The sequence below is a fragment of the Panicum virgatum genome, chromosome 6K, assembly GCF_016808335.1.
Source record: "Panicum virgatum strain AP13 chromosome 6K, P.virgatum_v5, whole genome shotgun sequence".
NCBI classification, from domain to species: Eukaryota; Viridiplantae; Streptophyta; class Magnoliopsida; order Poales; family Poaceae; genus Panicum; species Panicum virgatum.
In genome coordinates, this window is record NC_053141.1 from 31,780,805 (window position 1) to 31,850,411 (window position 69,607).

Sequence of the window (69,607 nt, forward strand, 5' to 3'; positions counted from 1 at the left end):
ATTTGAAATTAAACACATGCTGGATAATCGAGACATCAAGCCAAAGTTAACGTGATATAAACGAGAGTGACAAACACTCGCATCATCATTAATAGCACCGCAAATATGGTTCACTAACTTATTACAAAAATCTACAAGGGAAAGGCAGAACAAGCCTCCGCAATCATAGCCTTTACCAATAAATTGTCCATGTTTCGACACGACTAATTTATTGGACTCTAACACTATCTTAAACCCGTCCTTGCATAGAAGGGAGCCGCTCACTAGATTCTTGTTGATAGTTGGGACATGCTGCACGTTCTTCAACTGCACGATCTTCCCCGAAGTAAACTTCAGATCTATCGTACCAACACCACGAACAGAAGCATGTGACCCGTTTTCCATCAGCACGCTTGAACCTTGGACGGCCTAATAAGAAGAAAACAAAGAGATGTCAGCACACACATGAACATTAGCACCTGTATCAAACCACCAACTTATGGATTGAAATACTGAAAGAACAGTAGACAGATTACCGTACCCATCCTCAGTGCTTCCCAGAGTTGTCATGTCGACATCCTTGGATGCTCCTGATCCATGATTAGCCTTTGTCTTGCGGTCAGCTCGGTTTGGACAATCTCTTGCGAAGTGTCCCCCTTCACCGCACGTAAAGCAAGCTCATTTGACATTTGTATTCTTCTTCTTCTTGAAGGTAGTAATCTTGGCAGGCTTGTGGGCTGCCTTCCTGTTCTTGCTGTGTGGGTGGTTCTTCTGCACCATGTTGGCGCTAGAAGTACCCTCGCCTCCTTTCTCAGAAGCATCCTTAGCCAGAGCTTTCTCCTCAACATCAAGAGATGCTATCAGATTTTCAACTGATATCTCCTGTCTCTTGTGTTTCAGAGCAGTGGCGAAGTTCTTCCATGAGGAGGGTAGCTTTGCAATTATGCATCCAGCCACAAACTTATCGGGTATAGGACATTTCAGGAGTTCGAGCTCTTTGATAAGAACTTGTACCTCATGAGCCTGTTCTACAACAGAACGGTTGTTCACCATCTTGTAGTCATGAAAGCTCTACATGATGTACAGTTCACTGCCCGCTTCTCTTGCATCATATTTAGCAACCAATGCATCCCACAGCTCTTTTGCATCTATTGTGTGCATGTACACATCAACCAGACGATCATGCAGAACACTGATCACGCATCCCATAAAGACATGATTGGCATCCGTGAGCTTTCTCCTCTCCTCAGGAGAATGATCACCTGCTGGAATACCAAGTCTTGCTTCCCATACATGCAGTATAGTAAGCCAGAGATGGACCTTGACTTGCCATCTCCTGAAGTGCACACCGGTAAACTTGTCCGGCCTCAGTGCATCAGCAAAACCAGCCATAGTAAAATCAACAGATTGCCTAGTATAATGTTTTTGGATTGTTGAATAATTAGGCAATTGTCCGATTAAATTCTGAAATAAATAGATCATAAACTTGACTAGAACTAGCATGAACAACCCTATCATACTATTTACAAGATGCAGTAAAAATATGATTAAACACTGAACTAAATAACAGCATACATACTGAGCGTTTGCCGTCGGGAAGACGAACGGCACTGACGGGATGACGGCGGTTGTGCAAACGGAGCGCAGTAGACGGCGTTGCAGACGTTGATACGCCGCAGCACCGGACTTGGATGGAGGACGAGCCATGGCGAAGATCGCTGAGCAGTCGCGCCGGGCGCTTCCCAAAAACCTGATTCGCCCTCTCCCAGTGCAGGATCCCAAAGGCGAAAGGTTTTGGAGACCTGCTCTCCCGTTCACCGGCGCACGCCGGCGCTCAGGATGGAGAAGACTGTGGTGGCGGCGCAGCAGCGAGAGGAGGCAAAACCCTAACTCAGATTAGATCTATTTTGGTGGCAGCCGATAGGTTGTATATATAGGAGAGCCCACGACCTCGCATCGTAATCGGATTTGTAATCAGATTAGGAAACCGACTGGACCTTCCATATCTCACAAACCTAACAGCCAAGCAACCAAAAATAAAAACAGCAAAAGGAAGCCGCGCCCCCACAAGGCGAGGAGCCGGATTTCAGCGGACCATTCACGCAGACGTCGCATGCCCGCGTATTTCGCCCCGGGCCCAGGCGAGGCAAGCGCGCGCATGTGGAGTTTCATTTCTCTCCCCACACACATAGTTTGAAGAGACAAGGATGGCCTCACTATTTAAGTTAGCCATCCTCAACTTCCACAAGCAAGGTGGGACAAAAGGTTTGCACCACTCCTTCACTTCTTCATGCTTATATGGGCCTTTGAGATTTATTTAGAATAGCTGAAATAATTAATAGGCCAAGCCGAAAATTCCAACAATATTTGATATTATTGACGATAATGGCCATGGTGATAGTAGTTTTTTATAGTGAAAGAAGAATCTCGAGCCTTTTAATATAGGGATCCATGCCACTACAACTTCTTGAAATTGGATTTCATGTTGAAATCCATGCCATTGAGTGGCATGATTTTCAACGTGAAACCCAATTTCACGGAGTTGTGGTGGCATGAATTGAATTTTCTCTTTAATATAATCTTGTCATATATAACAAAATGTAGCTACAACATTTCGATCAAATCAAAATTTCTAATAGTTTTAGCCACCTTTTGTCATCTAACAGCTTCAATGAAAAGGTGTTTAAATATAAAGGTTTGGAACTATGGGTATAGCATTTTGCCTTATTTGTCCACTGATGTTTCCCTACATTATATTTTAGGGTCTGCTTAGTTATCTGTTGATAGATATTTAACAAAACTCATATAAAAAACCATGTAGCCTTAGGTGTGCTCTCGTGTGATAGGTTTTTAGACTAGAAATTACGTAGTACTTAGTTTGTATACGACATGACTATGCAGCGCTCGCGCTACAAAAGCACAGAGCCATTGCCTGAAGAGAATATGAGCCTCGATTCGGCCCAACACGGCCCAGCAATCTGGCGGTGGGAGCTGCCGGAGAAGGTGGCCGCAATCATCGCATAAGGGCCTGTTTGGGAGAGCTCCACCTCCAAAAAAGCAGCTCTGCTCCACAAACTCCACTCCACCTTTGAGCTCCACTCCAGCAATTTTACTATTTGGGAGAGCTCCACTCCACAAATTCGAGAGGCCCACTTCCTTCCACCCCGCCATCCCAGTGTGTGAGTACCGGCCCAGTCGGCCCATCTAAATGCACCCCCCCCCCCCCACTTCCACGTGGATCCCACCATCAGGTTGTCTTCTTCCTCACCCATCTCTTCCCTGGAGCTCCCGCGAATTGCGCGAGCACCGGAGGCTGTGCCCACGAGCCCCGGCGGTGGAGCCACGCGACCTGACGGCGGGGCCGCAAGACCCACCGGCGGCCACCGTGAGCCCCGGTGGCGGGGGAGGCTGCGAGTCGCGGCGGAACCGCGAGACACCGCGGCAGCAACCGCAGCGAGCCCCGGTGGCGGTGGAGGCCGCGAGCCGCGGCGGGGGCAGCGAGACCCGGCGGCAGCCGCGAGCCCCAGAGGTGGTGGTGGCGGCGGTGGCTGCGTGCGCCGCCGCCGCCATGTGTCCCCGCCCCGCTCCGCATCCGCCGCGGCCGCGTGTGCCGCGTCTGATCTCGAGAAGCTCTGCGGCAGGGAGGGCGGAGCTCGGCGGCGTGGGGGGCCGGAGCTCGGCTACGTTGGAGGACCAGAGCTCGGCGGCATGGGAGGCCAAAGCTGGGCAGCGTGGAGGGCTGGATCTCGGCGGCGTGGGGGGCAGAGTTCGGCGGCGTTGAAGGGTCGGAGCTCGGCCGGCGGCATAGGAGGGTGAGACGCCGGTGATGTGGAGGAACAGGCGGCGGTGGAATGGAAGATGTTGACTTTTTCTATTTTTATGTGAAAGGGTATGCGTAACCAATGGCAGGTGGGCAATAATCTACAACTCCACCTGCTCCAGTTTTGTGTGGAGCGCCTCTTGAGGAGCTCCCAAAAAAAGTGGAGTGGAACTCTCCCAAACACCCCTTAAACTGAAGCATAGCCTCGCCCGTCCAGACATAGCAGGTATGAACAGTGACCACCGAATGTTTTCTGGGATTGACCTAATGCAGTTGCCGAGTCGATGATACGTTGTACTCAAATTGGGCCGTGCCCCTTGAGTGCAAGCAAACACATGGCGGTACACACGGGGGAGACGTGACGGGTCCGTGGCCTCCTGTACCCGGTACATGCTCTCCAATAACAGTAATTATTGTTTATTTATTCCACGTTTTGTGTGCTATTTGAATCAATATGCCCATTCTGAACCACAGATTGCTGCTTCGGTTTACCGAGGATGCATCGGCTAAGGATTCAACTATTCAAGCCGACGCTTCTTCCAGCTGCTCCGTTTTCTGCCATTTCTCCGATGACGAATCGACCTTAGTTGCTACCAGTGTTCATTACCAAAATTATCTGATGGGTTCTTTGATCCAAGTGCCCAGAGGATATCCGGTAGCCCATCAAGCAGTTATAATCTCCTGGCCTTTCTTCCAAGCAATCTCAAAAAAATTTGCTTGCCGTGCTCAGAGTCTTTGCTCCCAAGCGACAAGCCACGCCGTCAGTACCACGACAGCAACTCTAATGCAAAATTTGTAAGCAACCAGGAGCCCATTTCTCAGCACTAGCACGCACAAGAAAAACACATAAAACCGCAAGCCACGACGATCTCACGTCCTCTACAGAACTCCCCATCGAAACAGCGTCAAAATGCGAGAGCGAGACACCTGCAGAAACGAGCAATAAATCCACCAAATCCTAGAACGAAAGAACAGCAGGAGAGGAGAGCAGGAGATGCAGCTGGAGAAGGGCTCCCTGGACCTGGTGCTGGTGCCCTGCGGCCTGGTGGTCATGCTCAGCTACCACCTCCTCCTCCTCTACCGGATCCTCCGGCACCCCAGCACCACCGTCATCGGCTACGAGAACCACAACAAGGCCGCCTGGGTGCGCCGCATGGTCCGGGCAGCCCCCGACGAGACCGGCCTGGCGCTGAGCGTCATCTCCGACAACATCTCCGTCCACCAACCTGGCCTCCCTCTCCATCGCGTTGGGCTCCCTCATCGGGGCCTGGATCAGCAGCACCACCAAGGTGTTCATGACGGAGCTCGTCTACGGCGACCGCAGCCAGGCCACGGCCACCGTCAAGTACATCTCGCTTCTCGTCTGCTTCCTCGCGTCCTTCACCTGCTTCATCCACTCGGCGAGGTACTACGTCCAGGCCAGCTTCCTCATCACCACCCTCGACTCCAACGTGCCGGCGGACTACGTGCAGCGCGCCATCATCAGGGGCGGCAACTTCTGGTCCATGGGGCTCCGAGCGCTCTACTTCGCCACCACGCTGCTCATGTGGATCTTCGGGCCCATCCCGATGTTCGCCTGCTCCTTGCTCATGGTGGTCATCCTGCACATGTTGGACACGAACTCCCTGCCCCTGCACCAGCACCAGTTTACAGTTAGGAAACGGCATGAGCAGCAGAGAGGTTTCACGCCTGCTACAATTGCTGCAAGGCACCCCAGTCCTCAGAGTCCAATTATCAGCAACCCCGTCCTGTCACCTGTGACATTTTTCAGTTGATGGTGACAATGTTTGTTCCAAAACTGAATGCAAGTGTGAATTTACAGTACATGAATATTGAGCTACAAAATTTTCATTACAAATACTGTTCCCCTAGGAAAAACGCTACATAGAGAACTATGAATCAAAGATGGGATCATGACACTGGCATCAAGTATTCTCTGAAAGTTTCATACTAACTTGAGGCAAAGTTCCAGTAGGTTTTGTCATATCCATACCCCTTGTCAGATTGAAAGACTGCTAGGGATTCACACAGGTTCCCATGTATCTTTTGCTAGTCTCTATAGAAGAACAGTGGGGACATTGGGGTCATTCACATTGGACTCAGCAGGTTTCTTTTTCCCTCGCTTCTTGAGCTTCTTTTTGAACCGGAGTTGTCGTTGTTCTTTCATGCTCTTCTCCCATGCTTTCTTGTGCTTGTTGTAAATGAACATCGCAGCTCGGGCATCTTCAATCTGCAGGGTTATCAAAAGGATCATGCAAGCAATCATGATCTAAAATACTTCAAAATGGAATTATTAGATTAATGATAAGTCAATAACCATGAAATATCACACATACCGGGCAGTGTTCATTCTGCTGTATTTTTGCACCAAGTAATTCAGCAGCAAGATCCCTCAATGATCGCCGCTTCCTCTCCCTAGTGAATTGAAATTCACATCTCGACTCAGTTTTGGATGATCATAACAAGAATTATTATGTCAGAATAGATGCTTAGACCATCTAACCTTCGGAAAATCTCATATTCTGATGTATCCCTAACATCCTTCTTAGGGTGGCTTAGTAGCAAAACCTGGAAAATATGAAATAAATTAGACAAGAGCACAGGGTGCATAAAAATTGGAGTTACAGCCACCAACCTTAAGATCATTGTGCAGTGCATGCCCAACAAGAATTCTTCCTTTAATCAGCTCAGCTACTTCCTTCTGCACAACCCAGAATTCTTTGGCTGCAGTGACATAAGCCAGTTGCATAACCCACATAGATCGTCACTCTCCACAGCAACAAAATATCATATAGTGATAGACTGACAATGTAGTGACATGTCTACCTTTATTCATGTGCTTGGGTCTAATCCCACTAATACGGGTACGGTAGTCCACAATTCGCTCCACTGTTCGAACATACTCATCATACACTACATTGCCATAGGAATTAACCTGACAAAAAGCATGTTAAGATTAGAGGATGATATTTCAAAGGCAGGAATGTATTTACGTTGACCAAACGTTTGGACATTTCAAAGGCAGGAATGTATTTACATTGACCAAACATTTGGACATTTCAAACAAACTTCATCGAGTACATTTATTACATTGAAAATACTACAGAAACTTAAATATCAAGTACTACATTAATGTTGAACAAAGCAGTCCAGAACGTTTGGTTCCCCTGTGGTCCAGAAATCCTTCTTATTGGAGGAGCAAGTTGGTTCTTCCTCCCTTGCTATCTCTCAACAGAAAGGAAATCTTTGCCCACTCTTTTCAAAAGGAAGGCTAGGCGAAACATGGCATACACTAATAACTTTCCATCAAACTTTTAGCATGTAATTCACAAACTTCAAGAATAACCTTCACTGCTTGAAGCCTTGAACCATTTACATAACATCAAGTATCTAAGTGTAAATGCATTCAAATTACCAGATGACAACATAAACATCCTACACTATGATTTCTGTGCACTTATCCTATAAGTAAATGCTATTGACTCTACATAGTATTCCCTCTCGCACAGGGAAAGTATTGAGCATTAAGAATTTAACATCAAATCTATCTCATTTTAACTCCAGAATAAGGAATACAGAAATTAAAGTATACACAAATCACTAAAACATTGTATTATTTTCTTTAATGATGTAAACATTCTATTGTATTACATCAAATCTTGAAATTCATGTAAGAACTATAGATCACTTAGTAACTACACTAAAACAGTATCTTATGGCATTGTCACTGAACTAGCAAGTAGCCACACAAAACAATTTGATAGATAAAACCACATTGCAAGGGAAAAGAGCCACATTGCACTAGTCAATTGCTAAACCTTGTATAAATAAAAGCCAATGTATATGCTACTTTATTAGCATAATTCTGGGTTTAACATCAGATAAATAAAATAAGCATTACAAACCCCAAAGGATAGGAAATTGCTTTACTAGTTTACTGTACTGCCAAACACAAATCTAAGCTAAGCACAAATGTTTTTTGAACAATATCTGCATGATACCAGGTCCAAATGCAAGCTACTAACAATCACTATAATGAATCACAAGAAAGTAAATCCATCTGCTTCATGGGGTTATGGAAACCACATAATTCTTAAGCCAGACATCTATGAATAACCATCCTCCAACTGTGGATTGCCCAAATCAACCTCACAACATCTCCACATCGAATTAACTCCAGCAAAAACAATAGTTGCAATTCTTAACAAAGCGGGGCATTACACTCCTGCACCTGCTTCATTATTAAGAGCTTTTGGCAAATCCTGGCCCTTCCAGCTAAATGTTATCAATGACTACAGACCATTTCTTGCCTTCATCCCAACTCCAATGTACTCTCTACTCCATTTAATAAATTTCTGACTAATCATATTATCACCACACAAACTAAACAAACAGGAAAATCGAAGTAAAAGATCATGCTTACCAAGGTGACCCTGCCGAGGGCGCTCTTGCTGCCGTCGGAACCTATACCCACCATCTCGCAGTCAATCGCCACCGCCTTCGTCAAGCTGACCAAACCCCACCACCATTCCCAAATCATGTAGTTAAAAAAAACCAAACATCTGAAACCGGCAATCCGAGCATCTCGCTGCGGGGGCGCACTCACCTGGCGTCGTCGGAGGTCGGCTCGAGCTTGACCTCCGCCTCCGCGGGAGAAGAAGGCTGCGCGGGAGCGGGAGCCTGCGGCGGAGGGCCGGCGTCGTGCTTGCGCTTGCCGAGGTGGGTGGCGGCGGGGCGCTGGGGGAGCTTGGACTGGAGCTGCGCCCAGTTAGGGTTCAGGGCTGAGGGGCCGGCCGCTTTGGGCTTGGACTTCCGCTTCCTCTTCGGGTTGTGGCCGGGGTTTGCTCCTGTGGCCGACGGTGAGGGCGGCGGCGGCGCAGCTTCCGCCGCCATGGATGATTGCGGCGCGGGAGGACTGCAGGTGGAGGGTTTTTTGTGCGAGGGTTTTCTTTCTTTTGTTTTGTTCTCTTGCCTTTTTTTTGAAAGATAATAGTTCTCCTTCCCTAGAGAGGGGGTTTTAAGATGTGTTCACTCTGCTTTCTTGCTCATCCTCAAATAGTCAAATGCTTAATATGCTAATTTCAGCTATTATTCTCATGATGAGCTAGCATATTTGCTAGGAATCCTATGTGGAAGATTGTCATTAGGAGGGGAAAGGCCGAAAGAGTACAGAAGTATTGTTAGCGTTACTGGTTAAACTGTTTAGTATAGAGAGGGAAAAAGGTGGATGAAAGTAAAGAAAAGAAACACACGTGTGACCGATGGAGAAAAGAATTCAGCTTGAGATTTTAAAAAGAGATAACACTCGGTGGATCTGGGATTGGATGGTCATGATTAAATTAAAAAAATGAAAAAACAATAATTTGTCTTATAGCACCTCCTGTATTTTTTTTAATTGTATATCAACTCATTGATTAGAGATTTGCTATATTTTCTTGTTTTTAGGAAATTCAAATTTATCACGTAAAAATAGATCATTGCTTCAATGCAGTGCTTGCTGGCTATGGAGAGCAAAAGATGGTGAAGGCACGATGGCAAATGAAAAGGAGCAGGTGCAAAGTCCATTAGATTTGCCCCTTGTGCTTGTTTCAAGGAGCGGATGGCTAGTGCAGCAGTGCGGAGGTTCAGAGAGCCTGCTACGCACGTGGTGGCGTGGCCGCCGGTAGTCTTCTCGATGTGTGCCGGCGGCGCCGTGACGACGTTGCTGGCTACGGTTGCGCGGGTGCAAGTTAGTGACGCCGTGGAGGCGTGGTGGGGTGGGTAGCGCTAGGCCACCTCTATACTCCTGGCAGATACATTGCCGACCAGGGTTTGCATGGCATCGAGTTGGGTGCCACACTCCTTTGAGGTGTCATTTGATGACTGCTCTCCCCTCTCCCCGACGGGAGGTCCTCTAGGTGAAACTGTGCTCCGTTCAGAGCGGCGATGACGAAGTCTAAGAATGACATTTCCCTCTAGTGTTTGCTTTCTAAAGCAGTTGTGGTTGGGATGGTGGTGGTCAATGATCGTTGTTCTTGAGTTTGAGTAGTGTGGTCGGGTTGATGTCGCAATCCAACCGACCAGTGTGCGGCACCTGACCATAGTTGTTGGAGTTGAGTTGAGTCTGGCGCATGTTACCCTAATCTAACCGGCCAACATTAAGTTCAGTTGAGTAGTTTGTCAGCGTTATGTGGCGCATGCTGATGCCCCAATGCAGCCGGCCGTTCGTTTCAAAAAAAAAAAACAGCAGCTCTCTTCTCGGTTCGTTTAAAAAAAAAATGGTGTGTTTGCACAACATTTCAAATAAAAGGAGTGTCCATGGATCCCAACGACTTAACAAGCTATACGCGATGGTGCAGTAGTGGTCTACTCTACACCATTTTCAGCAACAGAACTACGCAGATTTCTTAGCTGGTAAAACTGATAAACCCCTTACCAATCTGCTCAAGAACAGTTTTACCCGGGTAATCAGCTTTTAAGGCTTTGAAACAAGCTATGGTATTCACTTCATGAAAAGCCCAACCGGATGTGTCTGCCTCACTTGTGATTAACTTTTAGAATGTTCGATTCTCTTAATTCCTCAACTGCAGCAGTAAATGCAACTCCAAACACAGGAGCTTTAATGCAGCCACCCACTAACTCAGACATCGCAAATTTGCCAGGGAGAGGCCCGACAGATTCATAAAAGTTCTCGGTTCTTACAGAAGTGTCCTTCCATATCTGCAAGATTACATGATATCAACTCGATCTACGTCAGATTATCTTACAGGGGACAGTCTAGAAAAGCATATCTCAAAACAGGGTAAACTGCCTACCACTTTAACTTCTGATTCCTGGTTCAGCTTCCTGAAAACTTTCAGCACTCGCTTCTCATTCCCGCTCATGAATCAACCTTTAGCTATCCATACATGAGACAAATATGGCCTAAGTCACCTAACTGATTGCAATCGCTGGCCATCCATTCCATACAAGAGAAAAATATGGTTTAAGTCAACAAACTGACTGCAATCGCTGACCACTTCAGACATTCCTTCCTGTAATAGCTTTCTGACATTCTAGCCATCTAAAATTGTGCCAGAGATCAAGAAACCTTCTCAACATGGCGAGGGCGGCACAGATTGTCAATGGCATGGATCAGTTTCCTCCGTGGACCTACAGCAATAAGGCCCATTTCTTTCAGCTGGGTCATTGTAAGGGAGACTAGTTGGTACGTCCCCAGATTTTCACTGTCCAATATGCCAACAAACCATCCAAGATCGCAATCAAAAAGCCAATTCCTCAGTCCTCCAAGCCGAGCAACGCGTCTTTCAAGAAGCCGGGCTCGCATTACCTTATCTGCAACAGGTGAAGAAATAACTGGCATCCTTGGATTATCCATGATTCCAGAGTTATTTGTCAACTGTCCACTGCCTTGATGAAAGAGTCCTTTAACAGCCTGAAATCCACCTTCAGTCCATTCTGACTTTACAACAGGGGCAGCAGGACTGTGTAGCGGTATGTCAATCACCATCCTTGGAACATCTTTTTGAACTGTACTCTCAGAATGGTCTACTTGAGCTTTCTCACTATTGCCATCCTCTGGAGGGTTCTTGGATTTCTCAGCAATCAACTGCTTAGGGTGCTTCTTTCTGGCAGCATCCCAGTCTCTGTTGCTCAGTGTTAAGCTAGAATGTTTAGAACTTACTGTGGGCCTGTCTGATTCAGGGTTCGCAGCATCTGGTGATGGTGGAGGAATTAATATGGTGATCCGCTGTTTCTTGACTATCACCCAATCATCATCCTCATCAATACTGTTCCTTGAACATGCTGGATCAGTGGAAACCTTCGTAGGTGGATTCTCATCATACACACCAGACATGGCTAATTGCGTGTTCATGAACTGCCTTTTATGCACACAATAGAAAACCTCTGTGGTGTTTACAGGACTACCTAATAAGATGTGAAGGAAAAAAAAGAAACAATTGTATGTTAATATTTTTGCATTTTGTGCTGAACTGAAAGTAACATGATAACAAAATCTATATAATGTAATAAGTATACATGCATCGATGTATCAAACAGTATTCTTAAAAAATAAGGAAGGGCAGCCTGACAGTAAAGAATGCCAGTGATTCATGAGTAAAGACAACAAGAACATATAAAATGTGCTTAGCTGAATAATAAGGATACATTAACCAATTACAAAAGTTCCATTTGAGCAAATATATATCTTTATTGACTCCAATTTGCAACATAAATTTCCATTTCAGCCAAACTTACCCACAATCATTAAGTCTACATGTAATCAGCCAAGTGTTCATTAACTAAACCGATAAATCAATTTGTACTTTTGTTGTGGTACCATTATTTTTTAATTAGCATTGCATAAACTTCTTCCTTGTGTGTACCCTAAATCTTATGGCCAAGAACAGGCTAACAAGATTTCATTAGAAAAAAGAACTGCAGGTCACTTCTAGGTTAGGGAGCCTTCGTGTGAAGGTGAGATGCCGATAGTTTGTGCAAAAAAAACAAAAACAAAAAAAACGGAGTTCGTAGGTACAGTACATGTAATTGGGTCAGATCCGAATACAGATAGCTTCAATTAGGATCTGGGGTGCTCCGTTTCGCACAGCAGGAAGGGAAGAGAAGGGGCGTACCTGGGTGCTCGTCGCCGGAGAAGGGCGCCGCCGCTCGCCCAGTCGTCGCCGCCAGGAAAGGAAGGCCAAGAGACCGAAAAGGGGGATGCGAACGGGAAAGATGTTTGGAGAGGAAAAGGCCGTAGAGGGTGTCCCCGGCGGCGAGGCGGGACTTGAGGGGAGGGCGCGGGCGAGAGGGGGTCCCTGCGGCGGGGCAGCGCGGTGGTGACGGGGCGGGAGGGGTGATGCGAGGTGTTTGTATGCGTTCCACGTCTGGGAGCTAGGAGTAGGTGGAGAGCCGGGGAGGTTTTACATTTTTACCATTATAATGGATGACGCTCATCAAATTATCACTCTTATAATGGCACCTACAACTATACCAGTGGAGGAAAGTTTAAGTTACATTTTTACCATATTTGCTGACGTGGCACGCCACGCCAGCCCCACGCACTGGCGCCTTGTCAGCAGACTCGGGTGAAATGTCCTCGTTGCCCCCTCATCTGCTCCTCTCTCCCTTCTCTGACAGCTGGGTACCGTAGCTCAACTCACTTCCATGTGGGCCCCACATGGAAGTTCCGTCTCCTACCTCCAGCACCTGAAGACCGACGACCAATGGCCGCTTGAAGCCTGGGCCGGCGAACTTCGGAGAGCGAGTCCCAACACCGGTGGAGAGCTCGTCGAACTCGCAAATCACGATTGGCTCCGGCCATCCCGGCTGCGGCCGTCGCGGATCCCGCGCCCGCAAGCGCGGCGTCGCCCCCGATCCCGACCTGTCTGTGCCGCCGCGTACCCGTGCATCAGCCGCAGCGCGGGCACCAACGCCACCCCGTATAGGATCCCGCACGCCTCTAGCACGTCTGGAGGCTGCCGGTGTCGCGCGCCATCGCCGCCGCGGCGTCCCGCGTCGAGGCCCCGCTCGCGGCCGTGCCCGGCACGGACCGCAGCCTACGGAGGCAAGCAAGTCGTCGGTCATGTGTGGCAGCAACAAATACCCCCAGGACAAGGGGTCGCACACCGCAAGGTCCGAGGACAAGCGCCCCTGCCCCCTGCTTGACAAAGCGCTTGCAGTAGAGGACAAGGCCATCTCGGACATCGCACGACCACCTACACCACCTGATGAAGCTCGCCGGCCCGGGCTTCAGGCGGCCATTGGCCCTCGGTCTTCATGCGCCAAAGGTAGGAGACAGAACTTACATGTGCGGTCCACATGGAAGTGAGATGAGCTGCGGGACCCATCCGTCAGAGGGGGAGAGATGATCAGATCAGGGACAAAGAGGACATTTCACCTGAGCCTGCTGACAGGGCGCCTGCGTGTGAGACTAGTGTGGCGTGCCACATCAGCAAATGTGGTAAAATTGTAACTCAAACCTCTCTCTGCTGGTATAGTTGTAGGTGCCATTTTAAGAGTGATAATCTGATGAGTGCCATCCATTATAATGGTAAAAATGTAAATACCCCGAGAGCCGGAGAGGGACCCGGCGGGTGGCGGTGGAGTCCGGTGGGCCATGCCTCAAGTTTAGTGGTGCCAAGAAAATACAGAAGGCTAGAATGGTCTGTTGAGGACTTGAGGTGCCAAATACAAGAAGAAATATTTTTCAAAAATATAAATATTTAAGTGTCACATGTTTGGAGATTTGTTTTTACGAAGTTGATGTTATGAATGGTAAAATTTAGAGTGCGCGTCCTGGCAGCGACGGCCGCGGCACACGGGGCGGGGCAGGGCGGTGGGCGCAACGGCAGAGATGCAGCCGAGAACACCTTCGTTTCGCTTTCTACAAAATTTTGGTTCCTTCAATTAGAACTAGAACTGAAATCAAAATTTGTCAGTTCTTGCATCTAAATAGAACTGATCGGTTTCTGTTTTTTAGGAACTGAATTTTGAAAAGAACCGAGGAACCAAACCAATCGATTCAATATTAACTGAATGCCCAGGCCTAGCCATGCCAGGCATTTCACTGTGATTTTTTATAATCCTTAATTCCTCGTGCTGCCATTTTTGAATACTCCTAAGTTTGGATAATCAAGTTTATTGATTCACTTTTCTATTTTATAAACAACTGGACCCATTCTGCATTTTTAAATATTTCACTCTTTTAAATATTTAAACGGTAAGGCCGTGGGGTATTTTGGGAAGCTTGAACATGATGATACTTTTGACAAGTTTAAGAACCTAAATTTCCATTATCAAAACTTAAGAATCTTGATGACACTCAATAACAAATCCACGTACCGTCCACCTATCTCACTCTTTTAAAAATTTTAGTGAGGATATTTGAATAAATATAATAGTTTTATTTTGACTTTTTAGCTCCCCTAGAATGAGATAGCAACCTATCAGTATATAGGAAATAACTTCTTTTTTATTGTAATGAGAAAGATTCACATCAACTAGTTCAATCACTCAACTAAGGGGCTCTTTGGCACAGCTCCGAGGAGCTTCACCACCAACTCCTTTAGGAGCTGGACCAAACTGTACTTTTCCAAACTGCTTCAGCAATGAAGCTTTCATGGAGCCAGAGCCATTTTTTACTGATGCAGTGGGAGCTAGTAGAGCTGCAAAATGTGGCTCCTCCTGCTACAGTGCTGAAGCCGGAGCCCGGGAGCCACGCCGAACGAGTTCTAAGGCCTTCTCCAGTCGTGGGTGCGGTGCACCCAGAAAAGAAAACACGGACCACGTAAGCATCTGTTCTCTCTCTCCATCGATTGAATTAATGCAATCCTTACCAAGAGGGGCCACAACAAAATTGAAAATGATTTCCTTCTTCTTTATTTTCCAGGCAACTGAGAGAGCGCAGAGACTTTATACAGTTTTTTATTCAGCAAGACCGGTCAGGAGTCGCACCCAAAAGAGACATCGATTCGTCTTCTCTCTCCCCGTGCATCGATTTGTGATTTGAGTCTGTAGTGGAGTGGTTGCATCGATTCTTCCCGTTGCCACGTCCGAGGAAGAATCGGTCACTGAAGAAGGCCCAAGTACCTACATGGTGAATTGGAAGCAATTTATTCTCAGTGCCAGATTCACTGTATGTTGCACGCCTACACCCACCTAAGTGACTGTTTGGATAGGCTAAAATAGAGAACTAAAATTAACCCAATTTGTGATAATAGGCTAAATGTGGACTAATTTTATACTAATTAAGACTAATGAATTCTAACTACTAATAAGTCGTTATATATCCAATCGGTTCATGTTTATTCCTAACTAGTCCATGATAAATTCAAGGACTAATAATTTAGCACTAAAAATTAGTCATGGGATCGTAATGGGACCTAAATAAGATGTCCTATATCGACTTGGGTGATCTTTCTTCCCTTTTTAACTTTACAAATTAAGATAGTATTTGTTCTTTCTAAATTTTTCATGCGGGATTAATACACATAATATCTAGCATTAAGGAAAGTTTTGGAATTTACAGATTTAACTGTAATAAAATAGTTGTAGTCATTTCATTTCTCTAATTAACAATACATTCAATCAAAGGAAGGGCAAGAATGGCAATCCCCTTCGACGCCCTCTATTGTGGAGTTGGGAGCGTCTTTCTAGCAAAACACCACATCCAAACAGCTCCAACTCCTCAGGCCCTTAGAACTATACCAAACATGATCTAAATCCAAAACAAGCTTTTCTCTCTTGTAATTCGAGCTGATCTGGAAGTGAACCTAAGACGAGTATGGTTGTTAAAATGGATATTACGGACATCGTCCGTCATTTCAAATGATTAAGCAAAAGCTGCTCATTCACGGGGTAACTCCAGATATTAGAGAAGATTGTCCATTAGCAGGGCAAGAAATTTTGTGGTGCAGTTGAATTTAAACTTCTTCGTTCTTGTAATCACAGAAGTTATTGATCCTTGTTTGGTTTGCGGAATTGAATTTGCAGGTCTGGCCCATCTCATTTCTTCCAAGCATGCACGAAATTCGTTCTTCCTGAGAAAGTCAAGAACTTTTCGTCCATCATTTCAAATGATTAAGCAAAAGCTGCTCATTCACGGGGTAACTCCAGATATTAGAGAAGATTGTCCATTAGCAGGGCGAGAAATTTTGTGGTGCAGTTGAATTTAAACTTCTTCGTTCTTGTAATCACAGAAGTTATTAATCCTTGTTTGGTTTGCGGAATTGAATTTGCAGGTCTGGCACATCTCATTTCTTCCAAGCATGCAAGAAATTCGTTCTTCCTGAGAAAGTCAAGAACTTTTCCGTCCCAAGTCCCTAACAATATTTGAGTCCAAAAATACCAGTTCCAGGACAAAATTGGTTCTCTTGAAATTTGGCGGACCTATGTGAGCCAAAGCCAACTTATCAGTTTGTGGATCAAAATGAACACTGGACAAACCAAAGGATTTCGATGAAGACGATAAACACAATGGAGAAACAACAGAGTAACTTAGTCGTGAGTCTCAAGTTCCAATCCTATGCTACACCTGCAGAAACTGTCAGTGAAGCAATACAAGACCCGAATACAGCACAGCAAACTAGTTCCTAAACACTTAAGTCCCTGAGAAAATCTCATCCGCTACAAACAAAAAACAGTGCCTACGTGTCTATTTGCCTATCAGCTGCTCATAGCTCGTTGTCAATTATGCTTCTGATCATATCCATTGGAATTAGCCCCTCCGTGCGTATGGCTTCTTTGCTTTGGTCTGGACTGAAGAAATACAGTGTTGGAAGTCCTCTTACCTGAATGTTTTATCAATGGTACTCTTCAGTCATTAAAGGAAACAAAAACTAGAACTCCCGAGAAGAATGCCAACACTTTGTTAGCTCGAATGTGGACCAGGATTGGTGTACCTGCATGTCTTTTGCAAATTCATACTCGTCATCAGTGTCCACCTTCACAAATAGGGCGTTGTCCTCATACTCAACTGCAAGCTGCAAAAATATATTGCAATAAATGCTAAGGATACAGTAAGATTTATTATGAAAGGCAGAACAATTTGTCCATCTTTCAAATATGCCTCCATAACAATATATGGCCCTTCTGATCACTGAGGAAAAACTGCTAAACTGATGCACTCAGACACTTTTTATCCCAATGCGAAGCTCAGAGCAGAATAGAAGTGCTGCCACCTCCAAGATTCAGGATATCAGCAATAATTGAACAAAGTCCCTAAGATAACCCACCATGCTTTACATGAAGACACCACTATTCCACAATGTTCTTCAAAGGCACTAAAAGAGTAATGACTAATTGCCAAGTACAATAATGTTTTTTGGGAAACAATTCTTTATAATTTGTTTTCTATTCATTTCTTTTTTCCCCAAGAACTGCCTTCAGTTAATTTCAGATGGGATTTCGAACTGTCAAGAATTCTTCTTAGCAGAGTTCACTACCAGACTTCAGAAGCTAAATGTTGTCCAGTATGATATTATTCTAGACTAAATCACCCAATAGATGTTTCCAAATGTCATCAGAAGCTTTACATATTGCTTAAAGGAAAAAATTGCTATAGGACACTGCTCCTCCATGAAATTAGCTGTAGGGCACTAAAATGAATTTTCTTTGCCATATGACACTAGTTTATTTGCTGAAAGACACCGCCTAGTGCCTTGTAGCCAATTATTTTTCTTGGTCCCACAGCATATCAAGAATGAAGAGTGTCCTACTGTAAAATTTCCCCTTAAAAATTAGCAGAAAATGAAAAGGTACATTCCAATGCATTTCATCTCATTGGCATCCATGGGCAAAACTCGTTTATACCACTAGCTACACATTGTTTCCAACCTTACAGTCGGGCTTTGTATTGGCCAAGGTAACCAGAAATCACAGGGCAACGAACAAAACCAAAGGATGCGAAACTGGCAAGGGGCGTGGCGTACCATCTCGATGTCCTGCGCCATCTGAACGCAGGGCCCGCACCATGTCGCGTAGAAGTCGACGATAAGCGGCACGTTCCTCTCCCTCTTCACCAGCTCCTCCACCTCCTTGGCCGACACCTTCTTCTGCAACCACGAACAAAGAAAAGCTTCACTCAGTCTGATGAAGCGCGGCAAGATTCCTGGCCCAGTGAACCGCGCTGCTCCGTACCACGAGGTAGTCCGGGGCGATGTACTTGCCGGATCCCGGCACGTATGGAACCACCGTCTCGGCGGCGGCGTTCCGTCGAACGGTTGGCGCTCTGCTGCCGCTGGCGCCGGCGAGGCTGCAGCCGCGGGAGCCGTCCCTGCGCGCGGGGGAGGGCTGTATGGAGAGGAGGAGGCGCGGCAGCGGGGCGGGTGCTCGGGAGAGGGGACCGGCGGCGCAGGACGGCAGGACGGCTGCAGCCGTGGCCATGGCCATGGCGGACACGACGGAGAGCGCGCGGAGGGAGGGGATAAATCCTATCCGGTAGAGTTTCGTGCAAATGGCACGGGGGTTTAAGCAGAACTACCCAGGTGTGGCAATTTGCTAGTGACACCCTCTATGTTTCTTGATAATTTGTCAAACTTGGATTCTTTCTTTTCTTTTGTCCTTTTTTTTAAAAAAATGGATTGTTTTTATTTTATATTATGTGTTTACATACTTACGTTAGTGGCAATGTAGTGCTGGCACTACGAAATTCTCAAACTGCACCCCTCAATTTTCTAAATCTATCATTTTGGAAGAAAACAAAACTACTACCCTCTATTTCTTAATATTTGCCATTATTTTTACTTATGCACGCAGACTCAGGTATTCCAGTTTTCTAATGCAAACCTGCCAAAACACCCTTGTGGAATTATATAAATATCTCTAGAACATTTATTTAATGCAAAACTGCCAAAACACCCTTATGAAATTATATAAATATCTCTAGAACATTTATTGGTCGAGAGAGAAAACAATATCTTATAGTAGGAAAAATGGAAACAATGCATTTTAGGAGACGTACTAAAACACATTAAACGCCTCAAAATGTGAAGGGTAAATTCTCTCCGCAACATCATATATGTGTTTCATGCAATATCTATTCAAAATCATGCAACATTAAAAGAAAACTACTGCAACATCAAATTTATGCAAGTGCAACATAAAAAAAGTTGCCTCCACAAAATCAACCCACAACAAGGACACCTTATGAATCTGGACTTCAACATCTTGTATCAGCCATTGTAACATTTAAAAAATTCTACTGCAATACCATGAATTCTCCCCGCCCCCGGATCTCCCACCACCAGCCTCATGTGCTGCCGCCTCTCTTGGATCGCGCTTGATGTGTCACAAACCCACTCGATTTATACAGAAAATGGAAATACAGGAAGGCGAATTTATGTTTTGGATGCTTCTAGAAGGTTCTAGATACAAGTGGGTAACACATTTGAGGAGGAAGAACGATAGGGATAGAAAATCTAGCCTAAGCTAGCCTCGAGCATATGCTCACCATGAGCGTGAGCTCGCCGCCGGCGGTTGCCCCACGGCTATTCGATCTCCTCTTCTCCTTTTGTGCACAACGTGCTGCAAGCTTCTTGGGCCACATCTAGCCCAACACATGATTCCCTTAAGCCCAATAACAAGTCTATGACATGATGGCACTTCAACCAAACAAGAGTGGCCACAACTAGGGTGAGGGATGGCTATATATCACGCGCGGCAATACTCGTTTCCATCATCTGAAGGGTACGGGCAGGCCTCAAAAGTGTTGACAGACCCACTAATATTTCGCTAGCTGGCCCACTCGGCTTTTGTGACAGCGACGTTTGCTAGCATGGGCCATCGTCCGGCTTGTAGCGCTTAAAACAAGAGCTACGCTTCAACCTTTTTTTATTGAACTGGCATGCATCGATTTGAGCAACTGACAGGTAGGCGCGCTACGCTGCACCGTTCAAGTTGTTTTGTACATGACTGATACATATGAAATCCAAGTCGCAAACATAACTGTTATATAATATGAACGATGATTTAATTATACTTTGCGAGTTTAATAATTAAATATATTTTGTGGGTGGATTCGAACTGAATATTACGTGGGTACCACTTGAATAGCACGCAGAACCCACGTGGGTCTTGTATAAATAGTACATGTAGGAATTTTTTTTACGTTAGTAGGTATAGTTGATGGATTAGCTTACACTAATTATTAATTTTAATAGAAAAAATAAGATTAGAAATGAATGAATGATTCAATTATATTTTGTGAGCTTTTGAAGTGAAAACAAAATTCAATAAATAGTAGAGTTACCACGTGTACGTTGTATACAAAATTATTTTATTATTTTCATATAAAAAAATAGTTAAATATATTTTATGCGCGGCCCCAATTAAATAGTATGTTGGTCCCACATGGGGCCCACATACTGTTCATGTGGGTCGTAAACAGTATGTGGGGCCACGTGGGTCCCACCTAAACAGTATGTGGCCCACATGGACTGCATGAACAGTGCACCAGCCCCCGTGTGAACAGTGCACCGGCCCCCGTGGGGCCACGACTCATGAGCTTGCGCCGATTCTTGGCGCGTTAGTAGAGTATATTAACTAGGCTCAGACACATGCATGCACCATGCTGCATGCATTTTGTATTGTTAAAATACTTAATACTCCTCTGATTCTCCCCTTGATGACTGTTGCATGCTATGCGGAATAAAAAGTTGCCCATCTTATTAGTTTTGTTTCTTTCTTCTCCTTTATTTTTTATTTCCTATTTTGTTCCTGGTTCTTTTCATTTTCCTGGTTCTTTTGACTTCTTTGTTTATTCATTTTTAGTTTTTAGTTTGTATTTATTTTCCTTTTTTATTAATTTCCAGCATTCTTTCCTTTTTATTTATAATCCTTTGATTTGTTGTGCACGGTTAAAAAAAACTTGCACTTGTTGATTCTAGACGCACACATATGGAGTGTAGATATATTTTTTCTTTCTTACTTTTTTTTTGTCGAGACTCAGTTCAATGTATCTTTTTGTTTATTCATTATCTTAAATTTTTTTCTTTTCTATTCCTTTCCTTCCAAGTTGTATTTTCCTTTTTGGTTCTAGTCATTGTATATATTATTTATTCCTTCATTCTTTTTTCTTTGCTTTATTTCATTCCAAAATCATGTCTAGATATTGATATTCTTTCTTTGGATTGTAGTTCTTCTATTTTTTGTAATTCACGCTATCCATATTATTTCAGTGTGTTAATATAAATGGTGGCAATCTGAATGAGAGCTGCTTCTGAGAACTTTCAAATTCTATATATATACTTATCCCGTAGGCTATAGCACAAATAAACTTGCACGATGTGTCAGCACCCACTACCCAGCAGGTGTGAGATCTGTTAAGATTTCTTAAATTTCTGACGTTGGTCTGAGGTCCTGAACTAAGAGAATAAATTTTGTTTCTGTAATGATGAAACTTCTGACTTTAGGCAGGGTTGACATCTTAAATTAAATATTTTTATTTATCGTGATGCTAACATCTGACTAGATGCAGTGCTGTGGACAAAGTTTGACTAGGATGCCATGATAAATATAACCGGCGTCTGGCTAATCTACAACTTGAGATCCCCTAAAAAAAATCGACAACTTGATCCTCCTGTGTATTAATCCAGGACTAGGCGCAGTTTCGTGGGAAGCTTCGTTCTCTAGCTACCCCTTCATCTCTATAAATACTACTGCATTGCCTAATCACACTTGACAGCTAGTTCCATTGACCAATTGGTGTGGTATGTCGTCGTCGCAGCTGCCGGGGGCACCACCGGGGAAAGCTATTCATCGCGCGCGCTACCCCGTGCCAAGTTATCACAGAAGCGCTCCTGTATATCTTCCACCTTCAGCCAGGGGAGAGGGGAGCCCCCTGCCGGCGAGCTAGGGGACGGGGGAGGGGGAGGGGGTGGCCGGCGAGGGTGGTTGGGGGGGAGGCCGGCAAGGTCGCCGGCGGCCGGGGTGGTGGAGGGCGGCGGCGGCCTTTAGATCCGGGGTTGCTGGGTGGCGGCGGCGGCGGTGGAGGCTCCATGGCCACCGGACTTAGAAGAGAAGGTGGGCAGGGGGGAGGAATCGACCGGCGGTGGGCGGTGGTGTGTGGGCGGGCGGCGCGGCGGAGCGCCGCCGGCCGGGGTGGTGGCCGGCGGCGGCCGGGCCAGGTCTCGGGCGGGGGTGTGGCGTCGAAGGAGGGCGGGGATGCGACCTCGGTTAGCGTGGCGGCGGCGGAGGCCGCCGGAGCTGTGGGCGGCGAGGGCGGCGCTCGCTGCTGCGATTGGACGCCTTCCAATCGCAGAAGGCGATGAATAGACGCCCCTGCACCACCTGCTCATTCTCTAACACGGTAAAGTTTGATCTGCATGCAAACTGAAGAAGTGTGCATGCAGCAACTAACCTTCTTGTAAGTTGAAACTTAACTGGTTTAGGCCTCGTTCGTTTTGGGCCGGAATGACCCGGAATGACCTTCAATCCGGCCGGAATAAAGTGGCCCGGTTTGAAATCGGGTCCGACCCGGAATCGTCGTTCGTTTAGGCCCAATCCGGAATGAAAACAGGCCATTCCAGGCCGTTCCACGCCGGAATCGATCCGGACCTCAAGCGTCCAGGAACTAATCCAGGAGAGGCGGCGCGACTCGAGGGCTCCAGGGCTCCTGGCGGCGCGGCGCGACTCGAGGAGAGGCGTGGTCCTGGCGGCGCGCGAGGCGACGGCGGGCGAAGGCGAGGGCTCGGCGGCGCACCGGCGGCGAGCTTCTCCTCGTCCGCCTTCTCGCCGGTAACGCGTCGCCCTCGTCTTCTTTGCCTTCTTTTCTCCCTCGGGCGCTAGGGTTCTTGGCTTCTTCTTCTTGGTTGTGAGGTGATAGGAGATGTATAGGAGGGGAGCAGGACGAGCAGGGAGGCAGATCTGGAGAGATGGGCTCCGACAAGGCAGATCTGGATGAGGCTGTGATGGCCATGGGTGGCCATGGGGAGAGCTCCTTCCCGCCTTGGCTCACAAATCGGGCACTCCTGAGATGCTGGCGCTTGGTAAGTCGATCAGCAGGAGCTACAGGTAGAGCTCTGCTTTTCTTCTCTTTTGTTTCGTATGTATAATGATGATTGTTGAATTACCTTTTTCCTATTATATTCGCTACCTTTTAGAGGTGAAAAGTGGATCTTAGATATTACCTTCTTGTATAAAGTAGTTGAAGTTAAATCTCAGTCTATATATTTGTTGTTGTTTATCCTTGCTTTGCATATTGCTTTAATCTCCTATATATATCGCCTATATCTATAGCCTTTTCTTCATTAACAAGTCTGGTGGCTCTTACTGTCCTGTGAGTAAAATGTGTAATACAACACTTCAGTCCATCATTACTGGTTTCTCAGAGACCTGAGTGAGAATGAACTGGTATGGCCGATTCCTACTATACTTGGCAACCTATCATACTCTGGCAAACTGTTAGTATCATCAACTATACTTTTCTTTCCCAAACCATCTACCTTTTCTTTTATTAATGGTTTGTACAACCATTCCTTTTCAGTTATTTACATGGCAACAAACTTACTGGACACATACCACCAGAACTGGGGAACATGAGTAAACTTAGCTACTTGTAAGTAACTATTATCTTAACAGTTTTGCATTTATGTTGATGTGTGATCTTAATGAAGTTCAACGTTACTTCCATCCAGGCAGCTGAATGATAATGAACTAGAATGAACCATTCCAGCAGAGCTTGGCAAGCTCACAAAATTATTTGAATTGTAAGAACCTATCCCATATTCAAGTATACAAATTAATGTTTATTTTGCTCTCTGTGTTTCTGATAAGTTGTATAAATCTTTAGAAATCTTGCCAACAACAAGCTTGAGGGTCATATTCCTGCAAACATCAGTTCTTGCAGTGCACTGAACAAATTGTAAGTTTGTAGGCATGCATTTATCACAAGTTTCAATAGAACAATTATGTGTTTCTCATGCCTAATCATTTTATTCTGTTCTTAGCAATGTGTATGGCAATAGACTGAATGGCTCCATCCCTGGTCAGTTAGCATGTTTGTAGTTTCATAGTTTCAGTTTGGCCAAATATGGAACAACTCCTGTCAGCAATTCACTTCATTGTAAGTTGTAACAACCATTGTTACCAAGCTGATATCATGGATTAGGCAACGTTACTTGTATAAAACATTGTATGCTTCAAATTTAGTTTTCAACCAAGCATGCCACAACTTGAGTTTTTTTTATTACTTCTGCGTCATTTGTTTTCTGTCTACCACTATTTCCTTTATATGCTGCCCTGCATCCTGCTCTTAAAGAAAGACTTTGCATTTCTTTACCAAGTCACCGAGCCATTCAACTTTTTGATGATGTTTTAAGAAAAGAGAAATCTGACAGCTTCTTCTCGTGATCACTATGCAGCCTTATTTTAGATAATCAGGACGATGACCAGTGGCGGGTTGGCTTGAACTCAGCTATGTTCAGAAGGGTGTCCATCCATGTGTTCGGGAGCTGGGATGCAGTATCTGTGTTCTGCAGCAAACTTGTTCCGGGATAATGTCATGTAGTGTGTGAATCTTGTTTTTGCTTTCTGTTGACTGGAGAATCGAAGAGTTTAAATGCCTTTTTTTAAAATGGAATCAAGCACAGCTGAAAGGTTAAAGAGACTAGTATATGATAATTTGTTTCCTGTGCTGGTTTGAATTCTTGCCTAAACAACCGAACAGATTTTTTGATGAAAGGAATGATTCCTAGGCCAGGAACCAAACCAGACCAGGGTTGAGTGACACGGGTGGAATCACTCAAACCAGGTCTGGAATCAAAACAGGCCTGGAATCGAAACTGGACTGCCGAACGGTTACTCCAGAAACGGCCCGGAATGGCCTCCAATCCGACCGGAATGAAATGGCCCGGTTTGCAACCAGCTCTAGGCCGGAATCATCGTTCGTTTTGGGCAGCTCGGATTGGAAACGGGCCCGGTTTGGCCTCCTTCTCCCCCCTTCCGGCCCGGTTTCGATCCCCACCTCGTACCCACCGAATCCAATCCGGATCGGCGCGGCTGGCGGCGCACGAAGGCGAGGGCAAGGGCGACGGCGTGCGAAGGTGAGGGCGACGGCACACGAGGCGTCGGCGCAGCGGCACGACCGCGCACCGGTGGCGAGCTTGTGCTCCGCCGCCTTCTCACCAGTATGCCGCCGTCTCTCTCATTCTTCCCCTCTCCGCATTTTTTGGTATTGACCTCCGGCGGCCGGATCCAGTAGCAGCAGCGAGCGGCCGTGCTGCTGCCGGCTCTGTGGGCGGCGTCGACCACCGTGAGGTCGGCTTGCTCTGCCTCTTCTTGGCGTCGACAGCCTGCTCTTTCTCGTGCGGAAGCTTGACGACGATGGGCACCCAGCCCTTGGCCTCGGACTGCACGAACCGGACCATGAGGTGGCCGGCGTCGACATCTGAACCGACGCGCCGCAGGATCTTCTCCCTCTTGAACTCAAGCTCGGACAGCACGGTGGAGAACTTGTCCACCCCCTGTGACGAGTAGGGGTTGCCCTTCCCCTTGGTCTTGCCGCTCGCCTTCTTCGCCTTCGCTGCGGCGTCCCGCTTCCCGCCGGCGCCCTTCTCCTTGTCGACGTCCCTGAAGCTACCCGTGCCGCAGAACACCATTTCTCCCATACAGTTTACGATTTGCCGTGTTAGGGACGACCAAGCCTGACTGTTCTTTTTTCTGAATCTTGGATTTCTTGTTTCTTCCTCTCAGATCTACCATGATTTGTTTTAATGGAAAAAGTCTATATAACCCCCTCACCTATCGGCAGTTGACTATTTAACACCCCAATCTATAAAACCAGATATTCTACACCCCAAACTTTCCAAAACCGGACAAATAACCCCCTCAAGCAGTTTTGGATGGTGGTTTTATCTTTTATCTTTTTTATTTATTTTGAATGAATTATAGAAAAATCATAGAAAAATCATAGAAAAATCATAAAATGGAAAATCAAATTTTGTTGGACTCCACATTAGCAAAACTACACAGTGAACATATAATATTGTATTTTTAATATATTTTTTGTTTTACATTTCTATCTATTCTTTTCTATAATTAATTGGAATAATTTATAACTGCAATTTCTATAGTTCGATTATGGTGAAATTTTTATGGTAACCTAATTATTGTATGCTTGAATTGTAGTAAAAATTTCATACTCATTGGATCATATATTACATAGTTATAGATTTATTTAGGGTTTATGCTTGTTAAATTTATAACTATATAATACATAATCCAATGAGTATGAAATTTTTACTATAGTTCAAGCATATAATAATTAGGTCACCATAAAAATTTCACCACAATCGAACAATAGATCCTGTAGTTATGAATTATTCCAATTAGTTATAGAAAAGAATAGATAAAAAATCTAAAACAAAAAATTGTATTAAAAAATATTATATTATATGTTCACTGTGTACTTCTGCTAATGTGGAGTCCAACAAAATTAGATTTTCCATTTTATGATTTTCTATGATTTACAATAATTTTTCGATGATTCATTCAAAATAAATAAAAAGATAAAAGACAAAACTACCATCCAAAACCGCTTGAGGGGGTTATTTGACCGGTTTTGAAAAATTTGGGATGTAGAATATCTGGTTTTATAGTTTGGGGTGTTAAGTAGTCAACTGCCGATAGATGAGGGGGTTATTTAGACTTTTTCCTTGTTTTAATCATGTCGGTGTCCCGACCTGGGGGCCCAGATCCCAACTAGTAAATGCTGCGTGTTTCCTCGTCCCAGATGTTGATGCAAGAGGTAACACAGTAACACACGGGTTTATCCTGGTTCCGGCCACGGGGCCGTACGTCCAGCAAAGGGGTTGTGCGAGGGCACTGTATTATCTTGCACCCGGAGTGCTTGTAGTAGGGGGTACAAGCGAGGCGAGAGAGGGAGGGAGGCTCCCAAGTCTCTGCTAGAAGAGGAGTCGGTTGAGGTGTGTGCTCAGTGGTGCTGAGAGGCGACGATGATCGCGAGTGTGGGTGACTGTGGTCGCTGATGTCCAGAACGTCCGAAAAAGAGGTCCCCCTTAAAGGGAGCCCGCCTCCTCCTTTTATAGTCACAAAGAGGGGCGGTGTACATGAGTAGGAGAACGTGGAAGTTGTCGTCTTCCCCCGAATCGCGGAGGTGCAGTGGTCGAACACTGTAGGAAGTACACTGTGGGGCATGGTGCCGGGCGTGGCAGTCGTCCTGGATATCCTCCTTGGTCATGCGGAGATCGCGCCGGCATTCTGCCAGCCCCTGCAGGCGGCGTGGTCGTCACTGCAAGGTGTACAGGTCTCCAGATGTGGCGTTTCGTGGGCCCTACAGGTCGGGGTCCTGCGTGCTCCAGCGATGGCGTGGTACGCAGCGGTCCCGGAACCCCTGGATGGAGTGCTGGCGTGCACGCTAGGAGGTCCGGGAGACGCGTGGAGGTCCCGGACCCCTCGAGGAGGGAGGTCCGGGACTCTGACTATGAGTGATGGGCGTCCCTCTTCGAGGGGCTCGTGGCGACACCAGGCCCCCTCCCAAGCAGGAGGTGGGCCCGGTGCCATACGTGTGATGTGGTAGAGTCCGGTCGGCCGGAGTCGGCAGAACAGTGACTGGAGCAGTGCCGAGCGCGTCTTGTCCCGTGTCGCAGGTCCCACTGTGCTGCCACAGCGTCAGGGATGGCAGAGCAGTGACCAGAGTTGGCGGATGGGACTTCAGTCACAACCAGTGTGGGGAATGGCGGCCTGACGCCATCCGCCCTGGGCGCTGTGGAGGAGTGGTTAGCTTTTAATGCCCCCGTACGACGGGTGGGTGAGCGGCATGGCCGTTTGTCCCTTATGCCGAGGGGTGGCCTCGAGCGAGGCGGAAATGAGTTACCTGCTCGAGGGAGGTTCGCTGCCCTCGAGCGAGGCGGAGACGATTTGCCTGCTCGAGGGCAGATTCGCTACCCTCGAGCGAGGCGGAGACGATGTGCCCGCTCGAGGGCAGATTCGCTACCCTCGAGCAAGGCGGAGACGCGGGGTGCGGTCGAGGGTTCCGGTGGGAGCCCTCGAGCGAGGCGTAGATCGTCCCGTGGGCCCAAGAGGGGTGCGAATGGGCCGCATGCTGGGCTTGTTTGAGTCCTTTCCTTTCTTCCAGATTGGAAGGAGGTCATGGGCCTTCGTGGGCCTGGTTGCCTTAACACGTGTTTGCGTTTTTTAGAGTGATCTTAGTACCCCGATTATGGTGTCCCTAATCGTGATACCCGACAAATCCAAGAGAAAACTTCTTGACTTTTCCTTCCTGCTCCAATTGTTCTGCTTTCTTGCCTAGGTGGATTCTGACATTAGATTGGTACCAAATCTATAAGTGCCTGTTCTGGTAGGTGAGGTAGAGGAAGTGCTAGTAAAAATATATGACCTGTGTGGCAACTGAAAGCTCTTCATCTTTAGTATTGATATGGTGTTTTCCCTTGCACTGTTTTGCATATATCAAATACTGCAAGTATGTTTAGTTTAGAAAACGGTATCAAATTTATGCATGTACACTGCAATATTAACTTCAGGTGTTCTCTTTGGCTTTTCAGGCATGCACTGGTGTCTTTGGCTTTCAGTTGGAGTGTGGGGATTATGTGATGGATGGATGAATCTGTAGGGACTTTAGTGTGCGTATGTGCCTTGTAGTTACAGCTGCAATGGTGGCATGTGATAAATCTGTCAATGGATTATAGCTGCTTGCAGTTGTATTGAATCAGCTGCAGATCTGATGTTTCAGCTGCTGAGTTGATCTGTTACTCTGAGTTGCTTTCTTTTGTTTCAGCTTAGGGCACTGGCTTAGTTCCAATCCATGCTATACAACCGAACCTGCACTGGTTTTGATCCTGGCCTGGAACGGCCGATGACCAGAAATGAGTGACACGGGTGGAATAACTCAAACCGGGCCTGGAATCAAAACAGGCCTGGAATCAAAACACCCTTGCCGAACGAGGCCTTATTATGATCCGGGCCGGGTCGTCCGATTATTTCCATTGCAGCTCAAAAAACCCAGGTACCAACGGGATGGCGGCCATGAAGGGGAAAAAGGCGGTCGCGGCTTGCGTGCTCCTGTTGAGGCTGGTGCTGGTGGCGACAACGGGCACCGTGCCGCTGGCGGCAGCGGCGAACTACGGGCCCTCCTGCATGGAATCTGTTTGTTTCGGCTTCTGCGACGCAAACTGTTCCTTGACATGTTGCCTCGTCGATGGTTCCTGCTGCGTGGGCGAATGATGACCTGCTTTGCTACTTGTGAGTACCATTTCCAACAATGAATGCCAATGTGCTCTCGTTTCCGGTAATAAACTAGTATGTCACAGTGTGCAGCGACGCATACCTCAACGCACCCATTTTAATTGCATTTGGACCCACATGCGTGTCGTGGGCATCTTCATCTACTTAGTTTCCTTAATCTAAAAATCTACTAATTTTCTTGCACAATTAATGCGATTGTGTTGTATGCCGCTCTGTTTCTTAAATTCAACAAACCAGAAATGATGTCGCTGCTTAGTAAAAGGTAATTCGAGTTTCGGGAAAGGGGGTTGATAGCTTGACACAAACAGATGATATACCATGCATAAGGCTGATTATCACTGACAAAGCGTGCGTGGTTTCTTCTTTCTCCTCAATTACGCGACGCGGGCGCGGGTAGGCGGCCGACGAGGGCCGTAGTGGCGGCGGGTGGCCGGGGCCGGCGACGCGCACGGGCGCGGAGGCCGAACGAGAGGCGCAGGGGCGGCGGGGCCTGCATGCTGCAGCGCTACTTTCTTTAGTTTAGTGATGGATATCTTAGAGAGTCTAAGCCCGTAGTACCCTCTGAGGTTGGTGAAGGGAAGTTAAACGTAAGCGAGGTATCGCAGCCCGCAAGGTCCTGGGCGGCAGCCTTGGCCGGGTGGTGGGCAGCTGCTGCTGGTGGTCTGACGGGCGGCGCGGTGGTTGGAACCTCGGGGACGGGGAGGGAGATGCCGAGATGGGGGCTGGAGTCACGGGCGAGAGACTTTTTCATTTTTATATTTAAAAAAAACAAAATTTCAAAAATATAAATTTGTGACAGGACCTAAATATAAAAAAAATTATATTTAGGTCCTGGTGACCAGGGCGCATTAAACAGTAAATTTGTAAAATCGATATAAAATCGTAGAAAAATCGAAAAAATACAAACTCAATAATTCTGGATTCTATGAAATAATATCTACAACTTTTGTTACATAAAATTTTTCATTTGATCAATGTATCTAAATCAAGAAAAATAGTTCTTTTACCTAGAAAAATCTGAAATAATTCATTTGGTCTAGTTGTGCTTATCTAAAATTTACGAAACTTTTTTTTATAACTCTTAGGAAATAAAATAATGGTAATGTAAAAGTTATGTCTTCTAATACTCAGTATAGCAACATGGATAAATAACTCATTTAAACTAGACATATTGCAAGATCTAATTTAAAAACTTATTCTAGAAATATTTTCTGGGCCTACCAATTTTGTACAAGCCTATGCTCACCATATGCAACACTCTGGCCAAAGATGACATGCATCCAAAGGATGGATCTTGAGATTTAAATAAAAGTGCATTAAACTGGTATTTAAAATAGAGCAAGATAAATTGATCAAATGAAAAATTTTATGTAACAAAAGTTGTAGATCTTGTTTCATAGAACCCAGAACAGTTGAGTTTGTATTTTTTGATTTTTCTATGATTTTATATCGATTTTACAAATTTATTGTTTAATGCGCCCTGAGCGCCAGGACCTAAATGTAAATTTTTTTACATTTAGATCCTGTCGCCCACTGGATGGGCGACAGACACCCATTTTTGAAAATTTCCGTATTCGGTATATATTTTTGAAATTTTGTTTTTTTAAATATAAAAATGAAAAAAGCACCACGGGCGACAGATGAGGATGAATGGATGATAATGGTAAGCATTAGAAGGTTTGTGGGCTGCCAGGATGGGCCTGTCCACTTCTTTTCATCTTGGGTCTCATAGAATTTCAGGTATTTCAGGAAATTCGGGTACCGGAGGTGTATACTTGAATTACTCGAAGTAAATTCGAATTTTTCAAAGTCATACCCAAAATATGGATCGGATATTTCGGATTCGGGTTCGAGTATTTCGGGTTCGGGAAATTGTGCCTAGGGCTACGAAAGTATTGAGTATACATAGAAACAAAAGTTAGTAATATGGTCTTGCGAGCCATTTTTATCCAGTAGTCTTGATGAGCTCAAACAAATGCCTTTTTTGATCAAGTAGACTCATTAGATTTGTCTCGCGATTTACAACTTATCTGTGTAAAAAGTTTTATAATTAAATTTTATTTACTCTATGCATGTGTCCAAACATTCGATTTGACGGATTTTAGGGTAAATTTTTTAGATCTAAACATGGCCTAATTTTCATGGCCGGAAGATCTGACACGAGCCCGGTAATAGTTAATGTAAATTGAGAGATGCCAGATCTGACAGGGTAGAAGATTTTCTTCAGCTTCTGGAACCTGGGCTTTGGTTTGTTGATTGCTCATATAATAATGAGGATGAACTGATAAAACTTGAGTTGCATGTGTACTTGAGGTAATGTTATGTTCGAGGGGCATTAAAACAAGAGGCGAATGACCAAGACAACAGAAAATTGCTTTTCAGATAACCAGCACATGAGTTCCTTGTATGTGCTATATTTCTTCTAAAGAATTGTCATGATCATCTCCTTGTATGTGGTTATTTTTTTGCAATATTGTTCTTCAAATACGTGCGGCACATGTGCACCCTACTAGTATTACTAACACTACTAGAAAAAGTAGTATTAGTAAAGGTACTACCGGTTGCAGCAACTGGTACTAAATGTGCCACCTAGAAATAATGAAAAGAAATGTAACAAACACTCGGGAGGCAAATGTGAGTGCGCAATTGTGAGAATTCGAACCCACAACCTCCAGCCTCGTGTAGCTTCCTTACCATCCCACCTATGCATCACAAGTGATTGGGTGGAAGATGCTTTCCTTTTGAAGCAACCTATGGAGGACCATTTAGTATCGGACTAAGATTCTGACCAGTAAAATATCACCTTTTCATACCGGTCGGTGTCATTGACCGGTACCAAATGGCCACACGATTTTAGTAACGGGCAAAACACCTACCGATACTAAAAAAGATAACTTTTAGTATCTAGTGATGTTATAATCCGGTACTAAAATAGCTTCGAAGGCTTTCAAATTTGTACGTGATACTAAAATGGCTCCGTGCCAATTTAGTTAGCATACCAAAAGTTAACCGGTACTAACATGTGGGATGAAAACTTATTTTTCTTGTAGTGTAACAAATAACCTTTTCTTGCATGCCATTTTTGACCAAGTACTACTTGTCTTTATGAGTTCAAACAAATGCTAATCCTCCTACTATTTGATAGAAATGATTTTTTTTGGGATAAGAGAAAACGTCGTGAGTATATACACTATAATTCTACATCTGTATACACTATCTCTACATTTATATATACATTATAGACTATAAAAATCCACACTATAAAGAACGAAATTTTTTTAAAACATTTGTTACCTAGACTAGATCAGGCCAATCCTACCCTCTCGTTTGGCCCACTTATCAGGATCTAAGAAAGTAGAAAAGGGTGCAGACCTATAAAAATCAGCATTTGCGCAAAATGGTTCCGCCATTGTACCCTGATTTTTTTCACCGCAAGTCAGCGTCAGTCTTACCAGCCCCGCGAACCGGCTCATCAACCCGCGGGCACAAATCATGCCTCCACTCACGGTGTGCTACTGTGCTCCACAATTTCTTTCGGGGTGTCCAACGGACAAAATTCACAAAGTGATTCTCTAGTATAGATTCTTAAAATCACAATGGAGAACCACTTCACAGAATCACAAAAAAACTACTTTTTTTTCAGCTTTCAACCTCTTAGTTCACAAAATCAGCAGACTCTGAAAAACTGTTTGACAGAATTCCTGCTAGAGTCAACAGAGAATCAGCTCTAATAGCTCTGCCAAACGCACCGTAACTGAACATTTCCATATATGAGAATTAAGGGAAATGTGGAGGGCATATATGAATAAGGACCTGGTAATGAAAAATAATGAATAATCATTTCTGATATCCCCACAACAAATTTTTTTTCGAAAAGCTGTCATTGACAAATTTTGCTTCAAGCAAGTCTCGTTTGGAAAAGTGTGACACAGTGATTGGGGCCTAATGAGCACCATACGCTACTCGTGAAGCATATAGGCTGGATGATACCGGAAGTTCTGAAGTTGAGATTTATAAAAAAAGCAAGTGCTCTTTTAGCTTGTAGCAAGATCCATCTAACTAAAATATTGCTAAATACTAAAAAAGGATGCTACTTTTCTCGTTCCATGCATATGCAATTATCAAGGATCTAGACACTAAATAATGAACACGGGTTTCAATCACAACTAAATTTACTAAAAGAACAGTCCTTTTAATCACAGCTACTATAAATAGTCACGAGATCGTCACGATTAGTAATGTTTCTAAAACAATACTGAAAGAACAATCTTTTTAGAACGGAATAATGGATTCTTCTTTGCATAATTGAGCACACTATTTTTAGTTTTTAATCACAACTACTATAACTAATTAGAGAAATAAGATCATTCCTCACCATTAGAGATATAAGATCATTCCGCACCACTAGTAATGGTGTACTATAATTAACTAGGTGATATCCCGCGCATTGATGCGAGAATTTTTTGAACAGAATTTTAAGTTCAAATTTGAAAATAGAAATACTAAGGTGATTGTATTGCAACATTCTTTGCTAATGACATTATATATGAAAACATGTTCATTTTATTGAGAATGACTCTTAAATGATTGATCCTCCATGTAGAAATTTTGTAGTGTGGTACTCGCAAAGACTAATAAGTTGCATGCATAGATGCTATTAGTCACAGAAAATCGATGTAAGAAATAAATAGATAGTCTTAGTGGATGGTAACGTGGCATCTGATGTAGTGGATTCCTATATGATGTGGATAGTTTGCATGTTAAGAGAAATAGAGTTAATGACTTTTAGTGGAGTGCATCTGTATAGGTTATATAGATTAGAGAAATAAGATAATTTCTTACCATTAGTAATATTTCTGATTTTTTTTAAAAGAACAGTTACTTTAGAAAGGACGAATAATGAATTCTTATTTTGCATAATTGAAAGCACTATTTTGTGTGATTGAGAAAAATCGCCTAATAAATAAGTGGGTTCTTTTATTTTTGCAAGGAAATATAGATTTTATTAATTGCTCATAGAGTCAGTATAATCCAGAGCAATTAAATGCTCTATACAAACGGGGAAGCAATAACGCCATGCTGCACTATGATTTAGTCGCTGCACCATTTGGGCCAGCTCATGTGCTACCACCTTTCTATCTTCTTTGTATAATTCTCGTACGTTTGGGCATCTGATGCTGCCCAAAAGTGGTACGGCACAATAAAGTTTATTCTAAAACGATAAATATACTATCTTCGTTAATCTCTCGATACCCTGTGTGCACCCGGAGGTGGCTGGCTATAAAAGCCTACAAGTCATATGTGCTTTATTGTTCAGATAGGAACAACATTTGTACTTGTATGTGAGCGTTTCCACGCCTCCAAAAAATTAAGATAGATCATAACATAAAAGCGAGCACCAACCTTACAATTCCGGCCTCTGCTGGTGGACACAGCATTCGCACAAAGTTCATAGTAAGTTCTTATTTACAGTTCTGCGGAACCGGAATATGCATATGCCAGTGTGGAAGCAAGACACTACTGATCAACGAAAAAACCCCTCTTTTGTCAGCCTCCACTCCAATGTCCTGAAGCAAAATGCTTTATTTGCCAAATGTGTTTGGCTAAAGTAATACTAACATTATCTTGCCCATTATTGTGTATAATATATGTTGATAAATGCCCAAACAGAATTACGACAACATTGGAAGTTGATCTATGCATGAATCCTCAGCCTTGGTTTTTCACAACAAGAACTGGACACTTGCAATGATGAACGCAGTAGTTGCTAACGCTCCCAAGAAACAACCTGTAGTGATGATACAAGCAATTGTTGGATCACTGATGGCTACGCAATCAGCATCAATCTTGATGAATTCCACATAACATTTAATTGGAAGCCAATCCATGAAACACAGAAACACAATTTACTTGTTAGGTTATAACTGTATTTAAGGATCTCTTTATTTGGGGCATGAAACAGGAGAACTTGCGAGAAATAAACCATGAGACAGGAAATGGTGTACTAAATTTAACTGTGAAGATTACTGTCCAAGAACAATTGCAGAATGTGGAGAAAAGTTTGGCTACTATATCAGGGTGTAGTCAAATCTATGAGTGTGTAGTAATGGGACAAAATTAGAAGCTAGAGCTGGAATGTGGCTCTTGCCTTTTTCCAGATGACAACACAAAGTATTTGACTAATGGTTCGCTCTTTTCTAATGAGAAGCAGGTGAGCAACACATCAGATTCAGATTGTCTGCACCAGTTTAACTATTGTTTCGTTGTTTATTGAACCGAAGTACCATGTAAATATCAGTTTCAGAACCTAGGTGTGAGGAGGAAAGTGGGGATGGACGGATTGCAGAGTTCATTTGTTATACTTGCGGGAAGCCTGACACTAAAATTCTGAAAGGATGGCAGATAACTAAAAAGATCTGTCAGAAACAATGCAAATTCTACGGAAACTAGGTGTTCAAGGGAGAAAAGCACGTCATATGATGTACTTGCAGGATGCTGACTCCAAATTCTGAAAATTGATGGCAGACAACAAAATAAGACAGTCTGACACAGTACCATTATTTCTTACATGTTAAAAACTTGCATGTAAGCTGTGTCGGTTAAAAGTTGTAATATGTGAATTTACATGTCCTTCCTTTAATGGAAGGACAGGAGTTCTACCAGTCAACTAGTCAAGATAGCGATTTTAGAACTCAATTGGCCAATCAAGTCAGCACCATAGATTATGTGCCACAAGAATCGGTTTTGGTTGCTATCTAAAAATGATTGTTTTAGTTATTATGTTTCACATGCAACTTCTCTTATTCAACCAGAACTGAGTACAGAAATGATGATTGCATATGAACAGAAACTGCACCAAACATGAAGCAATAAGATTAATCTTAGGTTAACCAATTAAAAGAATTATTCATTGTGCTCTCTTCGATGGCACTAAAGCCATTTTGCTGTTCGCACAGTTGACAAGTTGAGTGAATAATGGAACAACATCGGCAAAAAGTCATATGCGTTAGTTGAAGAATGACTTATGAAGACTGAACTTAACATGCATGATTGACTACAACTTCTAAATTCTCATCTGAAAGCCAAATATAAGAGCCCATTTGGAACTAGATCAATGCAACTATAGAATATTTGATCATATCATTCATATAAGGAGACGCACACATAAATACAAGTATTGATTACTTTCTGTTGACTAATCAGAAAACAAACCCAAAGCAACAGATTGAAATATCTTCCATACCTTTGTATAGGCCCACGACTGTGGCTTCCAAGGACTAGCAGATTGACATTTTTTTTCTCAGCTGCTTCACATATCATCTCCTTCGGATCTCCTACCTCAACAATTGTCTCTACTGGAACCTGCAATTGAAACAGGAGTACAGTTTGTAATGATAATGCTAACTACAGAAGCAATTAATGCCTATTGCTTTGCTGATTCTTGCAATGGATGACAATATTCGCTATGTCTGGAACACAACTGTGCTGCTGTGGACTAAGGCTATATCCAACCATTTCCCCCATCCAACTCCCCCCAAACGTACTATTTACTATATTTTACTACCTCCCTCCAAAAGATTCCTCTCCCTATAACTCCTTCTCTCCAACCATTCCCCCCATATCTATTCCCTCTATATACTATCACTCATTAACTAACTATTTATTTATCGTTTTTGAATTTAAAAAAATCATACAGTATTTGTACTGTCATAATACACATTATCATCATGTTACGGGGCTCAAACGAGATTAATATCATAAAAAAACGGTGTGATTAGAGATATAGGGGGAGTTGAAACTCACCCTATATATGGGGGGAGTTTCAACTCCCCCTGTATATACAGGGAGCTTTGGGGGGAACCGTTGGATCGGATTTCCCCCCAAAGCTCCCCCTACGTGGGGTGGGGGGCGGTTTACAGGGCACCGTTGGAGGTAGCCTAAGGTAAATACAGTCCGCTAATTCCGTACTCTTTCAAGTTTATCCCCACTGTGCAGATTAGGTATATTCTCGTAAGTCACAAGTACAACAGTAGGTTTTCTACAATGGGCTGGGATGTGGTCGCGTGTACCTTTCCAGTGGGTTTGGGGAAAAAAATTGCAATCTGAATCCATCTATCCAAGGAACACCTGCTTCTAGCTATGACCTGCTCTGAAGATTCTAAAACAGATAAACCATCCAGATCTAAAGCTACATACCCCATGCTCCGCGCAGATGGCCTTGGCCTTGTCGAGGAGCGCCCGCGTGAGCTCCCTCTGCTGATCCTGCATCGATTTGATGAGCTCCGGAGCTACAGGGGGAACGGTGCCCACTAGCACACATCAACCGCACGCATCATCCCAGTCACCCAAAATCGAGAGCAAGTGAGCACGGAAACGGCAGGAATCGGGGCTGGATGGTGTCGTCAAGCAATCAATCGATACGTACGAGGGGCGCCGAAGGAGGCGGCGGAGACGTATCCAAGGGGGACGAGCGGCTGCACGGTGAGCAGCAGCAGCGGCGGCGCCAGCGTGGGCGCCAGGTTCCGCAGCGCCCACTCCAGCGCGTGGCGGCTGCACTCGCTCTCGTCCACCGCCACCATCACCCTCTGCCCCTGCCCCAGCTGCGGCGCCCGCGCGGCCATCGTCCGGCAACCAGAGTGCTCGATCGATCTAGCTTCTCGCTATCTCACCGGTCTCAGGCTGCCTTAAATCTGCTGCTGCTGCAAGCTATCGGTGCCTCGGTGGCGTGGCTTCTGGAACTTGGCGGATGCGCAGGCCCACATGGCTGCTACGCGGCGAGCGGAGGAGCAAACTTTCGTGGATCCACGACAGGGACGCGCCAGGAAATGGATAGACCCCGTTTAGTTCTTAAATTTTTTTCACAATATCCGTCACATTAAATATTCCGACACATACATGAAGTATTAAATATAATTAAAAAATAACTAATTACACAATCTAACTGATTAGTACAAGATAAATTTTTTAAACCTAATTAGTCTATAATTAAACATTAATTGTCAAATAACAACGAAAGTGCCACAGTATCAAAACCTAGAAATTTTCACGAACTAAACAGTATAACACGTGATACAAATACAACTCTCATTTCTCAAAAAATTAAATAATTTCAAGTTTAATCAAATTTATATAAAAAAATTACTGATATTTATTTCAAATAGAATTAGCATGAAATTAAATTACACGATTGATCTAGTAATATTTATTTTGTATCATAAATGTTAATATTATTTTGTATTTTTTTCATCAAACCTAAATTGTTAGACTCATCGAAAAATGAGAGTTGCATTTTTTAAATGGAGGAAGCAGGTAGTGACTGAGCTACAAAGTCTCTCCAACCCAGGTTAAAAATATCGTGTACATCTCTACTATTTATAAAGCAAGCAATGATTTCTTGATCTGTCAATCGGAATTCTAATTAGAACTTGAACAAATTAATCAGGATTACAATCAAAACACACACGAATCAATTGAAATCCCAATTGAAATTCGGGCAATAAATACCTCGTGCAGTCACGGCAAGATCTATACACAAAGTGAACTGAAAGAGTATAAAGTTAATGGTCTCATATACTCTATTTTTATTTACATGCCTTAGGTTTGTCCGAAGTTACTCAAGTTTAATTCAGAACAAACTTAATACAATATGTTCGGAGGGAGACGGCAACGCTCGCACACCGTGCAAAGTGAAACGTCGATGGTATCACGTGGACTTGTCCCGCCAAATGATGTCATCTACGTCCGCTACGCAAATGTAGCTCCCAAGGACATTGAGCATGATCCGGATGACAGCAGTCATTCCGAAGTGCTGACTAAGGGTGGTAAAAAGCCTTAAAATTTGACCAAGAGAATCTAAAGATCGAGTTCTAATCCTATACAATTTTGAACTAAAATAAAATATTTAAGGGCCATGCTGGGCTATGAAGAGGCCAGAGCCATGACCCATTACCACCCCTAATGCTGACGCATTTTCCCCTTCAAAATTTCTATTGCAAGTTGCAATAACTACAGATATATCATAAAACCTAAGAATTCTAATATTTACAGGTCCTTCAATCACTATGCTCAAGTAGCAAGACCAATTCTCTAGAAATGATTGACATGCCTAATAATTAAATTCAACATCTCAAAATATTGGAAACATCATTACCTGTAAGCTATGGTATTAACATATTGCTAAATGCCTAAATACACTAGGAGACGCTGCAAAGAATACAGGAGTACAACAGCAGTTTAATCCAGCCAAAAAAAATTGCAAATATGCAGCAGCAGGTTGATGGCAGTACTGCACAATTTCCAGCACTTTTGCTTTCTTTTTGTCACTATTCCGGCGAAGGTCAATATGATACAACATATAGGAGCTATGACAGGAAACCATCCGCTTTATCAATATATATTCTAGATATCCCTGCTTGAGTGAAGGTTTTCTAATTGAAATTTGAGTGAATACCAAGGCATGAAAATTCATCTCCAACGTATCACAGTGCCCCTTTTCCAGACGTGCACATTAGCGAGAATTTCATACCCATGTTGTGGATAATGTTGATCATAGCTGACAATTCACATGATGCGGATTAACAGAAGCTAGTTCGCAGTAGATAACGTCACCTGCAGTTGAGGAACCCAGTCTAGCACAAGATAAGCCACCGTAAGATTTGTTACATGGAGCAATCCAAGTGCAAGAGTTCAACCTTCCTCATCACCAAGGGGGAGGGGTAGCTCAGCATTACCATTCTGACACAGTACGGAGTCAAGGTTATCTATTGGGAGCAAGATAGAAAATAGACATGTGGCCTTCATGTTTCTTAAGTATGTCCATGTATCCATTTGCCAGATGGTACTTAAATCTTTCATTGTCTTTTGATTAGAAGACAGGTGATCCTAAACGATTCAGCGATTTGAGCGCTGTGATTGTGGAGTTGACGGGTAGGATAACTCAGATTGTTCGACACTCCACAGTTTGGAACCATCACTCTGAAGAAGACAAGTAAATCAGGATTGAGAAAAACTTTTGAGGGAAATCAAGATTGAAAATTGTGGATGAAAAAATAATCAACTTTACTGACAAAGAAGTCAGTATGCATAGAAAACACACAACACGATGAAACTGTTTTAATGCAAATGAACAAGTAGATAATTTATGTCACCTGTGATGCTTCAGAATGTTGCGCATGCTCCATTTGCATGTTCCTTCCATCCTGAAAAAGGGATAATTTCTCAGAGCAAATTCAAGACAAGATATGGATAGACCTCTGCACGTGCAGACAGGGTTGCTCTTGATATGAGATCCTGGTATGGTGCAATGCAAATTATCCTCGAAATAAGAAACATAACAAGGACTTGCTCAACCCAAGAATCTTCTTGCTTTGTCTGACCATTCTTGAGGAATCTACAGCTACTCGGGGCAAGCTCAGCGGGCAGCCCCAACCAATTCTATGGCAAGTGCCACATCAGCCAGCACCATATATGCTATTTGTCCTGGTCCTTCTCCCCTACCAATTCTGCTCTTATTCAATGCTTCGGGGGTTCCTTCCCCCCGCAGGCCAAGTCCCCCCCCCCCCCCCCCCCCCCCCCCCCCCGGGTTGCTGCCATGTCCACTGTTATTGCCTTTGTGTGGGTAAGTGTGGCATCATCATGCAAGTGGTCGTGATCATGATTATCTAGTAGGTGTTGGTCTTTAACGCATTTAACAATTGAGATCATCATGTTAGCTCGAATCCCAAATGTCAGGATGCAGTTTGGAAAGCAACAAGAGAAGATTTTTTGTCCCATTTTCCTTTTTTTGTGTGGAAAAGACCATTTTCCATTTTGTCTGAAAAAACTAGAATTGCACTCTTTATAGGACCGAGGGAGTATACCAGATTTGTTCATAAAAATTATAAGCTAACCAACTAATGAATACATACTGAATGACCCCTATCACATGTGCATTAACTTTTTCCATATGGCGAAGAGCCAAAGTTTACTGATTCGCTCATGTTAGGAACTTAACTAGTTTGATTTGACAAACTTTTTAAGGTGTCTTGAAGCACAAAATCTTGGAGAAAGGCAAGTGAGCTTGAATTTTATGGCATGAATAAACATACAATAATGATGAGAATTGGACTTTGGTATTGATGTATTGTTGAAATTTTAAACTTAAACTAAATCATGGATTATCAGTAAGCTAATGTGCACATACCCGTCATGTTTCATCAGAATTTGGTACAATAAGGTACGTACCTGAGGGTTTGACTTGTACGTCTGATCCTTGGGCCCTTGTTGGTTTTGTTGCTGTTGCAGGTACTGTTGCATCTGTTGTTGCATAAACTGTTGCTGAAGAAGCATCATCTGCTGCTGTTGTTGCTGAAACAGTTGCTGCTGCTGCTGCTGAACCGAGTCTTGCTGTAGCTGTGGTGTCGGCAGTACAAACTGTTGCTGCTGCATTAACTGCTGCTGAAAGAGTTGCTGCTGCTGGGCTTGTTGTTGTTGGTACACCTGCTGCTGCTGCTGCATAAGATACATCTGTTGTTGTTGCTGCTGCTGCTGGAAATAAAGAAGCTGTTGTTGCTGCAACTGTTGGCTTTGCTGATCCATTTGAGGTGCTTGTTGCTGCTGTTTATTTTTATCATGTTTGGTATCCCCTGAAGAAGAAGGATACTGACCCTGTTTCTTGTTAGGGAGTTGCTGAACTGGCAGTGCCTGTTGTAGTACTACTTGCTGCTGCTGCACTTGTTGCTGCCAGAGTACCATTTGCTGGTTCAGCTGTTGTACTTGCTGCATGAAATTTTGCTGAAGTTGATCAGTTGAAAGCTGTTGCTGTTGTAGGATCTGCATCTGCTGATTGTGCTGAGCTTGCAGGTAATACAGTTGTTGCTGATAATACTGCCACATTTGTGATGCATACCCTTGCGCCATTTGGAGATACTGTTGGTTTCCCTGATTAGACTGTGCAAAGAGTTGATCTTGAGTTTGTGCGGATGTTTGAACATTCTGAGGCATTGTACAAGAAAGCTCTTGCTGTTGTATGTTTTGTACAGACAGAGAAAGGTTATTAGATTGATGTGTTTGAGAATTCGCCTCCTGGTGTTGAAGTTGAGCTTGAAATCCCAGAGTATCCGCTTTTGTGTTCGCTAATTCGGAGCTCGAAGGTTTTGTACAGACTGAGAGTTGCTGCAGCTGTGAAGATTGGACATGGTCTTGACTCTCGTGACCGATAGCCGAGTTTACATTGTCACACTCAGTTGTGTTTGGACTATCATTAGACCTCTCTGGGTTTGCATTACTGACAGATAAACCATGCTCTGTGGCCATGTCAAGCTTTACCTGAGCCTCCACAGGTTGCCTTTCCTCCAGCTCTGGAGATATTCCAGCTGGATCAGAAGAACTTCCTTCTTTGGGCATGCTTGATTCAGATGGCAAATCAGATTTGGAGCATAACATTTCTTGATGGCTGCTTGCAGATACCTCAGCGACCTTCTCCTGAGTTTTGATGCTCTCAGAGCTAGCAATTGCTTTGGAAGGAAAATCACACTCACCTGAGTCACCTACAGGGGCTTCGCCGCTTCGAACCTCATGAGATATTTTCTCATCGTTTTGTTCATGCAAACTTTGATCTTGATTAGTCACTTCTTTAGCATATGAATTCGTTTGGTTCTGCATTCCAAATTTGTCCAAGCTATGTTGACGGTGAACCATGTCAGTGCATTCCTGAGATGTCCTGATGGTCTCTTCATGTGAATTGAGATTCACTAAAGCTTTCTGCTCTCCTGCATCCTTATATCCTTTTCCTGAATCCACAATGTCTTCCACTTGTGACTCAATCTCTTTATCAAATATAAGAGAAAAATTGTCAGTTTTGGATGGCTGTTTCAGTTTCCTTATATCTTCTAAAGACTGATCATGAGAAACAATTGAATGTTCTGTTTTCCTCCTCTTGTTACTCTCTTGAAGGCTATTTCCCATAGTAGAATAATGCTGTGACATGTTTCCAGTGCTGTGAGGAAACAATTTACTATGCCGAGCCCATGCCTTTCTGAGTTCTTTAATACCCCCATAGAGGTCAACAAACTGTGAGAAGGAAAACAAATGAAGCATGTAAAATATCTCATACAGGAGACATTATATTTTGAGTTCCTGCTGTAATGCTGCATGTTCTCTCAGCATGATCAGCCACACAAAGCAAATGTGAACCAAATACTACAATTATTTCAAGTTACCCCAGCACAACACACTTAAGATTAAACATTGAATATATCAGTTGTAATTAAGATTAATAGACATAAATGACAGGAAAAAGGGGAAATCACTTCCCTTCAGAAAACAGAAAAATGGGAACATCCATTAGCTAGGATGGATTGGCGCCCTAACAAGCATCAAGTCCAAGCTGTAACTACTCAGTACATAAGAAACAAAATATTTATTACTCCAGACCTCCAAAATATTTTTCCTACATTAGTGGCCAGCAATTTGCATGCCCAAACCATGACCTAAATCCCTTAATGCCCTTTTAGGTTTACCCTTAGGCATGGCCATATTAGGCATGAACCAAACAGGCCCTACTAGCATTACTACTAGGCAAAATTTGCCATAGGGTTTCACAACAACAAACAAAATAAAAACAAAAGAGGGACATGGCACTGAACTTTGTTGGCACTTTGCTATTTCACACTAAACTTTCAATAATTGCTAGGTACCATAACAGATCTGTGGCTCTTTGCGACAACACACTGCACCAGGGAGAAGGAGCTGACACCTTCCACCACGGCTTGATACCCTACCGATATTCCACACACCCACAGGAAAACCTTCTGATATTCTACAACACACAACTTTAATGTTGCAAACTAATCTGTAGACGTATGGCGAGTTTGATGTAAGAAAGGTTTGGCTGTCTTTGTACAAAAAGCAACAAAGTTTTTTATGACCAGATGGAGAATAGGTGAATTTGGTACTCTGAGAATACAAGTTAAGCAGAAGGCTCTGGCTTTCACTTTAGCACAAACATTAAAAAAAGGATAATGACTGTCATCTTAACTAAATGAAGATGTAGTGTGCTGGAAATTATCAAACGAACATATACACACATTTCTCATTTTAGACTATAATCACTGACCAGTGACAAAACTATCCAGTACCACAGGCTACCATTTCATAAGCAGGTTCCAGGTCCGCAAATCAAAAAACATCAGGCTACAGGCTACAGCTCAAGGCTATTGTGATTCTGCATGATAGTTAAATGCATCATGTACACATATTTTGGAATCCCAACACCAACCCCAAAATAAACAAAGAAAAAGCATACATGATTCATCAATGACCATCTAATGGGCCACATCCACGGTTGTAAATTCCCCATTAGTGTCTACCTGCTAATAAATATTTGATGGGACATGTTCAATGCAAAATACACAGTTTGTAAATCTCAAGTACAGAGCAAGCAAAACAACAGATAGCATTATTTTATTATTAACCAATCCATTTAGGAATAAAATATAAATATAGTAATGACTCATGTGTAACAAGTACATTGTACCAGCACGTATTGAACAGAAGCATATCATATGCACAACTCTATTTCAACCCAAGTCATCATCTGAATGCCGCTTAAAGCGAAGGAGTTGCACAAGTGTATAGATGGCAAGTGTGCAAACTGTAAATGGGATACTCCTACTGTTATGGTGGGCCTCACCTACTAGCGTCGCCAGCCCAGCAGTGGCTAGGCAGCAGCGCCACGATCCCTGGAGTTTAGGAACAAATAGAGATTTGATTGTTTAGTTTCCTCAGCATCCTCAAGGTTGTTATTGGCTTGTTAGGATTGGCCTATAAGACATTAGGTTAATGAGAAAGATCAGCTGGAGATTGAATCTAATCTCCTGGGCTCCCCCACGCACGCTCCTCTCCGAGACGCCGGGCGACCAGCACGGCGTCTCAACCTCGCCGCCGCCAGGAACCCAGACCCCGGCCTCCCACATTCCACGACTAGTCGACTACAACCTTCGCAAGCGGCGTGACTCTGACACCTACTGTCGTACACAGTCTACTAAAGGAAACATATGTGAAGGAAAATAATGGCATAACTATTGGAAACTCTCTAACCTCCAAAAACAACAATGAGATATCTTCACGGTCTTCAGGGCTTAAAGCTGTAGATACATCAGATCCAGGAGTTATGGCATTAGAAATAACAGAATCAAGAAGAGGTATTTCTGTAGGTCCCCCATGTGTACTCATGAACTGTACAAGTCCCTAAACAGAAAAAAAAACAAAAATTACCAAGGTTTCTTTATGTAAGTAAACCTAAATAATGTAGGAACTGTGCCCAACAGATTGTGCACCTTAATCAATGGTTTACAGGGTACACGATTTATTCCCTTGACAAAGACTTCTTTAGCCTCCACAATGCTATGATTTGCCTGTAGAGCATAACACGTCAGCCTAAAATGAAAAAAAGAAAAGGAACATGTAAATATAGTGGATACAGCAGACATGGCTACACACATTGATCACACATATATGAGTCTAATTTTGGTCCACTGCAGATCATGTTTGCCAGATAATGAATAACCTACAATCTGCACACTTCATTTCACGTGGAACCCTGAAAGATGTCTTTGTAGAAAGCATGCATAGTGGAACTGACATGAGCATAGAATACTTGATGTCCATGGCAAAGTACTTTGTTCTTACCGCATATATGAACTGAGCAAACTTTCTGTACAGGTCCGTAAGTAACTCTATGTTCTGCTTCTGCATTGCATCCTCAATGGCTGTCTCGTATATCTCAGAAGCTGCTTTAGTGTTTCCCTATGAACATTAAAGTGGAAGAGGATGACATTCAGACAAAGATAAGAAGTGCATAAATGACACAAGACCTACAAAAATGTATTGTGTATACCATTCGTTTTTCCATGTTGGCCAGCCTATTAATATTAGCATAAAACCCCGAAGTGAAGTTGCTGCTTGCTTTAACAAAAAGAGAGCGTGCAGCTGATGCATCACCAATTTGCTCTTTAAATAACGCGTAATACATGCAGAAAGTTGGAACTCCCTGCTTGGATGTGGAGAAAAGAGAGAAAAATAAGAATGAGACTGGAGTTGCTAGGAGTAAAGTGCATGCTCTAAAATAAACAAGAAATTAAGTTACAACAGTTTGACATATGACAGGTTTATATAAAGCATAATAATGTGGAAGCACTCGAAAGAAGAACTTGCAGGGGGATAGAAGGTCATACTCCGAAGTACAGGCAATGAACTTCACTATAGAATAAATCATAAATCTATAATGCTTATCAGTCACCTATTCACCCTAGTCGGCAAGGAAGAGGAACAAAGACAACTTTTTAGGTGTATCTCTTTGAAACTGTACCCTCTAATGTTTTGAAATCAATAGGCTATTTTTTTTTCTCGAATGCGCAGGAGAGCTGCGCATCAATATATTAAGAAGAAAGAAAAAGGGGGGGAAAGAGCCCCCAAAACAAAAATGTTACAGGGATAAAGGATCTGTAACACACCCTAGGAAGAACACACTCTCTTAGACACACTAAACACTTAAAGGACCAGACCACCTGCACAGGGCAATTAGGAGATGGGAGCTAGGGCAAGGAGATAAGAAACTCCTCGAGCCCCAGCTACAGACCACAGTTGGACCTCTTCTCTAAAGGCTGCCATGACCCGGGATAAATTAGGAGTTCCTCCATCAAACACACAGTAATTCCTGTGCTTCCACACTAACCAAGATCCTAGAATAATGATGGAATTGATTCCCTTTTGAACCTGACCCGAGAACCTGCTGCTAGTTTCCCCCCACCAATGAATAAAGCAGTGATCATCCAACTGTGGCGCCAAGGTTTGCAGCCCAAACTGCTGCAAGGTGTGGACCCAGAACTGTCGGGTGAAGACACAGGAGACCAATAAGTGATCAATTGTTTCTCCAACCTGATCACAAAGTGGGCATTTCGGTGGGTGGTTAAGGCCCCTTTTAGCAAGTCTATCTGCTGTCCAGACCCTATTGTGTGCCACCGTCCACATGAAGAACTTGCATTTCCCTGGAGCCCAACTTTTCCATATTCTCTCCCACGAACCAAAATGAGTAGCTCCAATGAAAAAGGCATCATAGGCTGATTTAGTGGTGTATATCCCAGAATTTGAAAACCTCCAAATATGTATGTCCTCCACTTCTGGCTGCAATTCAACAATAGAAAGGAGGTCCCAAAGGTAGAGATATTCCACTAGAACCTGCACACTTAAAGCTCCTCTAATGTCTGAAATCCATCTTCCACCTGTGAGAGCATCATAAACCGTTCTTTTCCTTGCTCTTGCTGGTATTGCACTAAACAAATATGGCAGGAACTGTTTTAAGCTTTGACCAAGCAGCCAGCTATCTGTCCAAAAACGGGTATTTTTTCCATTACCAATTACCGTTTGAACAGCCATTTCAAAGAAAGAGTGGACTTGGGGCTGTGCTTGGACGGGGAAGAGTACCCATGCCTTTTCAGGCTCTGTTTTCTGCAGCCAAAGCCACCTCAACTTCAGGGCCCACCCCAATTTTTGAAGATCAGAAATACCAAGCCCTCCTAAGCAAAATGGTCTTGTGACCTTTGGCCAAGCAAGCAGGCAATGTCCTCCTCTAGCATCTTTTCTGCCTTTCCACAAAAAACTTCTCCTTATTTTGTCAATTGCCTTTAAAACACAAGGTGGTAACTCAAGAGCCAATAGAATGTAAATGAGCATTGAGGTAAGCACAAACTGTACCAAAATCATTCTACCAGCTTTGGTGAGCAGACCAGCCTTCCAACTTGGGAGTCTATCTGCTAATTTGTCAATAATGGGCTGTGCTTGTGCCTTAGTAATCTTATGAGGAGAGAGAGGAACTCCCAGGTACTTACAAGGGAATTCAGAGATCTGACATGGCAGGGCTTCTTGCAAGAAAGCTTTGTCATCTTCAGCACATTGTATGGGAAGAACACTACTTTTCTGGAGATTTGATGTGAGCCCAGAGGCATTACCAAAGAGCTGCAAGATATCAAGAGTAGTTTCAATATCTTTTGCTGAAGGTCTCAAGAAAAGCACAACATCATCTGCATATAAAGAGATCCTATGTTGCAGCGCCCTTCTAGCAAGTGGTTGTAACATATTCTCATCCGCAGCTTTCTTTATTAAGTGACAAAGCACATCCATGACTAAGATAAAAAGCATGGGAGACAAAGGATCTCCCTGTCTTAGGCCGCGCTGGTGATGTATCCTTTCTCCTGGTGAACCATTGAGTAGTATCTGAGTAGAGGATGTTCGAAGCAGCCCACTTAAGATATCACACCAAATTGGACCAAAACCCAGCTGTTTCAAAACTTCCAAGAGGAAAGGCCATGAAACTGAGTCAAAAGACTTGTTAATGTCCAATTTGAGCAGAATACGAGCCTGTTTCTGTTGGTGTAGGAACTTTGTAGTATGCTGGACCAACATGAAATTGTCTAGAATGAATCGACCTTTGATGAAAGCACTCTGATTAGGAGAAACCAGCTGATTTAGATAACTAGCCAATATGTTGGCAAGGATTTTTGTTACTAGTTTGGCAAAGGAATGAACCAAACTAATGGGTCTGAAATCCTTGACACTAGTGGCATCCTCTTTTTTAGGCAGCAAGGTGACATAGGCTGAGTTTAGCAGCTCGAAATTGGCAAATTTTCTGCTCCAAACAGCTGAAATTGCAGACATAATGTCCAGCTTTATAATTTGCCAGCAAACTTTATAGAATTTGCCAGTGAACCCATCGGGGCCAGGGGCTTTGTCAGAAGGCAGTGATCTAACTGTTTTCCAGACCTCTTCTTCTGAAAAAGGAGCCTCAAGATCATTGAGGGCAATGCTCGGCATGTTTAGCTCTGAAAGATTAACTGTCTCATCTCTGTCCACACTCTTGCCCAGTAGGTTGGTATAAAACTCAAAGATATTCTGCTCCTTTTCCTCATGATTGGTAAGAATTGTTCCATCAGCAGTGGTGAGTTTGGCTATGAAGTTTTTCCTTTTACGGTGGCGAGCATGAGAATGGAACAGGGCTGTGTTGGCGTCACCATCCTTAAGCCAACCAATGCGAGACCTACTTCTGGCAATGGTACGCTGCAGGGAAGAAAGGGCCAAACAATGTGGCGTGAGTTTATTTTTTAACCATAACTCAAGTCTGGATAATCCACGACAATCATGTGCTATTTCTAGTTGATGTAGGACCTCTTTGGCTAGTGCTAATTGTGAGTTCACATGGCCAACTTTCTTTTGACTCCAGCTCAGAAGATTTCTAACAGTGGCTCTGAATTTCCTTGCCAGGGTGTCAAAGGGGCAGCTCGAAACTGGTTCAGATGTCCAAGCTGCTGCAACAACATCTTGAAAACCTTCCAGGCTGGTCCAGAACCCTTCAAAGTGAAATCTAGCTTTCCCAGGATAGACATCATTTAAGCCTAGAATAAGAGGACAGTGGTCCGAACCCTCTGTTGCACCACTTTGTAGCATGCAGTTAGGAAACATCTGCTCCCACTCCAATGAGCAAAGTACTCTGTCAAGTTTGACTAGTGTTGGTGAGCTTTGCCGGTTAGACCACGTAAATTTCCGACCAAGCAGTGGCAAATCTTTTAGTTCTAAGTCACTGATCAAGCGACAAAACCTTCCCATCATTGCTCTGTTAACAGTCCCACTGTTCTTGTCTTCGGAATTTATAATTAAGTTGAAATCCCCAAGCAATAACCACGGTCCGGGACAGGCAGCTCTGACCGTCCTAATTTCCTGAATGAATAGGATTTTATTGTCATCACCTTGAGGACCATACACACAAGTAAGCCACCAAGCTTGCGAGCTGGCCGGGGAGAACTGCACAGACAAACTGAAAGTATCACTTCTGAAGGCAGTAGCTGGACCCAGTTCCTGTCGCCACGCCACCAAAATACCTCCACTAGCCCCAACTGCAGGCAGCTCGATCCAATGGGAAAACTCTGAACCCAGCAAAGAGAGAATACACCCACGAGAAATCCCATCCATTTTCGTTTCTTGTAAACAAACAACCTCAAAACGCCCAGAATTAACCAAGGTTCTTACAGTATCTTGGCGTGCCTTAGAATTCAATCCACGCACATTCCAACAGAGTAATTTGGAGGGATTCATTGTAAAAAGAGAAAAATGCGACCTTGGCTGAAGCAATCAACAGCCAGTCACCCGGGCCAGCTCTTCTTCATCAGGGGCAGCCCATCCAAAGAGGGCTGAAAGCGCCAACGCCTGAGAGTCTGGGAGCCTTGCCGAGCCGGAGAACAGCCTGCTGTATTCCTCCAAGCTCTGCTGGTCGATACCGGCCATTTCCCCAATGATATCCAGAGCACGCATCACCTTCTTTTTTGTTCTCGAGGTTGCCCCACCACCGCCAGGAGTGGCCGGCTCCATGCCGGCAATGCGACGGCTGCGCCGCGGAGGAGCACAAGGAGTACTGATGCAGGAGCGTGGCCTGCTTGTGCTTGGCGTAGGTAGGATCTTCACCGTCTTCTTTGTGATTTTTGCCAAGAACTGCTTTCTCTGACCTGAGTTGGGAGTGTTGGGACGTGCTGGTGGGGTAGCATCCACAGACATCGAAGCTTCCTCCACAATCTGTGATTGCCTTTGGCGCCGAGAGTAAACCTGCCCGAAGCGAGGCTCAAGTGATGGTGGAGCCGCCGGAACACTCGCCAAGGTGGTTGTGGTGGTGGTCGCAGCCCTTGGCGGTACCTCCGTTGTGGTCGCCTCAGCCGGGGGAGAAGCAGCCAAACTGGTCGTAGGGGTCAGGGGATTGCCGTCAACGTTGGTCGTAGGCACCGGAGGCGCATCCCCCGCTACCAGTAGCATACGGGCCAGCGCGAGAGAGACTTCATCCTCCTTGATCGGCGCGACACCGGCCGCAGCATCAGTGGACGGGGCTGGACGTCTTGGATCAGGGTCGTCGTTGGAGCGGGGCCCTCCAGCATGCACCTGTGCAGCGGCACCAACATCCGCTACCGCAAAATCCACTCCCGCAGATGCCACGGGGGCCGGAGTAGCCGGAGCAGAGTGGCTCAGATCGCCCAGGCAGGGCGCCGAGGCCAGCTCGCGTGACGCGACGTCAACGGCCACCTCCGCAGCGATCGCGGGGGCTGGAGTCACGGTCAGCGCGGGTGGGCAATCGGCGGCGGACACCTGACGCAGGGGGAGATCTTCCACCAAAGTGGGCCCGGACAGATCTTCGGGGGCCACCGGGGTAAAATTCGAGAGCGGAGGGGGAAAGTCGCCATCCGCCGCCGCCCCGGATGATCCCCCAGTAATGGGAGGCGCAAAAGCCGAAGTCGAGGCGATCTTTTCAGCGACAGCCTCGTCGAGTGAACAGCCGTTTCCCTCATCAATGTGCTCGGCGCCCAGAGCAGCGCCTCGGGAAGAGGCCTGCCCCCCTGCGAGACGTGGACCCAGCCTGGAGTGAACTGGGCCACGCTGGGTTCCCGCCGGGGTGGGCCCACTAAGCCCGGCCGGGGGTGGGGAGAACGCCGCCGGGGATGGGCGTCGCCGCTCTCGCCGTCGGTGCGAATCGTCGTCGTCCGGTGGCGGAGGCGGGCTAGGAACATCCGCCAGGTCACCGTCGGGCGTCCACACCCCGATCGAGATGGGGTAGACGAGGCACCGCTTCTCCTGTGCAGTCCCCCGGGCAGCAACCGCCGGCTCTGGCAGCACCAGGTCGATCACCGGGGGGATGTCACCAGGATTGGAGCACCATGCCGCAAAACGGAAGAACTCCAGTTGCGCATCAGACACAGGGTGAATGGCGCAGGGAAGGCAGCAGTCGTCTAGGAGCTGCGCCGCCGTGTCGAGCTCCCAGGCATGCGCCGGAATTCCTCTGAGCTCAATCTCCACATTGGTAGGAAGGGAATTTGCTGACGAGGAAAGGAAGCGTGACCAGCGCGAGACATGAAGGCGCCCAGGGGGTAGGTTGATTGGCCGCCCATCGCCGATGACACGAGTTGCCGTGGCCGAGTCCGGTGAAATCAAAAGGTAGCTCGCCGGCCCAAGTCTGTGGATGGCTAGCGAGCTTTCCTCAATCTCAAACCGACTAGCGAACACAGGCAAGATGGAGTCGGCGAGGGCCTCCGGATTATCAGCGATCACCGTGACAATGATGGCCCTGCCGGCCAGATCCTCCTCCCGCTGATCAATGGCCATCGATCGCCGGATTATTCGACGTGGTCGCCGGGAGCCCTGATCGGCGGCAATCAGGCAATCCTCCCCGGCCGAGGCGAGAGAGGGAGAGTCACCAGAATCATCTGGAGCCGAAGAAGGGGGCGCGCGGTTACGTCTTCGCTTCCGCACGCGTCGTTGTCGCGCAGGAGGATCACCATTGCCCTGCTCGACCGGCGCCGACAAAGGGCCGCCGGGAGCATGGGCAGCCAACGCCTCCACCGGGCGCCACATCAGCCTTCGGGGTGCCGGGGTAGACGAAGGGAGTCGACGTCGACCAGGGCAGGTGTACGAGCGGTGGCCAATCGCCCGCAATGAAAGCAGCGAGGGCCAGACCTGCAGGTCGCCGCACGATGGCTCGGGGAGAAGCAGTTAAAGCATCTTCCTCGGAGGTCGACCGGCACGGGATGGTGAGGACGACGTTCCACACGACGCAACGCCTTGCGCGACCTCCTGCTCACCACTGTTTCCCAGCCGCCGGACGCAACCGGAGCAGAGCCAGTGGAACAGGGAACTCCCGGGTGCAGCACAATCTGAGGAGGGGCAGTGCTGCGCCGGTCCGACTGGGTGGAGGGGGACGAGGGAACTGCGGGCAGCGCCTTTGGATGAATGGCGGCTAGCAGGACCTTGAAGGACGGGTGGGCGGCGATGTCGCCGGACTTGGACGACGGCGGAGTGTCACGGCTCCAACGCTGGGCCTTGCTGCGCCCCGCCTGGGTCGCCGAGGGGGAGGTTTCCGACGCCGGAGGGGAGGGGTGGGACGGAGGGGGGGCCGCCGTGCTCGGGGTGAGCGGCGGCGGGAGGCTGGTGGCTACTCTAGGGGCGTCGGGGAGGGGATGGGGCGGGGGAGGCGAAGCGGAAGCCATCCTTCCGTGCAGAAAACGAAAAGCTAATGAAAAAACAATAGGCTATTTTCCAGCAGTAGAGTCAATGGAAGATGCATTAGAAGTTGACTGTGCCTTCTTTGTAGTTTGTATGACTATATAACCGCTTCTTAGCATGAACAACTCCCATAAAACTGTAATAGGCCCTTTATCTTCTCCCGCAAAAATATATATTTACCCAAAATAATTAATTAGTTTCCTATGATCAGTATTTACTATTTAGTATCTTACATACTCCCTCTAGTTAAAAATAAGTGACTTTAGGGTTGCCTAAAATCAAATCATCTAAACTTTGACCAACATATTGTATTACATAATGAAACTAGAGGTGCTCAGAATTATTTTATGATATTTACTCAATATTGTTTTATGATTCAAATGGCAATCATACCATCATCATACCAGCAATATTTGGTTGAGAAGCTGTTATTGGTGGTACCAAGATGAGCGGATGCATGTGTGCAAGAAAATGATGAACTTGACAATGTAATTAGTAGATTGGTCTTGAAAAGTATTTTCATGATTTCATAAATATACAAGAATAACAACAACAACATAGCCTTTTTTCCCAAGCAAGTTGGGGTAGGCTAGAGATTTCATAAATATATTACATTAAAAACTCGTGATCAAAGGTTACAGGGCAGTGTCTGTACAAAAAATATTCATTTTTGTGACCAAAACTGTATGAGTTAGATCAGTCAATATTTCGATTAATCTACCCATTGTTAAGAGAGTCTCGTATCTATCGTTGAGAATAAACAAGAAGTTATTTAGTCTCTCCCTCCTTAACCATGCCTCAAAGACTCTCTACCACACAGAGAAGAGCCCTGCACCCTTGCCAGTGATAAGATGAGAGAAGGTGACATACCCTTTGTCCTTGGAAAGCACACAGTGTCCTTACACAAGCTTTAAACAATGAAAAGGTGTAGAAAACCAAGTACGCGGCCAAGCAATACCTTTACAAAACATGATGATGCTCGAACAAGAGCATGGTTCGCAATTTCTCGGCCACCTTTAGCATCGACATACTCCGAGTAGCGAATCCAAAACTCCGAATAGTTAGCACAAGGGATCAAACACCTTTCGTAAAGTTTTACAGCCTGCAAACGGAAGGCAAGGACCCTGAGATGTAATCAGATGCTAGAATAGAAGATATGTAGCTAGCCTTCTGAATAAAGAAACAATTACAAGATGAAAAATACCCAGTCAAAATCCCCATTCTTCTCAACAAAGTCAAGATATTGGTGCCAGTTTTCAAGCTGATCATCATCAAGTGGCTTGACATGAAAAAAGGGCCTTTTTATGGATGCCTCAAAGCAACAGATTTCTTTGTAAATTTTACTGGACTTTTTGTAGAGCCTCTTCCCAGCAGATAAGTAAAGCTTCAACGCTTCAGGACTAAGATGCACACCTTTTTGGCCAAATAAGTCCGCAATAATAGTTGATATATCCAATTCAGAATCTTCACCATCTATCATTTCAGAAGTATGTATCTTTCCAGATAATCTTTCAGCATCACGGCTTGTCACCTCTTGTTCCAATAATGTTACCAACTTTCTAAAACTGGCACATTTACAGTCCCAAGAAAGGAAAAAAAGAAGGCCCATCAGTGACACTTCATACAATTTATACATTAAGAAACTTTGTAGTGTGAAGGCATGGACAGTTCTAGTATCAACGTCTCCCAGTTATCCATAGCAATTCTTTGTATGCAACTAAGGGCTGGCATAAATCTCTTGACCATCCTAGCAGATCTAACATAACCTTGCTTGGGAAGGATTGTTTTGCTATGGTCCGCAAAATATTCTTTTGAAATTGAAGTAGAGGATATTATTTTTGTAAGTAACTGGCAAGGTTAGCTATTCGCTATTGTCTCCACATATTAAGAGGAGGTGGGAGTTTAATGTCATCTTTAGATTAACTAACTCAATAAACAATTTACTATAACACCAGGTCGTTGATCATATCGGTAATATGATTACTCAGGTAGTCAGGGTCAAAACTTAATGAACACGGAATAATTATTATCAAACGCCAGCAGTAAGAAGAGTAAAAGAGCAAATCTAACAACAGCAGCAGCAGAACCCTTAATTTGATAGGTAATAAAATAATAGTGAGAATAGCCTAACTGGAGTACCATAATTCCTAAAATGCAAATGTTAAATCAAGGTGACATCATAAGAGGCCATTACATACCTTTCATAATACATGTGCAGCTTCTTTGTGGGGAATTTCAGTGTGTTAATATAAATGGAGGCAAGCTGAATCAGCTGCTTCTGAGAAGTTTCAAATTCTATATACTTGTCCCATAGGCGATAGCACAAATAATCCTTTTCAACAAGAGATAAAGCTCTTTCAAATAAACTGCCATGTAGAAAAAAGATAAGTACAAGATGTACAGAACTACAGAAGTAATATACGATAAAACTTGACAATAGGCTAGACCTCATGAGAAAGGTTCAACATGATATCAAATGATCAAAGGATGTTTATTAAACATTCTGTGCATTTATAACTTGCTGCAAGCAATATCCATTTTGAATTTCGAGATAACATACATATTCCATGAATCAGTGAGTGGGTGGGTGGGCGGCAGAAGAGCACAGAGATAAGCACATCCAGTGCAAAAGCTCCTACACAAGGTGGGGTCTGGGGAAGGGAATTCCTAGACAGCCTTACCCTTGGAAAATTCCTTTGAAATTCTGCAAAGAGGCTGCTTCGAACCCAGGACCTCCAGGCCACAGAGAGATTTGAATGATTCAATTTTTTAAGGGTCGAGACTACCAGAACTACTTTGTTTTTCTTCCCGAGGTCTACACTTTTTTTATCTCCATGCTCAAGAACTATCTAGTTTGATTTTATTTGTATTAGAAATTTACACCATATAAGAAAATGCTCATGTTTTTGTATTAACAATTGGTCAATCAATGATCTTTCTGCTCCAAATATTTCAAACTCATCCACTGTGTGATAGTTAGGAATTAATAAAAAACTACATTGTAGCTGGCTCAGGGAAACATCAGTTTGTAGAATTCAAAACATAAGACTAAGGGCGTCTCTGACAATGCCAAACTAGCATTCATATCAGCATTTTGATTTTGTGGTAAGGAAGGTTAATAAGGAGAGATAAAGGCAGGCGCCAGGCAGTCTATTCATGTCTACCAATAGGCATGCAATTAACAAACCTATATGAATGTGCTATGGTCCCTTAATCTATTGAACATGTTGTTTATGTTACCTTTAGGTGACTTGTATGCTTCTTATTGATTATGGCTCACTCCACTATCGGGGATGCTCTAATACGCTATGCTAAGAATTGTTATGAAGATCTAAAGGGGGGCAAAAGAAGAAAATGATAAAGACTGAGGAGTATCAAATTTTTCTTCAGTGTAAATAAGCAGCAAAATTGACTCCAAACAAATATTACGCTAATGTTTCGTTCACCTTCTAATATCAGCAGGTTCTTCATATGCACATATACCGAAGCCACAGTAACTGACCCAAAGATCAACAGAATGAGGCACAGCTTGGACAGCTTGTTCGTAAATATCCACTACATCTCTGTTTGTGCATAAACATGCCTTGTGAGCTGCATACTTGATCCAGTAGCCATAGCACAAAGGAAATTCCAATAAGAAGCTATTGTATACCAAGCTTATAACATCTATGTCATCCTGAAACAAGGCTAACATCAGAAACCAGATGAATGCTTAATATATGGTGACCCAGAATTCAAAAGCATTGAAAGAAACACATAGTTCCACTAGTTTCTCTACGCGATCATGTAACATCACATGAGAAAAGGAGAGGCAGTATCAAACTGTGAAATTGAATGAAACAATGAGAAAGATTCCACTTACTGCTGACATTCCCTCTGCAGCACTGATCAATGATATCCATGCATCGAAATCACGCGTGTTCCTATCATGTAATAGTTGAACTTTGTTCTTGAAAACATCTGGTACAGAGTCAAACAGTCATGTCCAATGCATTGTTCAGATGCACATGCAGTACCAACTGCAAGCAAAGACAGAAAAATTCTGGCAGCCTAATCCCATGAAATTGATAAACTAGCTACCTTTCTACCTAGTTATCACCATCACAGATCCTTTGTTGTCAACAATAACCCAAAAATTTCCTATACTTATTTGATTTTAATCCACTGCAAACTGCATGAGGGAAAAAGAAAAAAAGAAAACACAACAGGAGGTTCTGCCAGGTTGAGCCTTCCCCCTTCAGCACCGAGTTAGTTACACTTGTCTTCCAATATTTACCTAATGTAACTAATTAACTATCATGTCTTAGTAAAAATAACATGCTGTTCCTGCTCAAGAAAATCATGAACAAAGAACATAATGGACAGAAACTAGACCAACTACCTAAACCCTAAAACCTACTCAAAGAGCTCACAGTGCCCAAGGCAATCAGTCGATATCCCCATTTTCAACACATAGGCATAAGCAGTTCTTGAAGGTGATAACGGACTGACATTCCGCTCAGACCGGTCCAGTACAATAACCACAGCAGTTCCAAGGTTTTGTGTGCGCATCAGTGTTAACATCGCTCATTCCGCACACAAATACCTGGCGCACTTTGCCTAAAACCCTAAACAATTCGGAGCTGGTGCCTTCAAGACCCTTCGATTCAGTTGTAATCCACAATGATTCTGAAACACAATTCCCTCGGAAGGGAAGGAAAAGAGAAAAATGGGATCTGCTCACCGAGCTGCGATGGGTGGTGCTCGGGCGCCGCGGCGTCCGACACGAGGGCTGCGGCCGCGGCCTCCGGCTCCGGCTCCATCTCCGGTGGCCAAGGGTGCCGCCGCTGGCGTGGCCGGGGGTTTGGGGTCGGAAGGCGGCGTGCTTGGTTCACCCGGGTCTGCAACTGTTACTAATTGCTCCTTCATACAGTTCAAAGAAATACGTGCAGTGGAGAAAATGAGAAAAAGTGCATACGGCTGGAATTTAGGAGAAAATGAAAAAAATGCATTGTTTTTTGGACCAATCAAAGTACACCTCTTCTATCTATTGTGGCGTGTTTGAGATATGGGATGGAAAAGGCAAAAATCAACTATTTTCACTCAATAAGTAAGATTTGACTTTATTAAAAAAACGTATAATTTAGAACGGATGGAGCATACGTGTAGAAGGTTCGCCACATGCTCATGCATGGTCCACAAAGGAAGCAGTGCATATAGGATTGGAGCGTAGGCTTGTAAAATGGGGTGTTTTATACCCGCGCCTGTTATATCCGATTTATAAAGAGGTAAATGGAGAAGTAAACCATAGGCCCTAGTCCTAGGTGGTTGTCCATGAGGGTCATATTTGTCTCTCAACTTTGAATTGTACCAATTTTGTTTTCAAAATTTTGTTTTCAGACCAATCTTGTTCCCAGTCCTAGGTGGTTGTCCATGTTGACGTGCCGCGTCATCCTAGAATTGTTTTCTGCGAAGTCATCAATACCAAAATATCCTATATACCTCTTGTTTGCATCCTCTCTCCTTCATCTATTGTTTAGGCCACAACCAACCCTTTATTTTCTCTGAAAATATGCTTAGCTTGGGCCTAAGGGCATCTCCAGTGGCGGGTCGAACCATCATCAGAAAAGTACTGGCGTATGCGTAGGATTTGATTTTCCCCATCTTCTCTGGTGGTATGGATCTACCTGGTCCCTTTTATCTTGCTGCATCCGTACATAAGTCAGTGAGTGGATATATTTTTTTTATCATTGATTGCAGCTGATGAATCAATGCAAAGATATGCATTGACTCCTCTCTCTCTCCCCTACATGGTTAAAGGTGCATCAGTAGTTGATTCGACTCCTGCAGTTGCCACGGAGGACGATGCATCGGTTTGCTTTTCTCACTGGAGAAGCCCTAAACTCTCCTAAACCCTTAACCCCTCACCCTTTCCCCGGCCCAGGACCCTACGCGCCCACCTCGCATGCCCAGCGCCGCTAGGACCAGTTAGCCCACGCTGCACAGCACTCCTTCACACTGTGCACCGCCCGCTCTCCTAACCCTCTCTCGCTTCGAGGACAAGTGAGGTCCACTTGTTAGCTTTTCCTTCCTCCTCCAACTACTCCGCCGGCTCACGCCACCGGCTCGCTCTGCCCGCGTCGCCTGCGCTTCACGCCGACGCCGCCTGCCCTGCTGTCGGCCACGCCACCCGCGCAAGCTCTCCCGCTCCACGCCGCGCCTCTGAATCCTAGGCGCTAGGCCGCCCGATGCACGCCACGCCGCCCCAAGCTGTGGTTGTCCCATCGACGCCATCCTCGGCACCCGGGCCCGCCACTAACCCTAGCTCTGTGCCTATAAGAGCTCCTAAGGCCACGGCTAGAAACCCTAGATCGCCCTGGGGTTTTCCCCCTTTCTGCCGCCGCCATCAAGAGGAGAAGAGAGAAGGTGAAGGCCGGGAAGAAGGAGGAGCATGCAAGGAGGAGGACCACCGCTAGAGCTTCATCACGCCTACGTCACAATCGACTACGTCGACGAAGCCGCGGTTCCTGCATGGCCTCGACTCTCCTCTCCTCTCCTCTGCATTGCTTTGCCCCTTTCGTCTTCGAGTCCCATGGTAGGACCTCGCCGCCCTCCGATCATCCTTGTGCTACTGGCGTGAGCCTACCGCCGCCAATGAACCCTCTTCATACTAGCCCTAGGTCCCCCTAGTTGTTGCTTGCACTTGCAGGAGCCCGACATGCCTTTTGTGAACCCGCAGCCGCTGTCGCCCTTACCTCGCCGATGCGTTGCACCGTGGACCTGGTTGTCGTTGCTCCGTGTGCATGACACGATCACTCCGCGGTCCTGGTTGCACGAGCATGATGCCTAACCACCGCCGAGCACCCGCGCGGACGTGCTGGATTGCGCTGCAGAGCGAAAGGCCAGGACTTTAGCCTTGGCGGGCACTTGTTGTGCCTCACCAACCCATCGCCACCACCTGGTGACCATGCCCACGCCGCGACGTTGCATTTGCGGCGTGCACCGGACCCTTTGGGGGCATTTCTCCGAACATCTCGAAAGCACCTACACGCACACACCCACACTGGTCACACATACATACACATGTCAGCGACCCACACTGGATCGCCCTTGGCCACACCGGATCCGCACCGAGAATGACATGTGGGACCCACTCGAAGACAGAGGAAGACACCGACGAGAGGGTCCCAGCCAGCAAAAAGAGGGCGAGAGTGAGAGAGGTAGCCGAAGTGGGGCGTGGCTCAATCAGCGTTCGAGCCGAGCCAGCCAAGCCAGCCCAACCTTGAGCCGAACCAGAGCGTGTTGATGCAAAAATCCGGCGATCGCATTCTCACGCTCCACGTACGCTAGGGCCGGGGAGATCTACTGTAACACCCGGTTTATAAAAGAACATAAACCGAGCAATCATATACGTGCCAGGATCAAGTCACACGTATATACAACAGAATGAACAGTATATCATAGCACATATCACGTAAAAAGACATAATAAAGCGAATACGAAAGTTATTTATTACATTAATGACATAAATGTCTGATACAGCGGAAGCGAAGTACAAAATACGAATAAAGCTCTCCGGAGGTGAAGCAGGGCGCCACAGGGACGTCGACTGGGAGACGAACACCTAGAAGTCCTCGTAGTCCTGGTAGCGCTGGACGAACTCCCTCGTGTCGGCAGGAACTGAGCAGCAGTACCGTATCCGAGAGGAAAAAGTAGAGAAGAGGCAAGAGTGAGTACACAACTTGTACTCAACAAGTATAACACAAACTATGAGGCTCTAAGGTTGGCTGACTGACTGCATTAGCTTTTAAGTCTTGGCAAAATTTTAATAAAACTATTTACTACAAGTTGATGAATTACCATTAACCCAGTTACATAGTAATTAGTCAAATTTAATCGTGGTACTACTGAGAACCAAACCAAACCAAACCAAGGTAAACCCCGAGAGGCACCTCCCTCGTCGGAAGGAGACAACCCCACTAATCAAAAGGAGGATCTGGGCCGCTCATAACCGTGAGCACGGCTAGTATACCAGTTTTACACTCTGCAGAGGTTGCACATCTTTACCCACAAGTCGTGAGCTACGCCAGTTGTTCATCACACTTCCTTAGGTGAGATGACTAGCGACTCACTACGAGGCCGTTACAAAGGACACGTTGGTAAGGTGTAACCGCTAAGGATTCAGCCAATGCATCGATGGTACCCACCTCGAGGGGTACGCACACCAAGCCTCGTAGCCTGGGCACCATTGAGGTTCGACTCCCCTCTTGCCCCGTCGGTAAGTTACTCCCGAACCAAAATGGCCTAATTAGTAAGCCAAGACCGTCCCATTCCAGTCTTGTGGTAGCGCTGTTGTCCCAGGTTGTCGCTCTATGAACCGGTCCTTATGGAGAGTGGCCAACCAAGCACTAAGCACCGTGCTGGCCCCCTAAACCATGTTTCTAACAAAAGCCAATTTTAACGAGACGTGAGCCACTCAAGCCACACAGAGTGCCACTCTCAGAATTAAATTCAAGTAAACCATTAATCAATTTTATTAAAAAGGACCAGAGTGTGTTATAGCGCAGCAACCTAGCACATCTAACCAAAATGCAACCCAAAGGATATATATAAAGGATATAATGTGGCTAGGAAATCCTTATAGGCATACAGTATTCAATGCAGTATGAAAATGTATTTAAATGATAGGTGGTGTTCATGTTATACTTGCCTTCCTCGTACTGCTCTGGCTGCTGCTCAAAGTGCTCGGAAGACGGCTGCTCCGGGTACTGGTACTGGGTCTCCTCAGATGGATCAACGTCTACTCACGATCACATGGCCAAAAACAGTTCACAACATAAACATACAAGCAAACAAAGGCTAACACTAATAAACCGTACAACAATACATAAAAACAGCACACTAAACTAGTCTAAAATTATTCTATGCGTTACAACGATCGCGTGGATATAAAGAACGCTAGAAACGGAGCTAAAACGCATTTTCCAGGCTAAAAACAAGTTCTAGGGGCTTATCTGTAAGAAAACTAAGGTTCCAGGGGGTTTTCTGCAAAAACCGAGGACTAAAACGTAATTAAACGTTAACTCCAGGGTCTAACTCGCAAAATTACCAAGCTAGGACGGCGGGTTCAAATTCTACAAAGCTCAGGGGCTAAAACATAAAATCAGGGGCGGATTTGGAAATACTTTTGAACTACCAGGGACGGCGGGTTTAATTCAGAGAACTACGGGGTCTCTTTAGCAAAGATCCAAGGGTGAAGCGGTACGCAGGGATTTCGGCCGCTGGATCCGGATCTAACGGTCTGGATCTAATGGGTAAGTTGATCTAATCACGGCCGTAGACTTCGGATCGGACGGCCAAGGTGGCTTGTGGGCGATGGCGGCGGTGGAACGCGCCGGAAACCTCTGTTCCGCGGCGGCGCACGATGGGGGGTCACCGGAGTTTGCCAAATCCGGCACTCCGGGGGTCAATTCGACCCGCGCCAGGGTTAGGGGTGCTCCTCACGCCGTGCGTGATCCACTGGAGACTAAAAAGGAGGCGGTTCGGGCTCGGAGCATGGACCTCGATGGCGATGGCGGCCCTGGGCGGCGCAGGGCTTGCCGGCGAGAGGCGTGAAGGCCACTCTGGGCGCGGGCTGTGGTGCAAAGGGAGTGCTCGTGCGCGTGCGGGGTCAGGGCGAACCCAAGCCAGGGTCACGCGGGGCTGGGGTGGTCTGCAGAAGGCGTGGCCATGGCGGAGCGGCGGCGGGGGAACGCCGGAGGCGGTGCTCTGCCAACCAAGTGGCCTACGGCCCAAATGTCCTGGCGCAAAAGGAGGCACGGGTCTCCAGGGGGCTCACCGAGGGGTTGTGGTGGACAGAGCTGCGGCGCAGGGTGGTCGTCGGTGAAGTCCGGGCGGTGGTCGCGGGCGGCGCTCGTGGAGAAGGTCGCTGCAGAGGTTGGAGTGGAGTGCAGCGGCCCGGGGAAGCTCCAGAGGTCGAGGCGGAGCCGGTGCGCTCCTCGGCCGGGGCTCCGGTGTGGCGGAGCGGCGTAGCCGCGGTGGCGCAGAGCTGCGGCACGGCGGAGTGGGGCGGTGCGGCGGCAGTTAGGTTTAGGGCGGCGCTGGGGGGAGATGGGATGCAGGGAGGTCCGCGGGGTGGTTTAAAGAGGGCGCCAGGATCTCGGCGTGCGCGCTCAAGAAGGAAACCGGCGGGGTTCTCGGGCGGGGATCACGGCTGGCCGTTGCGCGGCCGGGAGAGGTGGGGAAGACGGGCCTGGTCAGGCGGGCCCGGGCGGTCAGCGAAAGCGGGGGTCGGGCGAGCGGGGGCGTGCGCTCTGCGGGCGTGAGGCGCCGGGCTGGCTGACGGGTGGGCCCAGCGCTGGCAGGTGGGCCAGGCGGAGTGGAGGGCGACGCGCGAGAGTGGGCGCTGCCGGAGCAGGCCGGCGCGAGGTGGGCCTGGGGTGTGGGCCGTGTGGTGCGGGAAAAAGGGCTGGCGCAAGGGAGGGAGTGGGCCGTTGCGGGTTGGGTTGTTGGGTTTTCTTTCCTATTCTATTTCTTTCCTCTTTTCTATTCCTAATACAAACAAACTTAACCCAAATGAATCCAAATTTGAATTTGAATTCACTCAAGCTCTCAAACAAATTAAACCAATGCTCCAGCATGATGCATCAACCAAGTTTAAACTTATGGTAAAATTTTAAATACTTGAGGAACAAAAATTTAGATTAAATGCCAACTAAACACAATAAACCTTAGAAATTTAAATAAAGCCAATTAAATTTATTATTAAATATTGAAATTTGGATTAGGGTGTTACAAATCCTACCCCCTTACAGGAATCTCGTCCCGAGATTCTGGGCTGGGTAGCAAAGAGATCAGGATAGGTCTTCATCAACTCCTCTTCCTTCTTCTGGCAAGTCCTCCGAAAAGACATCTGGGAATTCAGACACCACGCGAATATCATCCGTGGGTCTAGTCTCCATCTGATGAAGAAAACCAGAAGGCTCTGTAGCACTGACTGTCACCTCTTGGCCATTAGATGCTAACAAGTGAACTGACCGCTGAGCACAATCAACTCTGACTCCCCACTTGGCAAGAGTATCCATTCCCAGAATCACATCGATACCCTTGGTGTCTAGCACCCTCAGAGCAGTGCTGAACGTTGCCCCCCTTATGGCTATACTGACTCGAGGGCTAACAATATGGGATCTCAACTCCCCTCCTAGTGAAGAGACTAGCAGATACTTCTTTAATGGGGTGGTAAAGAAACTATGCTGCTCAACATATGACTTAGTGATGAATGAATGAGTAGCACCAGTATCGAAAAGCACTGTAGCTGGATGGGAGTTGACCATGAACGTACCAATAACCACGTTAGGAGCCTCGGCCGCTGACTCGGTCGTCACGTGGTTCACTCTGCCTTGAAGCGGCGCCCTGGGCTGAGCTGGGTGCCCCTGCTGTCCCGCCTGCCGTGGAGCCGGTGAAAGGCGCTTCTGGGGACAACCTTTGGCATAATGACCTTTTTGTCCGCACTTGTAGCACTTGCGGTGGTGGTGAATGGTGCTACTTGGTTGACTTCCCTGTGAACTTAACATCGCATCTTGCATTATTTCTGCTGCCTGCTCTTTGGACTCCTTGTGACTGCGTGGCTGAATTACCTTCATAGTGATAGTCAACCCATCAACATAATCATGGAGAGCTTGATTCTCGACCTGTGTATCTCTAGAGCACTTAGGAGCCTTTCTCTTCTGGATGGTTTGTAGCTCTTCGACCGATGGAGGGTCAAGAAAAAGGGAATCCTCTGCTAACTGATCTTGATGAGACCTCTTCCTCTTTGTACTGGAGAACAACCTCTGGTTCCTTCTAGTTGTGGCTTCATCTTCAGTCGCACGAACTTGACGACAAGGAACGCCATAGAATTGGCAACATGGGCAAGTTTTCTCACCATCACCCATTGCACTGTCTCCAAGGTCTTTTCGTTCTGCCGACATCTGAGCTGGGATAAAAGGAAATACAGATTGGTAAGGCCAAGGAAGAGAGAAAAACTCCAGATAGGTGTTACATAAATCCGGGAACTAGAAACTAGAGCATAACTCTTCTGTTTCGTCTGAGAGATTTTCAACTTCTCTTGTACTATCTGTAAGCCGGGGTGTCACATCCCTACCCCCTTACAGAAACCGACGTCCTCGTTGGTGAATCTCTGGATATCACCTTCTCTTTGCGCTATCCTTCTTCTCAACACGACAGAAACCCAAGGCGTGATAAGGTAGAGAGGATAGAGTGGATGGTTTTACCCCCAACGGTCTAACTCATTTGACTAATTAATTAACTTTAACTTAAAACTGATTTTCATTAAACAAATTTAACTACTAAACTATGCAATCATTCAAAAATCCAAATCAGACATTTGCATAAGCACAAGCATTCAAATTTATACTTTAGCCGAGTTTAACACACAACTCGACTAACACAACGCGTCGCGGAACGTGCTATCGTATTATTATAAAAGGGTCACCTAGCTTACTCATGGTGGTCAGATGACTGATTCAGGCCAAAATCTACGAAATCTATTCTTCAGAGAGAGAAATCAAGGCAAGAAGGGTAAAAAGTCATAGAAGTCAAGGGGTATAATAGTAAAATAGTTTCAGCAGACAAAGATTGGTGAGAAGAAGTCCTAAAACTCGACCAGTTCTATCTAGGCTTCGTCCTACAGTCGATATGGCTCTGATACCACTCTGTAACACCCGGTTTATAAAAGAACATAAACCGAGCAATCATATACGTGCCAGGATCAAGTCACACGTATATACAACAGAATGAACAGTATATCATAGCACATATCACGTAAAAAGACATAATAAAGCGAATACGAAAGTTATTTATTACATTAATGACATAAATGTCTGATACAGCGGAAGCGAAGTACAAAATACGAATAAAGCTCTCCGGAGCTGAAGCAGGGCGCCACAGGGACGTCGACTGGGAGACGAACACCTAGAAGTCCTCGTAGTCCTGGTAGCGCTGGACGAACTCCCTCGTGTCGGCAGGAACTGAGCAGCAGTACCGTATCCGAGAGGAAAAAGTAGAGAAGAGGCAAGAGTGAGTACACAACTTGTACTCAACAAGTATAACACAAACTATGAGGCTCTAAGGTTGGCTGACTGACTGCATTAGCTTTTAAGTCTTGGCAAAATTTTAATAAAACTATTTACTACAAGTTGATGAATTACCATTAACCCAGTTACATAGTAATTAGTCAAATTTAATCGTGGTACTACTGAGAACCAAACCAAACCAAACCAAGGTAAACCCCGAGAGGCACCTCCCTCGTCGGAAGGAGACAACCCCACTAATCAAAAGGAGGATCTGGGCCGCTCATAACCGTGAGCACGGCTAGTATACCAGTTTTACACTCTGCAGAGGTTGCACATCTTTACCCACAAGTCGTGAGCTACGCCAGTTGTTCATCACACTTCCTTAGGTGAGATGACTAGCGACTCACTACGAGGCCGTTACAAAGGACACGTTGGTAAGGTGTAACCGCTAAGGATTCAGCCAATGCGTCGATGGTACCCACCTCGAGGGGTACGCACACCAAGCCTCGTAGCCTGGGCACCATTGAGGTTCGACTCCCCTCTTGCCCCGTCGGTAAGTTACTCCCGAACCAAAATGGCCTAATTAGTAAGCCAAGACCGTCCCATTCCAGTCTTGTGGTAGCGCTGTTGTCCCAGGTTGTCGCTCTATGAACCGGTCCTTATGGAGAGTGGCCAACCAAGCACTAAGCACCGTGCTGGCCCCCTAAACCATGTTTCTAACAAAAGCCAATTTTAACGAGACGTGAGCCACTCAAGCCACACAGAGTGCCACTCTCAGAATTAAATTCAAGTAAACCATTAATCAATTTTATTAAAAAGGACCAGAGTGTGTTATAGCACAGCAACCTAGCACATCTAACCAAAATGCAACCCAAAGGATATATATAAAGGATATAATGTGGCTAGGAAATCCTTATAGGCATACAGTATTCAATGCAGTATGAAAATGTATTTAAATGATAGGTGGTGTTCATGTTATACTTGCCTTCCTCGTACTGCTCTGGCTGCTGCTCAAAGTGCTCGGAAGACGGCTGCTCCGGGTACTGGTACTGGGTCTCCTCAGATGGATCAACGTCTACTCACGATCACATGGCCAAAAACAGTTCACAACATAAACATACAAGCAAACAAAGGCTAACACTAATAAACCGTACAACAATACATAAAAACAGCACACTAAACTAGTCTAAAATTATTCTATGCGTTACAACGATCGCGTGGATATAAAGAACGCTAGAAACGGAGCTAAAACGCATTTTCCAGGCTAAAAACAAGTTCTAGGGGCTTATCTGTAAGAAAACTAAGGTTCCAGGGGGTTTTCTGCAAAAACCGAGGACTAAAACGTAATTAAACGTTAACTCCAGGGTCTAACTCGCAAAATTACCAAGCTAGGACGGCGGGTTCAAATTCTACAAAGCTCAGGGGCTAAAACATAAAATCAGGGGCGGATTTGGAAATACTTTTGAACTACCAGGGACGGCGGGTTTAATTCAGAGAACTACGGGGTCTCTTTAGCAAAGATCCAAGGGTGAAGCGGTACGCAGGGATTTCGGCCGCTGGATCCGGATCTAACGGTCTGGATCTAATGGGTAAGTTGATCTAATCACGGCCGTAGACTTCGGATCGGACGGCCAAGGTGGCTTGTGGGCGATGGCGGCGGTGGAACGCGCCGGAAACCTCTGTTCCGCGGCGGCGCACGATGGGGGGTCACCGGAGTTTGCCAAATCCGGCACTCCGGGGGTCAATTCGACCCGCGCCAGGGTTAGGGGTGCTCCTCACGCCGTGCGTGATCCACTGGAGACTAAAAAGGAGGCGGTTCGGGCTCGGAGCATGGACCTCGATGGCGATGGCGGCCCTGGGCGGCGCAGGGCTTGCCGGCGAGAGGCGTGAAGGCCACTCTGGGCGCGGGCTGTGGTGCAAAGGGAGTGCTCGTGCGCGTGCGGGGTCAGGGCGAACCCAAGCCAGGGTCACGCGGGGCTGGGGTGGTCTGCAGAAGGCGTGGCCATGGCGGAGCGGCGGCGGGGGAACGCCGGAGGCGGTGCTCTGCCAACCAAGTGGCCTACGGCCCAAATGTCCTGGCGCAAAAGGAGGCACGGGTCTCCAGGGGGCTCACCGAGGGGTTGTGGTGGACAGAGCTGCGGCGCAGGGTGGTCGTCGGTGAAGTCCGGGCGGTGGTCGCGGGCGGCGCTCGTGGAGAAGGTCGCTGCAGAGGTTGGAGTGGAGTGCAGCGGCCCGGGGAAGCTCCAGAGGTCGAGGCGGAGCCGGTGCGCTCCTCGGCCGGGGCTCCGGTGTGGCGGAGCGGCGTAGCCGCGGTGGCGCAGAGCTGCGGCACGGCGGAGTGGGGCGGTGCGGCGGCAGCTAGGTTTAGGGCGGCGCTGGGGGGAGATGGGATGCAGGGAGGTCCGCGGGGTGGTTTAAAGAGGGCGCCAGGATCTCGGCGTGCGCGCTCAAGAAGGAAACCGGCGGGGTTCTCGGGCGGGGATCACGGCTGGCCGTTGCGCGGCCGGGAGAGGTGGGGAAGACGGGCCTGGTCAGGCGGGCCCGGGCGGTCAGCGAAAGCGGGGGTCGGGCGAGCGGGGGCGTGCGCTCTGCGGGCGTGAGGCGCCGGGCTGGCTGACGGGTGGGCCCAGTGCTGGCAGGTGGGCCAGGCGGAGTGGAGGGCGACGCGCGAGAGTGGGCGCTGCCGGAGCAGGCCGGCGCGAGGTGGGCCTGGGGTGTGGGCCGTGTGGTGCGGGAAAAAGGGCTGGCGCAAGGGAGGGAGTGGGCCGTTGCGGGTTGGGTTGTTGGGTTTTCTTTCCTATTCTATTTCTTTCCTCTTTTCTATTCCTAATACAAACAAACTTAACCCAAATGAATCCAAATTTGAATTTGAATTCACTCAAGCTCTCAAACAAATTAAACCAATGCTCCAGCATGATGCATCAACCAAGTTTAAACTTATGGTAAAATTTTTAATACTTGAGGAACAAAAATTTAGATTAAATGCCAA

At 45.7% G+C, this 69,607-nt stretch overlaps 6 protein-coding genes, 1 long non-coding RNA gene and 1 pseudogene across 12 annotated transcripts; 2 read left to right on the forward strand and 6 right to left on the reverse strand.

Annotated features, from left to right (window-relative positions):
- The first annotated feature begins 4,241 nt into the window (after positions 1-4,241).
- On the forward strand, positions 4,242-5,728 carry LOC120713650 (annotated as a pseudogene).
- LOC120713649 (RNA exonuclease 4-like) lies at positions 5,571-8,772 on the reverse strand. Its single transcript, XM_039999577.1, has 7 exons — positions 8,406-8,772; positions 8,223-8,307; positions 6,626-6,734; positions 6,435-6,523; positions 6,303-6,367; positions 6,136-6,214; positions 5,571-6,029 (listed from the first exon to the last, which is right to left on the reverse strand). Exons 1-7 carry the CDS (start codon positions 8,690-8,692, stop codon positions 5,856-5,858), a joined length of 888 nt encoding a protein of 295 aa, XP_039855511.1. The 5' UTR covers positions 8,693-8,772; the 3' UTR covers positions 5,571-5,855.
- A 1,629-nt stretch (positions 8,773-10,401) lies between these two features.
- LOC120713651 lies at positions 10,402-12,693 on the reverse strand. The gene is made up of 2 exons (XM_039999579.1): positions 12,415-12,693; positions 10,402-11,707 (listed from the first exon to the last, which is right to left on the reverse strand). Exon 2 carries the CDS (start codon positions 11,652-11,654, stop codon positions 10,860-10,862), a length of 795 nt encoding a protein of 264 aa, XP_039855513.1. The 5' UTR covers positions 11,655-11,707; positions 12,415-12,693; the 3' UTR covers positions 10,402-10,859.
- A 4,013-nt stretch (positions 12,694-16,706) lies between these two features.
- On the reverse strand, positions 16,707-18,729 carry LOC120713652 (thioredoxin-like protein CITRX, chloroplastic). Its single transcript, XM_039999580.1, has 4 exons — positions 18,419-18,729; positions 18,211-18,333; positions 17,182-17,262; positions 16,707-17,070 (listed from the first exon to the last, which is right to left on the reverse strand). Exons 1-4 carry the CDS (start codon positions 18,668-18,670, stop codon positions 16,954-16,956), a joined length of 573 nt encoding a protein of 190 aa, XP_039855514.1. The 5' UTR covers positions 18,671-18,729; the 3' UTR covers positions 16,707-16,953.
- Positions 18,730-22,847: 4,118 nt separating this feature from the next.
- LOC120713653 lies at positions 22,848-24,907 on the forward strand. Of its 3 annotated transcripts, XR_005691230.1 has the most exons (5): positions 22,848-23,834; positions 23,914-23,985; positions 24,069-24,140; positions 24,226-24,341; positions 24,640-24,907. It is a non-coding gene; the product is annotated as an uncharacterized LOC120713653 (long non-coding RNA). The 3 variants fall into 3 exon arrangements; XR_005691231.1 differs by lacking the exon at positions 24,226-24,341 and having other exon boundaries at positions 23,297-23,834; XR_005691229.1 differs by having other exon boundaries at positions 22,857-23,834; positions 24,069-24,907.
- Positions 24,908-25,398: 491 nt separating this feature from the next.
- On the reverse strand, positions 25,399-25,884 carry LOC120713397. Its single transcript, XM_039999373.1, has one exon. It carries the CDS (start codon positions 25,882-25,884, stop codon positions 25,399-25,401), a length of 486 nt encoding a protein of 161 aa, XP_039855307.1.
- Positions 25,885-34,829: 8,945 nt separating this feature from the next.
- Positions 34,830-38,315, reverse strand: LOC120713654 (universal stress protein A-like protein). Of its 2 annotated transcripts, none has more exons than XM_039999581.1 (4): positions 37,926-38,315; positions 37,697-37,809; positions 36,744-36,862; positions 34,830-35,288 (listed from the first exon to the last, which is right to left on the reverse strand). In XM_039999581.1, exons 1-4 carry the CDS (start codon positions 38,119-38,121, stop codon positions 35,210-35,212), a joined length of 507 nt encoding a protein of 168 aa, XP_039855515.1. In that variant the 5' UTR covers positions 38,122-38,315; the 3' UTR covers positions 34,830-35,209. The 2 variants fall into 2 exon arrangements, with proteins under 2 accessions (XP_039855515.1, XP_039855516.1); XM_039999582.1 differs by having other exon boundaries at positions 37,697-37,788; positions 37,926-38,265.
- Positions 38,316-39,458: 1,143 nt separating this feature from the next.
- LOC120713655 lies at positions 39,459-58,460 on the reverse strand. Of its 3 annotated transcripts, XR_005691232.1 has the most exons (14): positions 58,290-58,460; positions 57,429-57,526; positions 57,013-57,242; positions 55,765-55,932; positions 54,771-55,131; positions 54,525-54,668; positions 46,377-46,529; positions 46,169-46,285; positions 45,817-45,894; positions 45,578-45,727; positions 41,723-43,549; positions 40,648-40,698; positions 40,192-40,474; positions 39,459-40,108 (listed from the first exon to the last, which is right to left on the reverse strand). XR_005691232.1 is itself a non-coding variant. In XM_039999583.1 (13 exons), the coding sequence occupies exons 1-13, from the start codon at positions 58,366-58,368 to the stop codon at positions 40,391-40,393; spliced, it is 3,540 nt and encodes a 1,179-aa protein (XP_039855517.1). In that variant the 5' UTR covers positions 58,369-58,460; the 3' UTR covers positions 39,459-40,390. The 3 variants fall into 3 exon arrangements, 2 of the variants coding, with proteins under 2 accessions (XP_039855517.1, XP_039855518.1); XM_039999583.1 differs by having other exon boundaries at positions 39,459-40,474; XM_039999584.1 differs by having other exon boundaries at positions 39,633-40,474; positions 57,013-57,253; positions 58,290-58,455.
- Between the last annotated feature and the right edge of the window lie 11,147 nt (positions 58,461-69,607).

Bases quoted from the DNA above. Each gene is read 5' to 3' on its own strand.
- LOC120713652 (XM_039999580.1), bottom strand. From the start codon at position 18,670: ATGGCCATGGCCACGGCTGCAGCCGTCCTGCCGTCCTGCGCCGCCGGT. The intron at 18,334-18,418 runs GTACGGAGCAGC...TCGTGGTTGCAG, and splicing joins TCGCCCCGGACTACCTCGTG to AAGAAGGTGTCGGCCAAGGA. The intron at 17,071-17,181 runs GTACACCAATCC...TAAAACATTCAG, and splicing joins AATTTGCAAAAGACATGCAG to GTAAGAGGACTTCCAACACT.
- LOC120713651 (XM_039999579.1), bottom strand. From the start codon at position 11,654: ATGAACACGCAATTAGCCATGTCTGGTGTGTATGATGAGAATCCACCT.
- LOC120713649 (XM_039999577.1), bottom strand. From the start codon at position 8,692: ATGGCGGCGGAAGCTGCGCCGCCGCCGCCCTCACCGTCGGCCACAGGA. The intron at 6,735-8,222 runs GTAAGCATGATC...GCTTTTTGTCAG, and splicing joins CCCTCGGCAGGGTCACCTTG to GTTAATTCCTATGGCAATGT. The intron at 6,215-6,302 runs GTTAGATGGTCT...TCAATTCACTAG, and splicing joins GAATATGAGATTTTCCGAAG to GGAGAGGAAGCGGCGATCAT.
- LOC120713397 (XM_039999373.1), bottom strand. From the start codon at position 25,884: ATGGGAGAAATGGTGTTCTGCGGCACGGGTAGCTTCAGGGACGTCGAC.
- LOC120713654 (XM_039999581.1), bottom strand. From the start codon at position 38,121: ATGGCCGCGCGGGCGCCGCAGCTGGGGCAGGGGCAGAGGGTGATGGTG. The intron at 37,810-37,925 runs GTACGTATCGAT...GATGTGTGCTAG, and splicing joins CGCCTCCTTCGGCGCCCCTC to TGGGCACCGTTCCCCCTGTA. The intron at 35,289-36,743 runs GTATGGAAGATA...TCATCACTACAG, and splicing joins AGTCGTGGGCCTATACAAAG to GTTGTTTCTTGGGAGCGTTA.
- LOC120713655 (XM_039999583.1), bottom strand. From the start codon at position 58,368: ATGGAGCCGGAGCCGGAGGCCGCGGCCGCAGCCCTCGTGTCGGACGCC. The intron at 55,132-55,764 runs GTATGTAATGGC...TAAATGTGCCAG, and splicing joins CTGCACATGTATTATGAAAG to TTTTAGAAAGTTGGTAACAT. The intron at 40,475-40,647 runs GTGACATAAATT...TGTCTTCTTCAG, and splicing joins AACATTCTGAAGCATCACAG to AGTGATGGTTCCAAACTGTG.